This window comes from Bidens hawaiensis, unplaced genomic scaffold, assembly GCF_021521415.1.
Source record: "Bidens hawaiensis isolate Kalapana, Puna unplaced genomic scaffold, B.hawaiensis_p1.1 tig00055756_1, whole genome shotgun sequence".
NCBI classification, from domain to species: domain Eukaryota; kingdom Viridiplantae; phylum Streptophyta; class Magnoliopsida; order Asterales; family Asteraceae; genus Bidens; species Bidens hawaiensis.
In genome coordinates, this window is record NW_027506343.1 from 41,818 (window position 1) to 110,028 (window position 68,211).

At 33.0% G+C, this 68,211-nt stretch overlaps 3 protein-coding genes, 1 non-coding gene and 1 pseudogene across 5 annotated transcripts; 4 read left to right on the forward strand and 1 right to left on the reverse strand.

Annotated features, from left to right (window-relative positions):
- The first annotated feature begins 3,430 nt into the window (after window positions 1-3,430).
- LOC143617584 (uncharacterized) lies at window positions 3,431-3,793 on the forward strand. The gene has a single exon (XM_077090098.1). It carries the CDS (start codon window positions 3,431-3,433, stop codon window positions 3,791-3,793), a length of 363 nt encoding a protein of 120 aa, XP_076946213.1.
- Window positions 3,794-8,700: 4,907 nt separating this feature from the next.
- Window positions 8,701-20,356, reverse strand: LOC143617587 (aldehyde dehydrogenase family 7 member B4-like). Its single transcript, XM_077090101.1, has 15 exons — window positions 20,230-20,356; window positions 13,400-13,533; window positions 12,294-12,380; window positions 12,022-12,153; window positions 11,718-11,790; window positions 11,394-11,416; window positions 11,257-11,320; window positions 11,086-11,131; window positions 10,615-10,795; window positions 10,215-10,391; window positions 9,954-10,118; window positions 9,401-9,541; window positions 9,238-9,335; window positions 9,011-9,160; window positions 8,701-8,833 (listed from the first exon to the last, which is right to left on the reverse strand). The coding sequence occupies exons 2-15, from the start codon at window positions 13,529-13,531 to the stop codon at window positions 8,779-8,781; spliced, it is 1,524 nt and encodes a 507-aa protein (XP_076946216.1). The 5' UTR covers window positions 13,532-13,533; window positions 20,230-20,356; the 3' UTR covers window positions 8,701-8,778.
- Window positions 20,357-22,314: 1,958 nt separating this feature from the next.
- TRNAS-GCU (transfer RNA serine (anticodon GCU)) lies at window positions 22,315-22,396 on the forward strand. The gene has a single exon. It is a non-coding gene; the product is annotated as a tRNA-Ser (tRNA).
- Window positions 22,397-32,469: 10,073 nt separating this feature from the next.
- On the forward strand, window positions 32,470-37,473 carry LOC143617588 (trimethyltridecatetraene synthase-like; annotated as a pseudogene). The gene is made up of 3 exons (XR_013150857.1): window positions 32,470-33,044; window positions 33,787-34,120; window positions 36,848-37,473. The product of XR_013150857.1 is annotated as a trimethyltridecatetraene synthase-like (transcript).
- Window positions 37,474-44,527: 7,054 nt separating this feature from the next.
- On the forward strand, window positions 44,528-60,666 carry LOC143617585 (trimethyltridecatetraene synthase-like). Its single transcript, XM_077090099.1, has 4 exons — window positions 44,528-44,572; window positions 45,282-45,859; window positions 46,792-47,125; window positions 60,037-60,666. The coding sequence occupies exons 1-4, from the start codon at window positions 44,528-44,530 to the stop codon at window positions 60,664-60,666; spliced, it is 1,587 nt and encodes a 528-aa protein (XP_076946214.1).
- Window positions 60,667-68,211: the final 7,545 nt, after the last annotated feature.

The following is a 68,211-nucleotide window of genomic DNA, read 5'->3' on the forward strand; positions in this document are numbered from 1 at the left end:
TATGCATTATTTTTATTATAAGTTAGTCACATGCATATTCAAAATATTTATTTTCACTTTATATATCCTCTCATATTCACCCAACAAAAAATCATTAAATAAAATATATCCATTTTCAAATCTATAACATGTTAAGCACTATCCTATGATATGAGAATATTACAAAACTGCATTTTATATGGACAAATATAAAATTTTAGATATTATTAAATGACTATATTTGATATTTCTTTTTAATAGCGATATTATATTAGTTTTTAAAAGCATGTTTAAGATTGAGTTTAAAAAATACTTATTGACTTATTTGTGTTTTATAAAAATCAATAAGTTAAAATGTGTTTGGCAATCACAAAAAATCTTTTTTATTTTAGCTTTTTAAAATCCTGTCTTATCAAAATGACTTTTTGAAAAAACCAATAAGCATTTTTCAAACTCAATCCCAAACATGCTCTAAAGGCATGCACTAAATTACTCTGAATTTAAATCGCTAAGTTATCTGAGTAACATACAATTTGGATGTAATGAAACTATAAAAATTGTTGGTAAATAGTGCTTTATACATAAAATAATTAATCTAATTACATTAAACTCTTGTTTATGCTATATTTGTTTAGTTAAATAGCAACTTGTTTAGAAACACACATTCTAGTAGGTATTGGATGATTGTCAATCATTCTTTTGGTTGAGTCGTCATATCAGTTGATATGAAAATGGATTTATCATCTTTAGGCTTATGTGGCAACAACTTAAGCATATAATGCATCAAAACAACTTGGACATAATGCTGGTTATATGCACCAGCTTTGCATGTTTGCCTTTTGTTTCGATATAATCACTATTTTGCTATTCTCAAAAGATTATATGTTTAATATTATACTTACACAAGAGCGATACAAGTGTGTTAGGTTAGACATTAGGTCAAATAATTATCACCCACTTATCAATTTCCTACCATAACAACTAAACAATCATACTTACTAGATTGTGTAGTAACAAGTAAGATTTGCCATATAAAGGAAGATACCGGTTCCTAACATTATTTTTTTTTATTAAGAATTGGTTTAAGATTTTGATTTTAATTTCCTTATTCATGTTGAAATCCTGTATAATGGTTTACCATGGTGAAATGATGGTATTAAATTCTACCAAAAATCTAGTAATAGCCTTTTGTATTAAAGAAAAAATGTTGTGATAATAATTGCAATCGTGTTGGGTTATTAGATGAAATCCTAGTCTCGATAAACCCGAAGACACCGCTATATTTATTTGTATCAAATACATAACTCCTATTTGCACACAGTTAAAACTATATATCCCAAACATGACTAGTGTAAGCCGTCGTATCTAAAAAGGTCCAAATGGATTAATTAATAAGTGTAAGTAAATGTATTGATTAATAAGTGGATTTGTTTAATTTAAATACAATTTAAACAAAACACAACCAGCTTATTATTATTATTATTAGTACTTATTTAAAAAAATAAATGAACGGACACCCGGGATCATTATTCTGTCTAACAAATAGACCGTAATGATCCAACCCACCCGCTCAATTAGAAATCCACAATTAGGAAAACCTTCAAGCTCAACCCGAAACAAGATACTCCAGACAAGACTACAACTCACAATATCCAATAAGAGACCACCATTAGACCAACTGGTATTTGATGGTTTGTTATTATAAAATGTGATAATAAGAGGTTACACATGAAAATGAATTATTCCATTCTATAATAAAAACTGAAATTATTAAATCCACTATAGCCTGTATATAATGTGTTAGATTCTATTCTCCCTTTCTAAATAAACCTTAATCATTGAGCTTCTACATATAATGTTGTGAATTATATAATCCACATTTCTACACACTTAATCATTGGCCAACACCTAATTAATCCCCACCCCTACAAAACCAGTATCCCTTCACTCCTTGTTCTTCCCTCTTCCATTCCTTCAATTAATAATTGATTCATTTCTTCAAATTTTAATTTCATTTTTTTTTTCAAAAGTTAGTTTTTTTAATAGACAATTTGTTGCAGCTACAATTGAAATTAATCTGTAAAATGTTTAAGAGATTTTTCTTCCAGTTTCCTAGCAAATTCAAGCTTAAAGATGTAGATTGGGAAACAGAGAGATAATCAACTAATCGATAACAATCATCGTCGTATTTAGAAGTAAATTTTTGGCATTGAAGGATAATTGGTGCGTTATCGAGCTTCATCTGCAGGTAATTCACTTATTTGATATCGATTTTCCTAGTATGCAATATTGATACCGTACCAGTATCGACTGAACATAACCGGTATTGGCACCTACTTTGTTTGGCCAGGTGCCAGATATCGGTTGTGTTATCGAGCTTCATCTGCAGGTGATTCACTTATTTGATTTTGATTTTTCCTAGTATACAATACTGATACCGTACCAATATCGACTGAACACAACCGGTATCTGGCACCTATTTTGTTCGGCCAGGTGCCAGATACCGGTTGTGTTCATTCGATGCCAAGCAGCTGGTACAATACCGATACCGTGCCATTATCGACATAACACAATCGGTAACACTGTCGACCGAATACAATCGTACTGGCACCTATTGTGTTCGGCCAAGTACACCGATTGTGTTCGTTTGGTGTCAGGCACCTTGTACAATACTGATACTGTACCGGTATTGGCATAACAAAATCGGTGCCGGTATGTAAGGTATCACCACCACCGAACACAATCGTACCCGCACCTATTGTACCAGTATCGACATAACACAATCGGTACCGGTATGTGAGGTACACAATCGTACTGGCACCTATTGTGTTCGGCCAATTACAACGATTGTGTTCGTTTGGTGTTAGACCCCTTGTACAATACTGATACCATACCAATATCAACATAACACATTCGGTACCGATATGTAAGGTCTAACTACCGACCGGCCACAATTGTACTGGCACCTATTGTGTTCGGTCAGGTGCCAGACACCTGGTACAATACTATACTGGTATTGTATCGAAATAACACAATCGGTACTAGTATGTAAGGTCTCACTACCGACCGAACACAATCGTACCATCACTTATTGTGTTCGGCAGGTGCCAGACACCGGTCGTGTTCGTTCGGTTCCAGGCACCTGATACAATACCGATACCATACCGGTATCGACATACCACAATCGGTACCGGTATGTAAGGTATCACCACCGACCAAACACAATCGCACCTGCCAGACAACCGATTATGTTCGGTCAGGTAACCTTCCGGCACCGATTGTGTTCGGTTAGGTGCCACCGATTGTGTTCGATCGGTACCGCCCGTACCGACCGAACACAATCTGTACCGACACCTAACCTAACACAACCGGCACCGGTACCTTCAGTACCTGTATTCGAAATAATTTACCGAGTAAACATATTAATAATTTCCAGATGTCCACTACCGTAATGAGCGACGCAATAATAATACCTTCAACAACAGAAGTCGAGTTCGTGAAATGCGAATGCTGCGGACTGACGGAAGAGTGTACACCGGAGTACATCGAACGTATTCGCGAACGGTACCTTCAGAAATGGATCTGTGGATTATGCGGTGAGGCGGTTAAATACGAGATCGTTAAGAGCAATAGGCTGATTAGTACGGAAGAAGCTATGGCGCGCCACGTGTCGTTTTGTAGACCGTCGGATCCAACTGTTCGTTTGATTGCTACCGTGAGACTGATTCTCAGGCGGAGTGTGAAGTCGTTGAGTGATGTGAAGTCAATGGCGGGAAATGATGAAAAATATAAATGGTTTGTTTTTCAAAGCTAAATGTGTGTTTTATCTTTGTTGTTATTCTGATCTATTTATTATAATAAAAAACTACTTAATTTTGCTACTTGTCAATCTTATAGATTTCCTCATCTTTTTTTCAATCTATTTTAATATATGGTCCCTTATCTTTAAGTCATTTCAATATATGAATTCAAGTTTATTTTATTAAAGGTAAATTATAATCGATTCATTCATTAACATTAATGGTGAAATAAGAAAATAAGGTAATTTCAACATTGAAGTTGCATGCCTCTTAGAATAAAACTTTCAAGTCACATGTGATTGCAAATTAAAGAAAATAAAGACGCATCATTGTCTAAGAATTTGGATTTGTATGATAATAAACTACAAATTTTTTTTAAACCGGAATTCAAGCAATAATGCATAATATTTTATATAATTATTGCAAACATGAAAAATACCTATTACATAAATCTTGGTGTTTAGTTTTAATTAATTCATTGACTTTTTGTGTAATATAAAGGGTTTTAGAATAAAAAAATCAATATTTAGTTTTCAATATTTTTCTTCCATAACTCAGACCAAAATGTTTCAAAACATATATTTTATGACTTGATTTATATCTTTTATATATTTAAATATATTTAATTTAATATGCCTTATAATACAAATTACTTAATTAAAAGCATTCAAATTCAAAATTTTAAACCAAAAAAATTGTTTCAATCCCATCCATTATTTTCGCTTTCCAAAAATCATCTAGGATATTAAAACCTATATTCACAGAATATCGTTTTCGTTAAGTTTTTACACAATTTCATTATTATGTTAACTTATTAATTTTATTTTATACAAATACAACGAATTGGGGTTATGTTAGTGTTTTCTATTGGTTAGTACATAATTGAAGTGTTCATTATGGTTTATATTAAAAATAATAAAGTTATACGCAAGATTTAAAAAAAATATAGTCATAACATTATTATTCTAATATGTTATAAAATTCATTAAGATTCACACCTTGATTATAATGTAACTTAATAGAAATATTTATTATTTTTCTGAATATTTGTAACTTGATCATGTTCCTTATTACATTTTAAGGATATTCCATTTTCATATTCATTGTAAAAAAAATAGTTAATCAAGTTAAAAGTCATTTATTATGCTTTCATAAAATCTGAAAACTTTGCTTCTTCTTCTTTCTTTCTTTTTCTCTATAAGTTGTTAATATATATATATATATATATTGATTAATTAAGTATTCCAACAACTTTCCATAATGTTAATTAATAAGTAATAACACGATATTAGTATTCAAAATTTAAAAATTCCTTATCCAATACTTTGAATTATTTTAGATAAAAATCACTACCTTTACCTTATGCAACTTTAAATATTCTAATATTCAACTAACTTCAAATAATCACTGTTATTTGAACAATGACTATAAGGTTGGTATGTCTTTGTTATTTTCTTGTGAATTACATTCATATAAAATGAAACAAATCATTTTATTATATTTTAATTTTCAGTTATATATGTTGCTTGATTATACAACTTTTAATTGTAAAATATAAAAGCAATTAAAAATTTGTCATACACAGAATATTAATGACAACAAATTTATCATGATCAATCAATTTTAGATTCTAAATATTCTAAGGATGATTATATCATCAAAATTTAGGGAATTTGTTTTTGGGATAATTATGTTTTTCAGATAAACATAAATTGATGATCTCAAATGACATAATATTAACTGGGTGTTGCTAAACGTACCCCCCTCCCATTCATTTTTACTAAACATACACTCTCCTTCAAGTTTTACATTAATACAATTTAGACCTTTTTGTTGTTTTTTGTCATTTTGTTATTTTTTTTATCATTGTTATTTTTATAAATGCATTTTTTTTCTATTTTTATTTAACAATTTTTTTTTTCTATTTACCCTTTTATGTATATTTAAAGCCTTTAATAAAAACATATTTTTTCTTACTTAGAAAAATGTTTTTTTTTCTTATATGAAAAACGTTTTTCATTTTTAAAGAAATATTTTTTTCTATACCCGTTTTAATCTTTTTGAAGGGCGTTTTTTTAAATTTAAGATATAGATTGCATTTTTTTATAAAAAATAATATTATATTTTATAAATAAAAAGGTTAAATAACATACAACTTGATAAAAAAAAGTTGACTCTTTTCTCAGATAACATTAATCTCATGTATCCAAACCTAACAAATAAAATCAAAGTGGTTTGAATACATTTTTAAAAAATTAAAAAAATAAAAAATAAATAAAAAACTAGCTAGAGAAAACATACAGTACTTTTTAATACATGTAAAAAAAATAAACAAACTTTTGATAAGATCTTAAAAAAATAAAATAATAAAGTCAATAACAAAAATATATAAAAACTGTAAAACAAAAATAAAAATTTAATAGTTTTTTATTTGATATTTTAAGAGAATTATAAAATAAAATAAGAGGGACTAACATGTCAATTACAAATGTTAAGGGAAAATGAAAGTTCAGGGGGGGTGTATGGATAGCAAGGAAGGGGGGTACGTTTAGCCTAACCCTATTAATTGTTTAAAAGGTATGATATTTATGTGTATGGAGTATTTTTTTTTGTTGGTTTCATGGATATATTTATCACCATTAAGGGTTGGTAATTTGGTATGTACTTGAAAGAACCTTATTTGTCGCACGGGCAACTATATGTGGCTACATCAAGAGTTACAAGCAAATATGGACTAAAGATTTTGATTTTTGATAAACAATGTATACCAATCAATACAACAAATGTGGTGTACAAGGAAGTTTTTTTACTTATTTGTAACATATTTGTTTAACCTTAGTGATGTAATTTATACAATTTTAACGTAAAATGTAATTGCATTAATAATATATGATCATTTTGTTAACGGAATTTTATTTAATGGCTAGAGTTTAAAATTTTCTTCAATTACCCGTGTAATACACGGGCCTTAAACTAGTTATGTAATAAATCAGTGGTAAAAGATGTTAAAAATGCATCCGAATTAAAATGGGTGTGTAGATTGGGGGTGTCGTGGAAATCGTTAGGCGCTAGTCGTATGGTTGGATATGGATTAACGATTAATCGAGATTATTATGGATGAGCTGGCCGATTTGGAATAAATAGCGATTAGTATGGGTTTTTAATCGGTTAGCGTGTACGAATAATTATCGATTTATACACCCTATATTTGCTTGACTTCCTTAACTTGATTCTGGCAATTAAGGAGGTGTTTAATTCATCATCATCATCATCATCGTACTCAGTATATCCCACCAATAGCAATGCTATGGTAGGGTCTGAGGAGGGTAAGATGTAGACAGCCTTACCTCTATCCCATAGGGATAGAGAGGCTGTTTCCGGTGAGACCTCCGGCTCGATAGTAGTTTTGCATCAAGCCTTGGACATAAGGCACATAGCACTCAATCATCGGGACACCGGCTGATCGGTGCATGTGCCCTTGTCTTTCGGCTATCAACGCCACCACATGATGCCTGATTAACCTTCCGCCACTTTTAACGTTATTTTCACGAGATTAGTAAAATAACGTCAAAATTAGTGCAATTTTACTTTTGCCCACCCGAGGGTTCACACATATATACATTATATGCGCGCACCGCAAGCAGGGCGTTTAATTGAACTTCTAAAACTGCGTATTTGCTATTTGTTTGTTGAAAAGAAAATGTGTTTGGTAAATATCCTCAAAAACTTCAAATTAGAGTTTTCCAAAACTGGTTTTTGTTTTTCAAAAAGCAAATAAGCAAATTAGCAATTTTAAAAGCTCACTCAAACACTCCTAACTACAATCAAACGAAATCATATTTTTATGCAACGGAAAATAAATAGAAAGATATAAAATAAATATTAGTAAAATAAAATGGATATAAAAACTTATTAGATATCATTGTCCACGGTAGGGATGAGCTCGGGATGGTACCGGTACCGATCCCGAAAATTCGAAATGGTTGGTACCGGTACCGGTAACGAAATGTTCGATTCGGTACCGGTATTTCGTGAAAATTCGAAATATACCGGTACCGTACAGATACTGAAAATTAAAAACTTGGTACTGATTCGATACCGAAAATTAAAAACTGGTACTGATTCGGTACCGAAGACGCTCATATCTAGTCCACAGTATCTAATAAGCTCTACATACCATTGATAGTTTACTGTTACTTAGGGATTTTGTGAAAACTTAATTCACGTGGAGAGACCTTATTGTTGTGGCCTAGACGGGATGTTACAAGCATATGTATAAATTTGTTTCTATATACTAGATTAGTCTCCCAAATCATTTAGGCTTCTTGTAGATTAATGCATTGTATGCCGTCTGTATAAGAACATGAACATGGAATACTGTTTGGGAGTTAACTGAAAACCTAATGAGCAAACATATGGAAAAAAAAGTTATCAGATAGAAGCACACAACCTCATTTAAGATGTTTTGTAATCACTCAAACTAGTAAACATATAGCTTTAACTAATTATAATACGGGTTTGACGGGCTAAACCGAATAACCTGATTAGGACGTTTTGACCCTACTCAACCCGACCCTAATTAGCTTAATCGTGTTTGGGCATTTTCGACACCCCTAGGTATATACAAGTGTTGTGATTGTTATTAGTTATTTGCTGGTGTACATGTGTGTGAAATTTAATCATCACTCAGTGTTCCAAATTTACCATTGCTATAATCTTGACCATGGCAAGAACATGATTCAAAGGTGTGTGTTCAGTCATAATTGTATTGCACTAGTCAATAAACAATACAATCAATCGGTGAACAAGGGCCCGATCCAACACTTGGGCTCAAGCTCGTCTATTAAACGAACTACAATTTGGGCTACGCGTTATTTATAATCATTTAAGTATCATAATTCAAACATGTAAATGTAAACTAAGCCACCCCTTCCCTGACAGATTACAATACGAAAAGCGCAGTCGACCTTACGTGACATAAAGTGAATATGCAAATTCACTAGCCGAAGTTGATCCCTTGGGCAAGTGGCAGCTCGCTCCCATAGTTGATCGTACTGAAACAAAATATAACTTTTGTAATCATATTTGACACACTAGTTATTTACAAAATAAAAATAAAAAAAATAAGATAAAACGCATTGTGGGTCAACCCCGACCCTTTTGACCGGTACAAGAGGTTACTCGTTTTCCACCTTCTGTCACAAAATAAACAGGTATATGGTGAAACTTACCAAGTTGATCGCCTCATATACTGTTTCCATGAGTCGCTTCCTGCTTCACGGCCGCCACCTGTACCCTTTTCCCCACCGAAAGCCCCGCCAATCTCAGCACCATTGGTTGGTATATTTACATTAACAATACCACAATCACTTCCTTGAGGTCTGCCATGAAAAAAGTACCATATTAGAATCGGAAACTGATTCACTACGTATAAATATAATAAGACACTGTCACTCACCCGATCCATTTAAAGATAACCTCTGGCGAGCGGGTGAATATAGAACTAGACAGTCCTTGTGGTACTGAGTTGTTTATTTCAACAGCTTCTTCAAACGTCTGTACAACACGTAGAATATTAGATATATGATTGCATTCATAGATGAATTGCAATAAAAACTGACCTTGAATTTTAGGACATATAGGACAGGACCAAAGAGTTCTTCTTTCACAACATCGGCACTCGGTGAGATTTCAACTATCGTGGGTTGTACAAAGTTTCCTTCAGATTCTATAATTGAACCACCTGTGAGGATTTTCCCTCCCTGTAAAAGGGTCAAAGGTGTAAATTTTTAACGTGTTCAAACGAGTCAGGTCAGGTTGACCTGCAAACATTTTGTCGTTGATATATTAAATATGTCGCATAAAGCAATTTAGAAGGTCGTGACACTTGACTAGGTCATGGATGACTTTTAACCGGTTTGACTCGTTTCCATTTTAGTTAAATAAAGTAGCATAGAGAATTGCAGAAACTATTATGATAAAATAATGATACACTTTAAATAAAGGCATGGATGACTTTTAACAGGTTTAACCCGTTCCCAATTTGGTTTAGAGATCAAATTTTCACTTGCAAGCAATAATATATAACCCATATTGACCTGCTTTAACATAAATTTATTGAAAACAGTTTCTTATAATACCCAACACTGCAAACGTCTCAAAATTTAGGCATACCTGAGATTTAATAACTTTAATTCCCTTTTCAAAATTCTCCCTCGATGTTCGAGTGTGCAATGGTCCAAGCAATGTACCTTTCTCTAAAGGATCCCCAATCTTGACTTGTTTATATGCTTCCAATAATTGACCAACAACAGAGTCATAAACCTTCTCATGAACAAGCTTTCATAAAAAAAAATACATAATTAGCATTAAAGAACACCTCTTCAGTAAAACGTATATAAATAAATGATGAAATCGTTTCGTAGTTGAAGTTACCAGTCTACGACATGTTGTGCAGCGTTGACCAGCTGTACCAACAGCAGCAAACAAGACGGACCGAACAGCAAGTTTAATGTCGGCATCATCCATGACTATTAAAGCGTTGTTGCCACTTAATTCAAGCAGGCATTTACCAAACCTTTGACTCACCGTTTGTTGAACCATGAGACCAACCTGCAGTTGCCATGTGCCACATCTCAAACAATAGCAAATATCTAGAAACAAACACCTACATTCATGCATATGGTCTGACAGATGCATTTAGAATGCATATAAAAAAAATTATGTATGCATTACCAAAAACCAACATATCAAAAAACTCGTGATTATGAATTGATAATGGATGCCAATTTTCGGCAAAATATTATTATATAACAATAGGTGATTGAGTTACTACCTTTGAACTTCCAGTGAAGGAAACGAGGGGTATACGTGTATCTTTTGCAATAGCTTGACCAATTTCAGCACCCCCACAAAATGAGGTGAAAATAGCAGCTGGTAAATTGTTTTTCACTAGCACTTCTCCAATTAATTTGGTCATTGCTATTGTTATTAAAGGTGTAGTTGGTGCACCTTTCCTGCAATCATACCGTATAAAAAAATCAAAAAACCATTGACAAATTATCTTTCTTAATGAGAGAAAAATATATATATAAGATAAAAATGCCATTCCGTCATAATTGTCATTTTGCATCAATTTCTTGTGTAGTTTAGTTCAATCCCGGCTTATTTACACAATTAACCACTGTTTTCAAAATTTTATATCTCGAAAATGACATTTTCCAGCCTTTCATTATTATCAGTAAAATAGATGAAGACTTGGGTGATAATTGACGAGGATACAAAATACTTTATTGTGAAGACTTACCAAACAACACAATTCCCACAGACTAGAGCAATGCATGCATTCCATCCTACATAACAGAAATTAATAATTAGTAAAAGAACAAGAAAAATCACCTGTATGATTGTCTATTTGGTTATATCTACAATAAGAAGTCTAAATCAATATATTATTAGTAAGGGCTAGAATGCTCACCAAGAACAGCACATGGAAAATTAAAGGCTGTAATGACACCGACTACTCCAAGGGGATTCCACATCTGTACATAGTTAATAATAAATAAACGTAATGAATGGATACAGATCTAGTAAATTAAAAATATTTAGACGCACCTCGAGCATCATATGATTTGGACCTGTCATAAACCAACAAGGATTATTAAAAAATAACAAGAAAGTTTTATGAGGTTGTATTTAAAGCAACTATGAATTGGTCACTCTTAGGATACAAAAAAATGTATAACATAATACAACAGTTTACGAGGTTGTAAATGTTTAACTACACTTTACATAACCTTCAACTGGTTTGACCAATTCAACTTGTTGCAATCTGACCCAAGTTTCAAACTCGTTGGAGATGAAATAGAACTCAAATTGAAAAATGTAATGTTTCTTTATTTCTAAATAATTGATAGGAGCTAGAAATATAGGGCTTACGTTCGGAAGGTATGACCGATCCGTTTAATTGCAGGCTTAACCCCACTGCAAAGTCGCACATATCAATAACTTCCTGCCATTAACATAAAAATGACCTATAATTAGCTTTCCTAGGTCGAAGTTTGAGCAGAACACAAAGTGAACCAAAGAGGCAAAGAAGCTATGCAAAGTGCATAATGCTTCATAAGCGTAGAAAAATCATCCTCAGAACAGTTCCACAGATGCAAAGAAGATTATTCATCTATCACTTATCAGCCTATATGATTAACAGATGTTGAATTTTTGAGAAAAGGTAAACACATACTTGAACTTCCCCTATTCCTTCTGGAAGAATTTTTCCCATTTCAAGTGATAAAAGCCGACCAAGGTACTCGAGCTTGGCTCTCAATGCATCACCAATCTGTCTAACAATCTCACCTCGTTTTGGTGCAGGAAGCTAAGGAAAAAAATACATAACAAATTAACAATTACACAACGGTAAAAGAGATTACAGACCATTCTATTGTACTCATTCTAAAAACATAACAGCAAGCTAATTGAGTAGATATGAGAACACCTATACAAACTATTACTTACTTGCATCCAAATATTTGAGGCTTTAAAACAAGCTTGCATGCCCTCCTCATAATCTTGTAAAGAAGCTTCTACAACTTCAGCAATGGGCTGGATCAGCAAGATAGCAAACAGTTACTTTCTTAGAAATTTGCCATTCGAACACAAACTGTTGACTGATACAACCAATATATAACATCAACATAATTAATAATCTTGGTGTATACTTGTCACTTGTCAGATTAGAGTTCAAAAGGAACTCAGAAGTGGAGTTGCCAGTTTCAGATTTCTGTTGATTTTGCTTCTATATTATTCCACCGAAATTCTTCTTCTAATACATCCTACATCGACCAATTTCATGGCCAGATAGAATTTACATATGGGAAAACAACCTCAAATGATCCTCAGCAAGATGTTCTCATTTTGATTGCAAATATACAGTTAGTATGAAGATCAATTAGGTGGATAACTAGGGCAGCAAACGAGCCGAGCCATTCGTGAGCTACTCGAGATCGCATTGATAAAAAAATCTAGAAACGAGCCGAGCTTTTTTCGAGCTTGAGCCTTGCATGGGAAGCTAGTATAGGCCCATCGAGCCCTTACGAGCTCGAGCCTTGCATAGGAAGCTCGTTTAGGCTCGTCGAGCCTTTACGAGCTTTTAGTATTTTTTAAGTGTGACTACTTTTAAACTTCTATGTATTACTTTTACACTACACGGTCGAGCTCGAGCCGAGTTTAAGCTCGTTTAATATTTTCCTCAAAATATATCAAATTAATTAAAACGTATATAAAGTAACTAACAAATAACAAATGAGTACGCGCTAAGCCCGAGCTTGAGAAAACGGCTCGGTGACTCACGAGCCGAGCTCTAGCTTCAGAAAAAGAGCTCGAAACGAGCCGAGCAAGCTCTCGTAAAGTCAAAACGAGTCGAGCTCGTGTCGTTTACACCTCTAATATTCTCAAGCAATTAAAATTAAAATATAAACCGTATAAGAAAAACACCAGAGGTTTAATAACCCTAACTCTAGTGTCCAGATTCAATCAAATCATCAAAAACTTACAATAACTCCAAAATTCATCTAAATCAACCTAAAAATCAATACACAATAGCAATCAAACTATCAAACCACCTTATTATTAGCAGGATTAACAGAGGAGACAAGAGAACCACTTCCTTTCCAGTAACCGTCAACAAAGCCACCGGAGTTTCGAGGCGCAATGCCGATCTCCGTCAAAAACTCATACTCCTTACCAAAACTCATATCTGCACCAACACACTGTAGTTTATTATCTTATCTATGTTAGAATAAATATATATTTTATATATATTTTATATATGACCCTTATGATTATTTATCTTATTATTGATCATTGACCTAAATAACCTTATGTTTATAACTGGTAAATCCTTGATGGACGGAATTACCCTTACTAACATTAATAGGGTTTCCCCTTGGGTGTATATATAAAGAGCTTATTAGAGAGGTTAATAACTAATGATGAATAATAACACCATAAGAATCATCCCCTACCTCTCTCCCTCAAATCGTGTTCATCAAGAACACCTAATCTCCATCCTAACCATACACCCTAAAGGGGAACTCGATCAGATTAAGAAGATGTCAATCTCAAACACAACTGGATTAACAGGTATTACATATTTCCTTGTTTACATTATATCATCGATTATAGAAACTGATCAACATATGGTATCAAAGCATGATGTTGATTAATCAGTTTCTTCGATGTCCATAAAAACTGGAATTAAAATAGGAAACGAGTTTTTGATTAAAACCCTTATGTTTACGGTTTTGATCATCATCATAAAACTGATTGGATCTGATGTTCGTATTACTTCTAACGAATTGTTAGGTCTGATTAAAACCTGTTCATTATAAAAACCTGATTACTTTCGAAATCTGTTTTACAAAACATTCAGATTTCGATTCCAGTATTAAATCTGATAATATAATCGAAAACAGTTTCGTAAAATTCTTGAAACTGTTCTTGTTTTTTTTTCGAAGATGTTCTTGAAGAACATCATAATTTTCGAAAACTAACCTTAATTAGGATTAACTTGGGAAAATGAAATCTGTTAAAGAGATAATATTATCTCTAAGTTTAATTTCAAAATCTTTTAAATAAAATAAAAGATATAATTTTGAAATCTTATTAAAATTAGAGATAATCTAAAACTTTAAAGAAATAATATTATCTCTAAGTTTAATTTCAAAATCTTTAATATAAAATAAAAGATATAATTTTGAAATCTTATTAAAATTAGAGATAATCTAAAACTTTAAAGAGATAATATTATCTCTAAGTTTAATTTCAAAATCTTTTAAATAAGATAAAAAGATATAATTTTGAAATCTTATTAAATTTTGAGATAATCTAAAACTTTATAACAGAATCTCCCAAATCCCATAAAATTAGGAAAAGGTTATCAGGTTGATTATTCTTTTCGAATTCTGCTAATGTTGCGAATCAAGGCATCTATTCACAACAACTGGACTCTAATCGCAACAAATGAAATGTTGCGAAATCGCATGATGTTGCGAGAATTACATATTATCTTGCGAGTAACATGTTGCGAATGTCCACTAATTATGTTGCGATCAGAACCTAGCATCACAGAATGTTGCGAAGGGACATATGTTGCGAAAAGTCGCTAATGTTGCGAACCTTAAGATGTTGCGAGTACTCTTAATCGCAACAATTATGTTGCGAGTGCTTTAAATCGCAACAATGCTGATTACATCACAACAACTCCATTCGCAACATCTCTCATAACAACATCATTCGCAACATCTCTTATAAAACATCAATCGCAACATTACTTATGACTGCACTGTTCGCAACATCTAAAATCCCCTAACCAAATTCGCAACATCACTTCGAAGAAATCGCAACTTTACTTATATCTTACATGTTGCGAAATGATCAGAAACCCTTATATATAACCTAACTGATTAAGGGGCCCTGCTCCGTTAAATTACTTAACTTAAATAACACTTATAGTTCACTTCTGCCCAACGGTGATGTGTAACCTAATATTGTTATTTAAGTCTAATTAAGTATGTCACTTAAAAGTGTATGTCCTAACGTTATCAGACATTCGCATGACTTTAGTTTTGCTTAACTTAAACAACACTTCATGAGTTCACTTCTGCCCAATGGTGATGTGGTAGCTTAACAAAGTTGTTTTAGTCTAACTAAGCATAGTCATCTAAAAGATGAGTATCCTAAAATTGCTAGATACTCAAATGACATTAACTTTGCCTTAAATACCTTAAATGTCTCAATTCTGCCCAACGGTGATTTGTTACATTTATGTATTGCAAACTTACCTTGTGCATAACAACTTGATTGTTCCAATTCTGCCCAACGGTGATTTGTTACAATTATTTTCGCACAAGAATTTTATACTTAAATAATACATTTTCTGCCCAACGGTGATCTATTTTATTTAAGTATAATAAAATTAATTTTGGTGTTATACTTAAAATTATCACATCTTCATAATGATCCTTACATTAATGATCCTTCATTAATGATCCTAATTTCAGTCTGCCTTATTAGATTACCCATAACATAAATCACTCTAAAATTCTTCTATAAAGTTTGAATCTCAAACCTAAATCATCCACTCTTATTACAAAACCTAAGAAGAGTTTTGCTTCTAAAAGGGTCTTATAAAATTTGCCCTTTTGAGTCTTGATTATCCTTAAAGACTTGAAATTCTTACTGCTCATTCTGATAAAAGTATTACAGAAAAGCACTTGAGCATAATCAGTGGGATAAATAAATATGTCTCTTATGATAATCAAGAACTCCTTACATGATTCCTATCAGGTGAGCAATTATGGATTCTAAAATTCTTAAGACTAACGTTTTTTTTTCCTATGGAAATAATAGAATCAAAACAATTCCTAAGATGCATGCAAAACACTCTAATTCTAAATAAAAAGGTTAATTGGCATTTGTGAATACATCCTAATATTTAATTCCATGACCCATAAACTGAGAGCTTATACATGGAACTTAATGAAGTCTTTTCAGTGTATTACTTTTCCACCAGTACAATTAGATGCCTTAAGAATCAACTATAACACTCAGAAGTACTAAAGGAAACTGAGTGTGTTGCTAGCAATATATGTACAGGAAAAGGAATGCCTAAAATTGAAAATCAAATGTTATTCACCTTACTACCACTAAACCTTAAAAGAGGATAGTTCAAAAGTCTTGAAACAAAATACAAGTACTGCTTCCAGCTCTAAGTTCTCAAAGGGAAAGTCTCACTGCAAAATCATGCCATTAGACTAGGCACGAGCAAAGAGACTATCCATACCTCAAGGGAACAGTTGGCTAAGAAAGGTAGTTACCAATTAATGATATTTAACTCCACTAATATTAATATCCCTATTAACACATGTTAGTTGAGTTTAGTTTTATACGTTTCCTTATCAGAAATCGATAATAATTAAGATGAGAGTCAGTGACTCATTTAGTGTTAAGGTTGTAATAACCATAAAAGCTGTTTTGTATTAAGCTTTATGATACCTTAAACATTCTAGAGTTTACTCAGAATTTAGTATCAATACTAAAGCTACATTTTGACAGTTATAAGGTTTTAAATGACCAAAACAAAGTCACTACTAACTAAAACTATCATATTATCGGTCGTTATTATCTGAATAGAAACCTTATAAGATAAAACTAAGCGATGCTACAAATTTCACAACCTTTTGTTATCATAGAAATGAGAATTTAACAAAAGATAAATGAGACTTACGTACTTCATCCATTAAGACCAAAATTTTCATGAGAAATCATGACTCGGTTGACAAAGGATGAATTGCCATTAAATCTCATTCTTAGTGATTTGAAAGCATGTGTTAAATGCCCTAAATATAAACTGGATAAAGGGAGTAAGTGAGGTCCACCATAAGTTATAATTCACTGCTATTAGTGGAGCTTAGAAGAATATCAACTTGTATCTAATCTGTTTCCTACTGGACAAGTTCTTTAAAGAAATCAATTCATATATACTTATCAGTATTCCTTCTAAATATGTCCTTAAAATTTCTTATGAAATATGGACAATAAGGAAATCAAGTCTAAAATGTATGAAAGTTTCCTATGACATGAATCGCCAAAACTTGTATGGACTTTTAGAGGCCTAAAAGATCAGTGGGAGCACTGAGTGTCCTTATATGCAAGAGATGGGGGAGAAACAACTTAATTTACCTCATAAAACATCCCTTGTATAAGACACTGCTCCATTATATCCTGTCTCCTTAACATTTAATGCTACTCCTAACAAATTTTGTTGGATACCTAAATATGGGAAAACTTAGATTTCTTACCAAGACTAATTAATATAATCCTCAATTAGAATTTTTTTTGGTCTTCTGATGTTGACCCTAAGCATGCTGAATTCTTACATATTTCTAAGGTCAGTAGGAGCAGTAAAAGTCCTTATCATAACTTGGCTAAGTACAAGACGCGGGGGGAGAGATTGTCGCTTACTTTAACTCCGATTACACCTCTTGTACACCATACTGCACCAACTCTTACATACTTAGAAACTAATATTGCTCCTAATATACCTGAAAATATGAAACTCCTTATAAACCCAATAATCAACTCAGGAGGTCATCTAGGTCTCAAAGGCCTACTAACTTTGATGATTATGTACCCTACCTGACTAAAGATTAAATGGATTTTGGAAGGTTTAATGATCCTACCTCTTCTAATTAAACCATTAGTATCAATCAATCTTCTAAAATAGTATAACGTTTGGGATTTGGTTGAATTACCTAAAAGGTAGTCATTACTAAACTAAATCTGAATGAATAACGTTAATACACTAAAGGTATGATTGATTGATAAAGGTATACTCAAGAGGGAATAAATTATCAAAGAACCTAGTTCCTTGTCTTACAAAAGGTTACATTGAGGATCATCACTGTTCTAGTAGCTTATAATAATTTAGAGCTACATTACATGAACATTAAAACAACTTTCCCTAACACTGGCCTACATGTTCGTAAAATAACCTGTAAGTTCTAAACTGAAGGTTAAGAACACTTAGTTTGTAAGTCAATAAAATCCATGTATGGGTTGATGCAAGAATCAATAATGAAATCATAATGCAACTCTCTTCATCAAGAACTAAGTGGATTGATTTACCTACCTCAAGATGAGTGGGAGCAACTAATGTAAACTTGTCCTTATATAGATGACATTCTTTTGACAAGTATATGTTACATGAGTCAAAGTATTGTTAACGCATATCTTGACCTAATCAATCACGGAGATACCTCTTATTTAATAGTTATCAAAATACACCGAGATAGACTCATTAGTTTTATATGTTTTACATGAAACGGGTCCTTACACTTGTAACATACAATATTGCTCTCCTTTAGAGGCTAATAGGATAAATGAGATTATTTCCTTATGCATCATTAATTAGATGCCTTAAGAAGGTTCAAATCTATACTCGTTTAGATATTGGTCACATTGCTAAACACTAGACTAATTATTTCTATTGTGAAGCATCTGATAAAATATTACAATATCTCTAAGAAACGAGACACAATAATTTAAAGAAGAAGAAGTGAGAACTAAAAAAAAAAAAAAAAAAAAAAACGGTTGACTACTAATATTCTAACTTTGTCAACTTCTGGGTATATCCTTATGTCAGCAGACATTACTATCTCATGAAGGAGTCCTAACTAACTGATAACAACGACCTAAGTTATAATGACATAATATGTTGCTGATCATAACGCAACGTGTCACTAAATGTTGTTGGAAAACTTTATCAGTTGACTCATAATTTATTAACTTCATATAAATCCAATATTGAAGACTTATTGTGATAAAGTCAGCTACCCTTATTTCTTGAACAGTAACAGTTCAAGCGGAGCTGCATTAGAATTCGATACAAGTCTAAATTATTGTTCGCTTATGACTTAAGAACAAATAGAGGAAACTAAACTTTTGTATCGAATGCATTCATGATATGCTTATGGATCCACTAATTAAAGGTCTGTCACCCATAAGTCTCCTAAATGGCCAATAATAGAGACGGGTTTTACCAATGACCAAGCGCAACTGCGTATCGTACTATGAATGATTAATTATTAATTTTTCCTCATACGTTGAAAATTTGTTTTGTCTCTAAATACGTTCATGCATGCCTAAAGACGTATAGACACTAATTATACAAATCAACGGTAAGGGCTTATTTGTCAATTTGATCCTAAAGTTAGGTTTTAAATTTGAGTTGTAGTATGATTAATGGGGGTCCTGAGTCGAATATTGATTCAACGACTGTATTTCTCTGCTGCAATTTGGGTTTAGAACTAAAATGAGTATTAACCTCTGATCAGACTAATCTAATGCTCATAATAAATAATTACTAGGCCAAGTGGGAGAATGTTAGAATAAATATATATTTTATATATATTTTATATATGGCCATTATAATTATTTATCTTATTATTGATCATTGACCTAAATAACCTTATGTTTATAACTGGTAAATCCTTGATGGACGGAATTACCCTTACTAACATTAATAGGGTTTCCCCTTGGGTGTATATATAGAGAGCTTATTAGAGAGGTTAATAACTAATGATGAATAATAACACCATAAGAATCATCCCCTACCTCTCTCCCTCAAATTGTGTTCATCAAGAACACCTAATCTCCATCCTAACCATACACCCTAAAGGGGAACTCGATCAGATTAAGAAGATGTCAATCTCAAACACAACTGGATTAACAGGTATTACATATTTCCTTGTTTACATTATATCATCGATTATAGAAACTGATCAACAATCTACACTAACAGAATCAAAATGTATATGTATATGTAATATGTATACTAATTATTACTAAACTCAAACTGTTAATATCAGTTCAGCATCATGTTGAGAGGTACCTGTAACGGCTTTGAATAATTTGGGCGAAAATGGCAGTGGTTTATGAGATAAAATGAGATGGAGAGTTATGGTGGATATATTTTTATTTATTATTGTTATTGTTATTGATTGTAACGATAACGGATTGGTGTTAGAATGTTAGGTGTACGTGTTACAGGAGAAGACTGACACGGCAAAAATGGTGAGGAAGCCATGACATGTGATGTGATGTGATGTGATGTGATGGATGAAGATGAGCATGTCACGTTGGCTAGTCGTTACTGGATACTTTATAAGAGTACCACGTTGTTTATAGAAGAAAAACGACAAAAGGCTTTATTTTAATTTTTTTTTCTTCTTTTCTTTTTAGCAATAGAAGGTGTGTGAACATATAACTAGTAGTATATAATAATAATAATAATAATAATAATAATAATAATCGGGGTATGTTTTCAAAATGACAGAAGAGACTATGAGGGTGGGCAATATGGACGTGTGGTATTTTTCAGGGGCACGAAAATTTTAAAAAATTACGATATTATATATATTTAGAACACTTGAATTTTTTTAAACCCGCTATTTTGCTAATTGTTATGTTTATTGCTAATTGTTATGTTTAAAAAAAATAGTTCACAATATTTACTTCATTAAGGCTGAAGGAGCATATTTTGTCTGACTCGGCCAGGTACATGAATTCTCAAGGCGTGTATGTTGTCATGAAATATGAAACGATTAAGTAAAGAGGGGCGATGAGTCGAGATAAATAAAATATATAAAAAATCACATAACCTTTTAAATAACCTTTTAAATAATATTGTGTAAGGTAATAACTTAGAATATAAATTCCTATTCCTTAAAATGTGATAAAACCACATAAAGAAACTATACAAGGTTTTATCTAGGTGGACTAGGTATGATGCTCAAAGACTCCTTTGGGCCTAAACACAAAGGAAAATGACTAAAGTATCTAGTTTAAGTAAACAAAGTGTCTATTTAACCAGCTTTTTCTTATATTGTTCATGCACACGTTTGAATCATTCTCGTTGACCCACACATTTTTAAATTTTTAGCTAACGAGATTTTTAACAAACAAGCCTGTGTCACGCGTCATTATTGATCAATGCACATAACAACCCATGTAGCTATCAGCATGTTGTATATTTGAAGAGGTTGATCTCCTTGCTTCTCTCACGGTACAATCCTCTTCCCACAGAGCCCCCTCTCTCCTCGGTCCACATAGACAAAATGTACTTGATTTCTAAAAGCATTTTGTGTGCACTCTTTAAAACAATTACAATGTATGAACTCTCTCCTAGATCTCTATAAACAATGTCTGCATTTACAGATTGAGTTTCTTGTTTTATAAGGAGAACCATATTACTTGATAATGACTAAAGGAATTAAACACAACATTGTTGCCAATGCGGTTTTGAAAGAATCCTGACATGCCACGATCTTGTATTTCTCGTGTATTTCAATCAGACACAATGTTTTTGAAAGAATCCTGACATTGCTCCCAATACAAATCGAGATCAATATTATATCAGACACATTGATGTTTTATGTCTTCATGTGAATTGATTATACACTAGGTAAGGCTCACAAAACATGGTCCCCAACTACTATAAAAGTACGCTTTTGTTATCATCGATAAACATTCAAACATCTTGACTTGCCACTAGCAAAAAGGCCCACATTGTTCATTCATGGAGCAAGACATGTGGATCCAAACATATACCTTCATCTCGGATTGATATACAACGCAAAGTCGATCATTACATGTCATTCCTTTGTCCCAATGCATATGAATCCAATAAATTAAGAACTTTAATAATTAATTTCTAAAGTGCATAATTCAAACAACAAAAAGGATGAGTAGTTTAACACTTTAACTGATGCGTTAATCTCATATGGATGACAATATATATCTTCTTTCTTTTGATTTAATTTGGGTTTTAAGTTTTAACTTTAAAATCGAAAGAATGTATCACTCTCTCTTAATATATATTCTTTGTTTTTTTAACCGAATATGAAAGACAATAAAGAATTATGATATTGTATAACTATTATATATTAAGTGTACTTTGTAAAGTATGACACAAACCGACGCTTTGGCCGAGTGGTTAAGGCGTGTGCCTGCTAAGTACATGGGGTTTCCCCGCGAGAGTTCGAATCTCTCAGGCGTCGTATCATTTTCCTTTTTTTTTTCTTTTTTATTCACGTTATTCTCTCAAAAGTAAGGGTTACCACAATCTTAAGTCACCATACATTAAAAACAATACACACATATTTTATTTGCAATTAATACTAACTATTTTGTTACACCATTAAAAGAACCTAATGGTAGCGGATACTCAAGTTCGCTCCACACTTATGTCAATTTGGGTGGTGTTTATCGGATCGGATAACGGATTATTTGGTTTACTCGGTTCGGGTTATTCGGATTAGAAAATTTCTGGACCATATCCGAAATATGATCTGATCCGAATTCGGAATATTCTTATCCAATCCAAATATATCCGAATTCAATTCGGATCGGATTTGGATAATATATCCAAATAACCCGAAATTATCCGAATAATCTGAAATAAACTAACATTTAATAGTTTAGAATCACAATAAACATACAAACCGGAAAATACGAATTACTCTTATCATAAATTTAAAGTTCAAACTTCAAATAATAGTCTAACAAATATACCAAACCGGAAAATACCACTAAAAACATGTTTTTTATTCGGATTAGATGGATATCAAAATAATCCGAATTTTTTAAAATTTCATATCCGAATCCAAATTAGTTATTCGAATCGGTTAATTTGGGTTTCGGTTTCGGTTTTTTTCAAATTTCGGATTTCTTGAACACCCCTACTTGCGAGGTTGTCAGCTCGGATCGCGAGCCCAACTGGGTTTTCGTCCCACTATGTGTTACGTTAGAGATTTCTGTTTTTATGATGACACAACGACTGTCATGTGGCAGCCGGCGATACAGTTAAAAAAAAAAACCACTCACATCGACAAAGAAATAACGGAATACATAGTCAGCCGCCAGTAGCCGCCACGTAAGATGATTTTTGACAGCTGGGATGGCCACGTTAGACAAAGACTAACGGAGTTAACATCCGTTAGTCGCGGCCCGTTAAAAACAAATACACAACTAGTTGGTACTGCCAGCAGGCAAGTGTAAAGTTGGGACTGATATTTACCAATACGCCATAGTTTGGATTATTTAAAACCAATTTTCCTTTCTTTTATTGTTAGTTTGTATTAAAATAAGATAATTGATAAAGATTGTTCACAATTTAATGCATATGTATATATATATATGGGGAAAATGAATATGTCGCCTACAGAAGCAGTGGTGAAATTTTGTCGTTACAAAACCTCCTCCTAGTTGGACCGCAGTATTGCATTTGTGCAACCGACGTCCCTTGGACCTCGCTAGACTCCTCTCGGATTCCATCGCCTCCATTGGTGATCCCAACTCAATCATGATTATTTACTAAAGCATTACCAATAATTGTATTCAGTTTAACAAGAAACTTAAAATATCATGTATATGTATATATTTTTAAATTGGATACTCAATACATACCCTTAATTCACTTATGTTACTACCATAGTCCATATATCAATTAAGAGTTTTTTTTTTTGGTTGTTGTTGTGTGTGTATGGTGACATGAAGCCATGAAGAGTTTAAAGGTGATATAAACTAATTTGTGGATATATATAGAGCATACATCACCTAAACACTTAGGGGGTGTTTGGTACAGAGAATGGAATTGTAGAGAAATGGAATAGAGAAATGGAATTGCAGAGAAAGGGAATTGGTCTGGAGAATGAGAATTGACTGTTCTGTTTGGTAGTACAGAGATTTCAGTAGAGAAATATAGCTGAGAATCATTTCTCTTGTTTGGTACATAGAAAATAAACAGAGAATTATATCAACTTTATCATTAGCACAAATATTTTTTTCATAACAAATATTTATTAAAAAATAAAAAAACATATAAAAAGATGCATAAATTCCAACCAAAATATGCATTGATCAAACCAATTCACATACAAAACATAGTTTTTAAGCAAAAAACATCAACCATAGTTAAAACCAATTCATATACAAAACATACTTCAACCATACACAACATACTTCATAACAAATCTCTTTCCATCTCTTCACCGCCACCTTGTCTAAGTAATCTTAAACAAAGACATAAAAGTTATAGTCTTACATATAAAGCCAATGTTTTTTAGAACACAAGTCAACTTAGAACAATGCCAAATGTAGTTATTGCAGGACGCAAACAAACCAACCATTAAGGCTATGGCAGATTTGTTAAGTATACGTCACTTTGCTATTATCAACTTTCTTTCCCCGGTGACACTGCAAAGAAAACATAACAAAAATGTCAGTCGGATTGTGGTTCACGGCCGAACGTTTAATGTTTCTAAGAGCAACTAGAAGTAAAGATCTACGTGTTCATTCAGTAGGGGTGACAATCTTCATAGGTTTACTTTTAACAGTTTGGGTTGGATTGCAGTCTAGAAAACATGATGTTTTAAAACTTTTTATTAAAATAATAGTACGGTGCGATATGGCTAACCTGAAAAGCTCCGGGCACCCAAAAGCAACTTAGAGATGCATAGTTTCTCCATTCGAACCGACATCCGTAGGAGTTTCAGCGGAATTATTTTGAGTATTTTTTCCTTTGAAAAAGTTTAAGTTAGTTCCATAATTATTTCTTTTTAAAGTTGGATCCAACCGTTCAAATATTCAAGCAACTCCAGCCATTCCTGCACTCATTTCTCTCTGAACTCCTTTGCTTAATTCTTTAACTGAACTGTTTTTAGTAAGTAATTTTGCTTTTAAACCCTGAGTGCCTTTTGAAATAGATTCCTTGTATCTGCAAGACGTGCCAAACCATCTCAGAATAACAGAATAAATCTTTATATACAACAAATTAAAATAAACACGGCGTCTACTAAAAGTTTCCAGTTAACCCTTTACCTATTGTTATTTATATTCCCATTTTTATTGTATATGTATTTATTTGATTACATATGAAAAAACACATTATATAAAAATATTGAATTTCACAAGATAATTTATATCTACACTCTTCTATTATGAAACAATTAAAAAAAGTTAAAACACTTTACATCTGTTTCTTTATTCAATTGCTGGCATAATATCGCTAGACATAAAAGTAATGGAGGTTTTCATTTCTAATAGCCTCAGGTTAATAAACTAGTTAACATATAAAGTGTTATTCTGTCTGCAGGAGAAAACAAAATCAATTGGCATACCTGGCTGAAGCAGCAGAAAACTTAGATTTAACAGACTCTGAAAACGCATGCATATCAGCTGATATTGGTCTTCCTGGGCTACCATTTGGTGACTGGCTATCAATAATCCTGCAACATCATTCACAAAGGTTATAGTGGAGCCCAAAAACTCAATTCTATCTTTCAATAAAGTTGTCAGTTTGGTAATGACATAACATAATTCTATCTTTGAACGGTTGCAAATAACAGCATTTTCCATTATAATACTCAAATAACTCTATATGCAAGCTTTTAATTGCAAGTATCATAGAAAACATGATCAAATAATACTTAAAAAGCTTCGATTGCGAGATCAAAAGAACACAGGCATATCAATAATATTATTCTATTATAAACATCTTTAATAATTTCAATTTGCCTAATTAATATCCCATTTCTGCTTCATGTAATTAAAAAAACAATGAATTAATGATAATCATAGAAAGCCCTAAATTAGTATCCAATAATGAGCATAATCAGTAATAGCAGTCGATACATCAAACAATAACCACAAATTAAAGAGATCAGCCATCAAATTAGAAGAATATGAAAACAAAAACCTAATTCATAAGCTAATCAAACACACAATCATATGCTAGACGAAAGATAATAAATAGAAAGATGTTGAATTAGATCCCAAATAGTACCGGACCGACGATTAGGGTTTTGAACGAAGGACGCACGAGGGTTCAGAAATAGTACCGGACCGACGATCACGGGGCTTTACATCAGAAACCCTAACCAGGCCACCACACCACCGTCACCTAGGGTTCAGAAATTGAACCAGACAACAGTAGGCAGCTGGTGATAGAAGGAGGAAGCTGGTGATAGAAGTTGAACCATACCTTGTTTTGGGTTGCGGTGCTCTGAAGGAGGAAGCTGATGATAGAAGTGAAAAGGAAGAGAATGGAAGTGAGAAATGAAACCCTAGAGAAATGATTTCTCCGCTTTTTTTAGAGAAAAGAAATCACCTCTTTCTTTCGTAAACAAACAAGAGAATTGTTTCCATTTCCATTTCTCACCCCCCAATTCTCTGTACCAAACACCCCCTTACAAGCTTTTGCTTACAAGAATGATGAATACTTAAGAGGTAATATAAAAAGATTAAAACTGATTTAACTAAAACAATGCAGGTTTGATCGGTTTATGCGGCGACAGTTGCAATTCGGGTGGTGTAGAAAGATGTATTATTGTTTATTTAATCCATTTGGAAGAATGGTGAGAAAGAAGATGCACAACAGAAAGATGGTGGCTTAATTGGTGGCGAAAGTTTAGAGAAATAAATACTTTAATTAGGTTTCAGTTAGATTCAACTAAAACGACTTAGTTTTTATCAGTTTCGTGTGTGAATTTACATAAATAACAACACAATATTCGCTACATATGCATATTATTACATAGAGTTAAGTTATTGTACAAAAGCTTTTTATCGTAGAAATGCGTTTAAGCCATTGATTTCATTTAAAACAAGCACACGATGCCATAATTGTATAAAATATATCCTAAGTTACAAAAAAATACATAATCATCAAACATACATAGTTACACCCTTACATAAATAATTACGCAACAAATAATAATAATCGCGCAACTTTTATGATAGTTACACAATCTATGTTTATAATTTACGCACATAAATAATTATGCAAGCTATATTAATAATCATGCAATCTAATTTCGTAATTACTTCACTTAATCATTGTTGTCTTGATACGGGCCATTGTAATTTGTAAGGTCTTGTATCTTGTATTAAAGTATAAAAAATGGAGTTTTGTATCCAAATAGTTTGGGCCATGTAGTTGGGCAATACACACATTAATCAAGTTAGACCAAACCCACTTTGCAAGGCACAGTAATATATTAATAGGCCCACTTAATGAACTAGATCACAAGTGTTAGAGCATTTCCTGACAGCTTCTCTATCTTTATCTCTGTAATTATACTAAAAAAATATTACATTTTATCTTTCGTATACAGTTAAATAATATTTTTTTACATACTTATCATTATCTATTTTATCCTCCTCCACTCACAAACTCTATATAGAGAATCGGCTGAGAATTCTCTTATAAGGCTATGTGTATTGAAGTGGCTACAAAATAGGATGTTTTGTGTCATGTGATGTCCAGTTAGCAAATATAGGGTTTTTGTTTTAGCGATGTAATGGTGTTGTAGTTCAACATATATATATATATATATATATATATATATATATATATATATATATATATCAGTATATCACACACACACATAAGTGACAAAAACCCCTTGCCTCCTTCCTTGTCTCCCACTGAGGGCGATGTTCCCGTCCCTTATCGTCCAAATTATTGTTCACTACGCATTGTCTAAGTGTTACTAATTACACGTGTTTTCTAATTTAGTCAACCGTCTCATGATGTCAAGTGACAACCATGTTCCACGCCATTGAACAAAGTCTACTTTTTAATATAAAAAAAAGTTAATTAAATAATATAATGTTATTTTCGAAACATAGAAACCTATATTGAAATACATATAATCACACTTGCGTAACACGAGCATATTATAAAAATGTGTATGAAGAACGGATTCTAGGAAATCCATGACCTCTATTTTAGATTTTTTGGAAAAATAAAAACATATAAATAACGGTTGTTACTTGTTTGGGGTTATTTTTATTCAGTAATCCTGATGAGTATTTTGATAATCGGGATCCCTGATGAGCTCCGATATCCCGAACTAATCATTTCGATGTTATAATTATTTTTGCTTGCAGGTTACTCATCTAGGTAACAGCCTAAACGGCTAGTAGGACTTGATCTTGCTCAAATATCGAAAGACTAGTTAATATGCATGTGGAGAAGAATGAAGGGGTCTCACAACGGTCACAACAGGAAGATGGTGGCTTAATTGGTGGAGAAAGTTCATAGAAATAACTGTTTTAATTAGGCTTTAGTTAAATTCACTTAAAAGATTTAGTTTTGATCAGTTTCGAATGTGAATTTACATAAATAACAACACAACATTCGCTACATATGAACAAAATTACATGGGTTTAAGTTCTTATCGTACAAATGCTTTAAAACATTGATTTTATTTAAAACAAACACACGATGCCATAATTGTAAATATGTAACCTAAATTACACACGAGAGTTACATAATCACCAAGCATACATAATTACGTGCTTAACCACGAATCCATTGATTCTAACTGATTCTATATGATTTATTATATTACTACCCCTTTACCATTTTATTCTGGAGTCTGGGGAGAGTGGATTTTTTTTTTACATTTTATTTTACATATACAAAAGGGCATGCTGAATCATATATCTGTCCATATATCGGTAACAATCACACAACTAATAATAATCATGCAAATTATATGATAATTACGCGACCTATGTTTATAATTACATGCATACATAACTATGAACTTGTATGATAATTACACAGTCTAATTTTGTGATTACTCCACTTAACACTATTGTCTTGACCAGGCCATTGTAAATTTGTAAGGCCTTGTATCATGTATTATAAACTATTAAAGTATAAATTTGATCAAATATAAATGAAATTAAAGTGTTAAACGTAAGAATCAAGTAGAGTAATTATATAATTATATCATAAAGTAATACATAATTACTCTGTAATATAATTATATTATTACTCTACTTGATTCACAAGCACGTTAATATTATTTGTACGTTAAGTTCCCATTAAAGTATAATAAAAAGATGGATATTTTTGTCTCCAATAGTGTGGGGCTTGTGGAGTTGTAGGTGGGCAATACGCCAATACACGTATTAATTTAAGTGACTAAACCCATTCATAAGGCCCACAGACCACAGTAAGAAATTATTAGGCCCACATAATAAATGGGTTAAAATATGATTATCCATAGACCATATAGCATTAATTATGATTCTCCTGAGTTCTAACTAGGTTGTTCACGAGCCGAGCCGAAGCGAGTGAAGGCTTGCTCGTTGCTTGGCTCGTTTACAAGCGAACCAAACTGAACGGCTGAAATTCGAACCGAGCGAAAACTGAAACGAGCCAAAATCGATTCGAGCATTTTTCGACCGAACATCGAGCATTATTTATTTCTTTTTCACTTTAAAATTTTCAATAAAAAACAAGTTTAAAGGTTGCAAATTATATATTTTATAAATAAATTAGTAGTTTTTAGACAAATTTTAATAGATTGTAAATTTTTATTTAAAGTAAGTTTGAAGTGAGATAAAATGATAATGTAAACAAACATCTATTTTTCTAAAAACTTGAAATGAACAAATAAAACTATAAAATTGATGGAATAGGAAAAATTTAAAGAGGTTAAAAAAATTATAAGCTTATATTTATGTGTTTTATCTATATATTATATATTTGTTCATATATAATTATATATAAAATAAATCAAAAATATTCAAGCCAAGCCGAACCAAGCAGACCTTTGCTCGTTGCTTGGCTCGTTTGCAAACCGAACCGAGCAGAGCGGCTTGTTTACAATCGAGCGAAAAAACGAAAGAGCAATTTCCGAGCGAGCGGAGAGCGAGTTCGAGCGACGAGCAGTTTGGACGGCCCTAGTTCTAACCAAAAAACTAGGAAAAGGAAACCAAATAAGTAAGAAAATAACATAAAATAAAATAAAACAAATTCTTATACTAAATGATCCGTTAATACCGTTCTAAAAAAGTGATCTGTTAATACTACGACCACGCCCAATGTCGGACTATAGTACAAGATACACATCGTTCACAAGAACCAGGGTCGTCCCCGAGAACCGTTGAAATAATTTGGTTCGAAGACGAGAGACATACAATTGTGCTATAAACATGAGATATAAATTAGTTAAATGATTTGTATTCTATGCTTGGTATATATGTCAATCGTGTCGTCTCTAAACATGTTTAACACAATATTATATCCGTTTAGTTTGTTTCCCGTGTAAAACTCTAAAATAAAGTTCGTTGACTTATGGATGATGACATGATGTCTTTGAATGCGTTCATCCTTTTAATTTTTAATAGGCCCGTGATATATAAATCTGATCATGTTTATTTTGATATATGTTTTTTTATATCTAGAAAATAACACTAGTATTGTTTAGTGAAATATTTTACATTAGAAAGTAGACTTCGTTTTTTAACGTAGAAGTTGGTTGTTCGACTCGACATCATTAAAGTTGACCCGAATAGAAAACACAGTTAGTTGCAAAATAATTAATGTATCATACAGTTGTTCAAACCGCTATAATATCTATAAGATACGATTACCTTAATAATAAAATACTATCTCGACTAATGAATATTTTATAGGTTTTATTATGGGATATTAGATTATGATAATACAAACTCTATCTCACTGGTCAACGCGAAATCAAACTTTAAAAATGTGTCGCAAAGGTCCCGAGTTTTGATCTATTGGTCACCAACGAGCTAGCTTTGCACAAATGGGGTTAGATTCCATTAATTTTTTATGATGTGGATAATGATGTGTACGATGATGTGGCAAAAATAGTGATGTGAACTGCTTATATGATAGAAAAATTATTTTGAATTAACAATTTTCTAACCAAAATAAACGAATCAAACAACTTTAATTTACACAAATATAAGCGAACATAACTACTTTCTTTTTTTTTTACAAAAATCAACGAAACGACCCACTTTTTAACAAAAATAAACGAACAAACCACTTTTTTAATAGAAATCAACGAATCGAACCCCATTTGTTGAATTGGCCATATTCATTCATTTGTTCATATTCTTAGAGGTTGGGTGTTTTCAAGATTTCAAATGCCCAAAATAAATATAAAAAATTGGTCTTATATATTTCCAGATAACCCCCCCCCCCCCCCCACCCCCCACCCACACACACAAATTAGAATAAACATACTAATTGCTAAAACAGAATGTTTGGCCTTTTTTTTTTCAATTTCACTTATTAATTTTTAAAAATATCTAAATATTCTAATAAATATAAATAACTGTGGACATAACTTGAATATTCATTCATAGCCTAAATTTCATGTTGAACTTATTCTTAAGTTTTTAATGAAAGCATATTTCTATGAATTAAAAATATGCTTGTATTTATATCAATATAATCAAATAATGAAATCAAATATACCTTTAATGTTAATTAATTTATATACATCTTTAAGTGTAAAAGATGAATATGATAAAACAATATTCATAGTTTCTAAAAGGATAAAATCAAGAAAAATTTATGAGTGAATAGTAATTTTATTCTCACATATTCAACCTCTAAAGATTTATGGAGTTTTCATCAATCTCTTTCGAAATTGTAATACAAAAGCGTGTTTTATCCATGCTAATTTTATATTTGATGTTCTTTTTTGATGTCATTCATAATGAAACATCTTATTAATTTATGTTAGAATTCACTATTTTCTTAAAAAAATATAATTGCATCTTATAAAACCATTAGGTGTATCTTTTTCGTGATTGTGAAGAAACTATTTGAGCATACACCACATATTTGTATGAATATTCTATTAGAAAATATAATTTGTTCTTATAAAACTATTTAATTTGATAAAATATAAGTTTTTTTATTAAGTTTAATATTCATTTAATTTATATAGCTTAATGATATTTCTTTTAAGTATCCTGTACGCGCATCACACAGATTCCAAAATCAGTATTATATGTAAATTAAGACATATAAATTAATTAAACGACTTTTATTCATGTTTAATATTTGTGTAACGCGTGTCGCTTCTTATATGTTAAACATGTTAAAACACGAATTATCAACCCTAACATCAACCACAAAATTCAAAGTTCAATTTGTTTTTCTATTTATTTATTTGCCGTAGGTATCTCCACCTAACACTAACCACACACTTGCACTACAATATCCAAATATCCAACTATAAATAAAAACCATATCTTATATCTATTTTCACAACATAAACTTCCCATATTCCCAATGGACACACTTCCTCCAACTTATTACACCATAGCATGGCTAGCCACCATGGCTCTTCTCCTCTTATCCCTCCGTCTCCGCCACCACCGCCACCTCAACCGCCCTCCCGGCCCTAAACCCTGGCCGATAATCGGAAACCTCAACCTCATTGGCCCCTTCCCCCACCGTTCCATCCACAAACTCTCCCAAAAATACGGCGAAATCATGCAACTCAAATTCGGGTCAAATTATGTTGTCTTCGCTTCATCCGTCGAAATGGCTTAGGTGTTCCTTAAAACACAAGATATTAACTTTGCATGCAGGCCGAAAACCGCGGCTGGGAAGTACACAACGTATAATTATTCGGATATGACGTGGTTTTCATATGGACCGTATTGGAGGCAAGCACGTAAAATGTGTCGAATGGTGTTGTTTGATGTAAAACGTATCGATTCGTATGAATATATACGAGTGGAGGAGACGAATTCGATGCTGAAATCGATATTCGAATCAGCAGGTAAAGAGATTAGATTGAAGGATATGTTATCGACTGTGAGTTTGAATGTTATTAGTAGGATGGTTTTGGGTAAAAGGTATTTACTTATTTATTTTTAGAAGAAATAAACTTTTCATTCATGTTTTACAAGAAAACGATTTTAGGTTGCTGACAAAATTTTAAGTGCTTTTAGATAATTTGTTATCTCAGATGACGGAATATGAGAACACACCAGCTAACTTTTCAAGTGGCAGTCCATGTCACCGTCCAAAAATGGTGATTTGCGTAATCCGCTATATGAGATAGCGGATTCCACATGTCACAATTGGACGACTTTGACTGCCGTTTGAAAGTTAACTGATGAGTCGTCATAATCCGTTATCTAAGATAGCAAATTACCTTAAAACAATAAGATTTTAGACACTTAAAACCGTTTTTTAATGTAAAACCACCTAATTCAGCAAAAAAAAATTCATGTTTACATCGAAATGAAAGGTAAACAACGGCCAACAAGAAGTTGCGTTGCTACCTCTTTTTGAATAACAAAACTAAGGGCATGTTTGGGATTGAGTTTGAAAATTGTTTATTGGCTTAGTGGTGTTTTCAAGAAGCCAATAAGTTAAAATGTGTTTAACAATCACAAAAATCTTTTTTATTTTAGTTTTATGAAAGACTTAAAAAACAGTTTTTCAAAAGCCCCAAATCCTGGCTTTTTCAAAATGGCTTTTTGAAAAAGGCAATAAGACAATAAGAATATTCCAAACTCAATCCCGAACATACAGTAAGTCGTTTAGAAGTTATATTATAGATATTGGGGTCATAACATTACATATTCATAGGTATTTGGACGAGTCAGAGGACTCAGTGGTGACTCCGGACGAGTTCAAGAAGATGTTGGACGAGTTGTTTGTGTTGAACGGTGTGCTTAATATCGGGGATTCGATACCATGGATTGATTTCATGGATTTGCAAGGGTATGTGAAGAGAATGAAGGCGGTGAGCAAGAAGTTTGATCGGTTTCTAGAGCACGTGTTGGATGAACATAACGAGCGGCGAATGGCAGATGGGGAGGGGTTTGTGGCGATGGATATGGTGGATTTGTTGTTGCAAGTTGCGGATGATCCAACCCTTGAGGTTAAGATTGAGAGACATGGGGTTAAAGCTTTTACTCAGGTTATTAATTTAGTACTTTATTTATCGTTATTACCGGTCTAATGTCACTTTAATATATAAGGTGACATTAGGTGTAACCTTTTACATGGGAGGTCTTGGGCTCAATCTTCTGATGACATGTGAGACGATTTCCGACAACATAAAGTCCATCACTTTGGATGTCCTCATAAGGGTTGTCGGTGATTCGTCGATTATCCCTCGAATATATCTTTGGGTAATCTGTCGCAAATGAGGTAACCACATATCAGTGGCGAAGGATGATGAGGGTGAGGGCCACCCCCCCCCCCCTATTTTTTTCACGCAGATGTGTAAATTTAGCCGTTTTTTCGTCCAAAATTATATACATAGTGTAAATATACATATACCCGTTTCCGACCAAAAATTTGAGTATGGCCCCCCTCGTATATGAACTTTTAAATACATTTTGCGTCCCCCGGCGTAGGCGACATTTGTGTCCAAGCTTCGCCACTGGCTCAGATATCAACAGACTTGAGTCACTTGACTGTCACTAATACTCTTTTCGTTTGTTGTTTTGTAGTGTACGTCTTCTAGTTTAAAGGGGTTTAAACTTAATTACATGTTTAAAAGCCATTATTATTTTGTAAACATTTGACTTCCAATAATAATAAAACAACATTTGATCTTTAAAAATGTCTTTGACCTGATAATATTAAGATGTTAAATAAAGTTTCACCTCTTTCTAAGTGACGAGAGATCAACAAATTGGTGACAAAAATACATATAGTCTCGTTCAAAAAAGAACTTATATTAAACAACTTAAATTTGATTCGTTAAAATCTTATAAAATTTAAGATCTTAAAGTCAACTAGTGAGGTTAAAAATAAATAACAAACAGAACATATGTTTTTAACTTTTTAATATTGTAATGAAAGATTAATTATTCATATTATATTAACTAGCATTAGTATGATGCTTCTTAGGTTGATTAAATTATATATTATAATTTTATTTTGCTAATATGGGACTAAGTCATGTGCTTTTTGGATTGAATGTCTCATGTTAGAGTTTTATTGGTGTAAGATAAAATTGTGGGAGTAATAATTTCTGTTAGATATAATTATATGAATATAATTTAAAAATTACTTTTGTATTTTGTATTTCTATCTTCTATCTCCAAAAAGGATATATGTAGTGGATGAGCTATAAAATGGAACGTTTTGTGTCATGTTACGCCCAGTCAACAAATGATGAGTTTTGTTTTAAGGGTATAATAGTACGTACATACATATACATATACATATATATATAGGGGTGTGTGTGTGTGACACACACACATTTGAATATGATAATAATTTCCAAAACAAAACGAGAGGCGACAAATACTCGTCCCCCCCCCAACTACTTATCGCCTGGGGGTGTGGGGGGGGGGGGGGTTCCTCTCCAACATCGTCCATATCTCCCCATAAATCATCTCACTATGGATAGTCTAATTAGTTCCTTACTAAGAATTTTGAAGAGACCAAGACCACATGAAACAACGTAATAAAATATAGACAATAATACGAATTATATGCCAATATGCATGGAACCATAAATAAATATTAAAATGCGCTAGCAAAACAGGTTTTTTATATCATGTTTAACATATTAGAGATCATATGATCAACATAAGCATCAAGCATACATATAACTCGTTTAACTAATTTATATATCATTTTTATAAAACAGTTTCATCTATCATTTACCAAGAATAAGAAAAAGTGAAGCATGACCTAGTAATTTTAGTTATTTAAAAAGGTATAAATTCACACAGAGTACTTTTTCATTAAACAAGTTTTCATGTCATTAAGAATTACCAGCCTGTAATACAAAATAACATTTCTTTACACATCTGCATGAATCTAATATAAGGTGTGAACAAATTTCATGGCAAAAATACCAACCTATAGAGTTAAAGGTGCATAAAAAACAAACCATTCATGAAATATAGAAACACATGACAAAACATTCAAATGAAACATAATGATATATGCATATGCACAAAGTTGTGATTAAGTTAATGTTTTGCATTGAATTTCTTAGTAAATAAGATAGGCATCTCATGAAGTTGTTTTTTAATGATAATCTTGTCTACTACTAATAATATTCATTAATGTCCATCATTTAAACCCTCAACCTTCAAGAAAGCAATATCTTTGATTTGGTGTATCGTGTAAGGTCCGGTCAAAGCTGCAATCTAATGGATGGTCTTAATAGTAATTAATGAGTAATGAATGGCTTCACGTACAAATAAATTTTAGATTGTTTCTCAATCGTTAGAGTTAAACGCAAATTTCATTAAAAAAGATTTTTTTTTTATTAGAAGACTATGCGTAGTCAAAACTAGGCACATCCGGGCATTTTACGTCATGTGGCGCCTAGTCAGCTTTTGTGCATTTTGCAAAAAGTGGGTGTAGTGAAAAAAATACCCCAAAACGTCTCTCTCACCCTCCCCCCCCCCCCCCTCTCTCTACCTCTCTCTCACAAAACCCGCAAAACTCGTGCCACACTAGCGTTTTGTAGGAAACGGCTTGTCCATAATGCCTAGCCAAAACGCCGGGGGGGGGGGGGGGTGTGCCTCCGGCATTTTCGGCTCAAAATGCCCAAATTAAAGGCCACTACGGATGGTCTAAGTGGGGACCACATGTGCTGCTTACTAATTGTTGGTGGCATTAGATTTTGGTAATGTTTGCTCCATTGCTAATAATTTCAATCTTACACTTGTAGGACTTGCTTGCTGGTGGAACTGAAAGCTCATCTACTATAGTCGAATGGACTATTTTAGAACTCTTAAAGAACCCAGACAAATTCGAAAAGGCAACTGAAGAGCTCGATCGGATCATAGGCAAGAATAGATGGGTTCAAGAACAGGACATGCCTAACCTACCTTACATAAGGGCAGTTATTGTAGAAGCAAGTTACATCCCGTATCACCAATGTTAGTTCCAAGAAAAGCTTGTGAGGATTGTAAAGTAGTTGGTTATGACATACCCGAGGGGACCCACGTGTTCGTTAATGTTTGAACAATTGGAAGAGACCCTAAATTGTGGGATAACCCTGAAGACTTTTGTCCGGAAAGATTCATGGGAAAGGAAGTTGATATCAAGGGTCGTGATTTTAGGTTGTTGCCATTTGGTGCTGGACGAAGAATGTGTCCTGGGTACAACCTAGGAATTAAAGTTGTCGAAGGAACACTCGCTAACTTACTCCACGGGTTTAACTGGAAGCTACCAAATACTATAACCAAAGGTGACTTAAACATGGAGGAGATATATGGGCTCACGACTCCAAAGAAGATTCCGCTTCTTACAGTGGCTCAACCAAGACTTCCACTTGAAATGTACCGTTTATAGTCTATCTTGTTGTGTGATTTATATATGTACGAAACAAATGTTTTACACCTTATAATAAGTTAATGTTTTCCTTATAGGTTGTTTTCAGGGCCGGCTCAACAAATGTGAAGGCCTAAATCGAAACAAGATTTTGTGGCCTTTTCATGACAATTGTTAAGGTTTTTTTTTTTTTTTTTTTTTTTTGCTTATTACAAGTTTTAAACTCATAGCCTATACTTTAGTAATAACCAAGTTTGCCACCACACCAATACATTACTTTACCCATTATAATATATTTATATATAATGTTTTTTTTTGGATTTGAATGCCTTAATTAAATGTGGGCCTAAAGCCCTAACTTGTTTTCGTTGTCCCATGAACCACACCTAGTTGTTTTTGTTGGTTATGATACGTCACACAAAGTTTACCATAATATGTTTTAAATTAATTCAAAGATGAATTAAAAATTGAAATAAAATAATAAACGAATGAGCAAATTATCACCTAAGCCTTACATCAAGTCCTTACAAAATTTTATATCATCATTATCCAAACCTAGTTTTTATTGTACAAGTTTTCTAATAAAGCCCTACAATTAATAATTTCAAGTTTTCAACAATTAACACAAGTAGTAATGTTCAACAACATAATTAGCAAGTCTAACAATGTGATTTCACTAATTTGAAAAACCAAAATTCGAGATTCCACAAATTAAACCCTCTATTCTTAAATATTTTTGCGCGTTTTGTCTAGTGGAGTTGTGGAACCATGGCGACTCAACCATTTTGTGACCCTAATAAAGTGAATTAGACATTTGAATGATAAATAGCCACAGTTATGCTTACTTTCGATGTGGTAAGGACAATGTTACATCATACATAAAGAAAAATAGCATCAAACATGTAAATTCTTTTGTCATTTGTACTTTTTACATCTTTAGAGCAACATTTTCAGCAAAAGCAATTCATATGCAATATTTAGTTTTACAACAAACAAAGATGTATTTGATTACGTGTCAAAATACTTATAATAAGTCAACAAAATTACATAGTATCAATAGGCTCGTCTCCAATATATTAAGTGCTCGAGATAAGTATTACAGATAGGCCAAATATAATTCATTTCCTCAAAAGATCGATAATGATTTTAATTGTAATATAAGAATAAACAAAACAAAGTATTTTGTAGCAATTAACATACACAACTAAAAAATTATTTATCAATTGTTGAGGCTAGATTATTTATCAATTATTATTCTAACTCATTCCTTACCATATATCTATATATATCATATAATTACATTAAAAATCACTGAATTTTTTCTCTCATGTTCAGTTAAATAATTTTTTTATACATTTATCATTATATTTTTTCTCTCCTCAATTCACAACTACATTCAGAAAATATTAAAAAATTATACGACGTGAATAGTGAAACCCGAAATTTAACTGTTTCATATAATATTTTCCATCTCATTACTCATAATCACTCATTATCATACCATATAGTTTGCAAATCTCTCTCGCATATTTTTAAAGAACAAGTTAAGAACTGAGATCAATTTTATCAACTAAACAAACTGTTAGGCCCAGTTTGTCACCAGCGTATTAGAATTTAAAAGAGCCCAAATTTATTATATTGTTTATATTTGGACAGTTGGATAAGGTTTTAAGCCCTTTACATATGTTATTATTTTTTTTGAACATAGAAAGTTTTTTTTTAAAAAGGTTATGTGTCTATATTTTTATGTTACACCACGTGAGCTCTTCATAGAATGAGAGCCGGCCCTGAGTATCAAAGAACTATTTCACCATTTATATCATACTCAAGTTAAAAAGAGTATAAATGCTATTTTCTATAATCTATATCTATACTATATATAAAGCATGAGTTAGGGACCTCATAAATTTTAAGAGGTACCAAACTCAATGTTTTATATACAACACATAATGCATAAAAAATATAAAAATTAAGGGTAATTAAGTTTTTACAATTTTTTTTCTTTTAACATATACTTACAACTTTAGTCACTTAACTTCATTACCTTTTTTGTAAAGTTTAATAATAGTTACACACATGCCTCCTAAATCAAAACCAACTACCCCACGACTTTTTAACAGCCATATTTTTTTCACACGTTAATGTTTTTTTTTTTTAAAAAATACATCATAATAACGAGCATTTTATTCTCTTTGATTTGAGTATAATATTACTATAGTTTTTTTAGTTTTAAAACGTTAACATGTTACGCGCTTACGGTTTAGAACCAAGTAACAGGTCGAGGCGGGCGAGCTTAGGTCATTTGTAAAAGTACAATAAGGTCATAATGAGTCAATACACAAAAAATGGTTAATTTGGTTCAGGTTCGAGTAGAAAGGGGCCAGGTCAGAACGATGTCGAGTCAGAACAGGTTTGGGGCCAAAACGGATTGGTTTAAACAAATGATGTATTTCAAATTAATGTATATTTAATGTTTGCCTTTTGATTTTCGTTACAAGTTACGCATATACCGTTGTTTAAATATACCGAGGCTGATAAATTCGTGTCCAGTCCCACATAGCACCCTACACTGTTAATCGTCATGAATTACACGCGTGGTGTTAGTTAAGCGTGTTCCAATGTCGGTAACGTGCATTCCCGTCGGGTTACGCGTGTTCAATATCTGATAACACGCAACTGGCTTTGCACGAGCTACGCCGTCCAATTTTAGGCTACGTGTGCACTGTCACCAGGTGACGTATATACCGACACGGACTATGCGTTTACAGTGGAGTTGCGCACGCCCCCGCTGCATCTTGCGGGCACCCAGCTAGTAACATAGAAAATGTTGGTTTAAGAATTAGTTTAAAAGAAATACATGGTTATTTTAAGGGCACCACACTATTAATTTATATTTTGGTAAGGCTGAGGGGTGTGGGGGGCGCGAGAGGTGGCGCGAGTGGGGGCGCCAGCCAATAATATTGTGACGTGTGGCAGAGAGAGAAACTTGATAAGATGGGTGTTGGTAGTGGTGCTCGCGCCCCGGGCCATGGTGTGGAGGGGCGCGAGCGGTTTATTTTTTTATTTTTTTATAAATGTATTAAAAAAACGTATTATTAAAAAAACAAGAAATTATTTAAAAAAACACACATTAATTAAAAAAACACATTAATATCTAAAAAAAATTAAAGTACTAAAAAAAACATTATTCTTATTCTTCGGCTTGGTCTTCTTCGATCAACCTCTTCCGGATACGTTCCTTTTGTTTTTCCATCAGCATTTGGTCGACCGGATTTAGGTTACTGAAGTCTCTTGTAAGGAAGTCCAAATCTCTCATTCTTTTTTTTCCTTTTTGTCATTAGAGACCACCTCCATGGTTTTGTTGAATTTATTAAGGGATTCAACAAGATCGGTGATGTTTACGGCTTCCCCCTCAGCCGGTTTTTTCCCCCTGGCGTCCCTTCCCAATGGCCGCCTCCTCGGCGGTGAAGACGTTTCCTCCCCCGCAACGTTTAGGTCGAATCCAACCCGGCAATCCGACCCGGCGGAAGTGCTGTACGCTCCAGACGAACTAGTTTTAGTCCGTTTCGGCCCTACTTCCGCATCAACGTCCGGCGCCACCAGCTCAACCCACTTAGAACACCTTCTCAACCTCTCCCACACCTTTACATCGTCCCACGTCTTCACCGTCCCATACCTCCGCAGGCACTCCTGCCTCCACTCTTCGACAGTGAAATTATAAACCGCCAAATCGTCACTGCCACTTGGTCTCATACGACCGGCGTTCCTGTTGAACAGATTAGTAAACAAGCCGACAAATTTTCTGATTTCGGTCCACCGACCCGAAATCATATCGGCGTTCCGCTCTGTACTCCCAACGAGCGAATAGAACGTCTCCCTAACCTTTGTCCAAAAGACCTTGCTCTTTTGGTAGTCCGCTGCAAAATGCATAAATAAATTTGTAAGTCATTTAACTTTTTTATTTAACTTTTTTATTAAAAATCATTTTTAAAAACGTTAAAACAATTACCGCAACGCCGATCCTCAGAAGTGACTATCCAAGCCCGACACAGGGCTTCCTTCTCATCCGATGACCACGGAGTGATTTTCCGTTTCGTCCTTCCGGTCGAAGCCGAACCCGACCCGTCCGTTGCAACTTGTTTTTTCCGGTGGACGCGTCTTCTTTGTCCCGCAGCTTCACCTTCTGGTTCTGGTTCTTGTGTCTCCGGAACTACAAAGTTAGGAGACGGTTGTATGTTGGATGGTTGAAAGCCGGATGATTGTTGCGACCCCGAATAAAACATCGCTTGGTCCGGTGCCGACCATAAATCGTCGTAACTGTAATCTGAATCTAGGCTTGGGTACCAATTTCCAGCCATGTTTTTAAAAAAAGGTTTCGAAGATAGGGTGATTTTGGGTTTTGGGTGTGGTATGTGATATTGGTATGTGATATTGGTTTTGGGTGTGGTATGTGAGAATGGTTTTGGGTGTGGTATGTATTGGTTTAGGAATATATATGTGATATATAGAGGAATATATATAGAGGAAATTTTTTTTTTATTTTTTTAATACACATTAATATGAGCCAATGGCTCTATTTACGCAACCCAAGAAGCCTTCACGCTCCCCCCAGCCGCTACCCCTCTTGCGCCTGCCTCTTTTTCCGAGCTCGCGCCCCTCTCGGTGGTGTGGTGCTCGCGCCCCGGGGCGCGAGCGGCTGGCCTCTTGCGCCCTTTCTAGCGCTCCACACCCCTCAGCCTAAGTGAATTAGTTCCATAAACATTAAATATTATAATTACTTAACTTTTGAATCATCTTAAAATAACCCTCTCAAAGTCTCAACTAATTATACATGGACATGGTTATAGTCATAGATATAGACAGGCCCTGTATATTTGTGTCAATCAATACGCGTATTTTATATCTAGAAATTAACACTAATATTACTTAATGATTTTTTGTATTATAAAGTAGACTCTATTCATTGACGTAGAGGTTTGTTCGACTTGACATCTAGAGTTTACAAAAAAATATCATACAGCTTTTTAGTGTTATAATATTTATCAAATACGACAACTTTAATAGTAAGATACCATCTCGACTATTGAAATCGGTCTTCACGTGGTCGTCATAAATATTTTACAGGTTTTACTATTAATGTAGTACCAACTTTATTATTAGAAGTAAAGTAGTAAACTATATATGCTTGAGCGGACCCACATAGTTTAGATATGGGGTCTCAGGACACCAACATTTTTTAAAAATTTCTTAGACCAGGTATATTAAATATTTTAAGGACCTCATAAGAATTAATACTTGGAAACAATATCAACAATATTAATGTGGTTTGGTGATAAGTCTGTTGTTTTGCCTATGAAATGTCGCAAGTTCAAGTATTTCAATCTCTGTTTATGTTGTCTTTTATTCTTTAACTCATACTCAAGTGAACTTGTAAATCAAAATTCCGGTCTTCTTCACTTCAACAATTTAATTATTCCTTAATTGTAACAGTAGTTATTCTTTTTTTTTGAAAATTGGCTTTCATTAAAAACAAACATAACCAACGACTATCACCAAGACGGAGAAAGACGCCGAAAGCCAAAAACCAAAAACAACAATCACGTTATATCAAATAAACACCGTCTTTTCCAATCCACTACCCCTATCTTAGATCTATTTTTGTACCAAAGAAAACCCAAAGATTTTATATCCGCAACCATTTCTACCACCTTAGTGTTCTTGCCCGAAAAAATCTTTTCATTCCTAGCCCGCCAAATCCTCCAACAAGTAATGATGACAATGCCATGAATAATCAATCTCTTGTTCCCTGTCGCACCACTAACCTTATGCAGTTCCACCAAATCATTGACATGGAAAACAAAAGATCTAGGGATGTTGCACCATGAACCAATCGCATTCCAAACGGCCATAGAAATGAAACACCCGGTTAACAAGTGCTCGAGCGATTCCTCATTACTCTCACATAAAGCGCAACTATGATCATCACAATGCAAATGACGTCTAGCTAAAGCCTCCTTGGTTGGAAGACAATCCAGAACGGCCCTCCACAGAAAAATATTACAATTTTTCGGGACCCAATCGCTCCATTGAAAACCGAAACTCCCAGCATCCACAACGGACCGCACCATCCATCTTTTAATCGTCGAAACCTCGAACTCTTTGCAGCTACCAACCGCCCAAGACCATGAATCTTCACGATCAACCATCACCACCCCTTGAAGGAGATCGCCCAAGACCATGTAACAGTAGTTATTCAATTGTTTTCTTTAATTCATATTTGCATTTGTTTTTTAGACTGTTTCTTTATATTTTTTTACTTATTAAATTGATTATGATTTTTTCTAATATTGTACACAAGTGGTACAATATTCAATCATGAGAAACCGTTAGACCATCAGCTAACGTAAAATTATTATACGTGTTTAATGTTTTCCAACTTTGCAACAGATATTCCAGACGACTAGCATCTAGACTGTAAGAATTATTATTGCGTTGATCGATACCAAGCTCAACACGTTGAGAATTGCATAGCCACATACTATCGATGAAAAGGAAACAATCAGAAAAGGAACACGGGACATAATACAAGTAGTCCATGACGTAGCAAAAATCACATCATAATATGTAGTGGGACTGGTATAGTCATCCCCAATTAATTTGTTAGATTGTGATTTAGTTTTGTTAAAACTTGAATATTGAACAACTTAAAGAATTTATAATGTTTGTTTTTCTCGTTTCGAATGATATCGTATTTTGTGTGTTTTATAATGATATTGTTTGTATTATGTTCCCCGTCTCGACTCGACCCAAACAATGACTGACCTGGAAAATTTGCACACCATAAAAATGGTACCTCGTTGACTAAAAATCACGGGTCCGCTATTGTATATATGTGGTGATGGTTCAAACGAAAGCTACATTAAAGGTTGAGTACAATATTTGTTCACTACTTAACCTCGTTGACTAAAAATCATGGGTCCATTATTTGTCTCAATACAAAACTCGAGATAGCTCCTTTGTGAAAATGTCTACAATCTGCTAACCAAAACGACACGTAGGACATGAACTTGAACCCATGACACCTTTTCCTGAACAAATGGATGTTGGGCTCTATGCCTCTGTATATGTGCTTGGTACACTTGTGTTGAACGGAATTTTTCATAAGCAGATAATACTCATATTATCATAGTTGATACTTGATAATTGCACGAGTTGATAGATGATAGATATCTAATACGGAATTACCTAACCAACATATTCCGGCCACCAAATTGACCACTCTATCGTATTCAGCTTTGGCACCCGATCATAAAATACATGAACTTAGATTAGCATATTTTTTTTACTCTAATTAATTACAAATTAATGAGTTTTCATACCAACTAATTTTATGACAAAAGTCGGTTTTTGTATCATATTACTTGGGTAAAATAATAAATATATGTAATATTATGATTAACAAAATCATTTATTTAATTTTTTAGCCCTTCTTTTATATGATACTTTAATTTATATAAATTATTTTCCTAACAAAGTATTCGTTTTTGTAATTAGCTAATTAAAAATTTATAAAAAAGTTCATTTGGTTTACAAAGTAACTTGATTATGAAAAATAAATTGAAAAATGATGATAATGCAAAAATGCAAAAACTAAAAAAAAAATGTTTGTATAAATAAACATAAAATGAGTGTGTCTAATTTCTTAAATATTACTCCAATAGTGATATAATAATAGGTTTAATCTTGTTTATTTATGTCTCCTATATCCACCTAACACTATAACACTTGCACTATAAATAACAACTATATCATGTCTATATTTTCATAAGAATAACACCTCACTTCCTTCAACTTATTATTACACCATAGCATGGCTAGTCACCATGGCTCTCCTCCTCTTATCCCTCCGTCTCCGCGGCCACCGCCACCTCAGCCGCCCTCCCGGCCCTAAACCCTGGCCGATAATCGGAAACCTCAACCTCATTGGCCCCCTCCCCCACCGTTCCATCCACAAACTCTCCCAAAAATACGGCGAAATCATGCAACACAAATTCGGGTCAGATTATGTTGTCTTCGCTTCATCCGTCGAAATGGCTAAGGTGTTCCTTAAAACACAAGATATTAACTTTGCATGCAGACCGAAAACCGCGGCTGGGAAGTACACAACGTATAATTATTCGGATATGACGTGGTCTTCATATGGACCGTATTGGAGGCAAGCACGTAAAATGTGTCGAATGGTGTTGTTTGATGTAAAACGTATCGATTCGTATGAATATATACGAGTGGAGGAGACGAATTCGATGCTGAAATCGATATTCGAATCAGCGGGTAAAGAGATTAGATTGAAGGATATGTTATCGACTGTGAGTTTGAATGTTATTAGTAGGATGGTTTTGGGAAAAAGGTATTTATTTATTTATTTATTTATTTTCTTTAGAATAAATAAATTTGAGAAAATGATCAAAATGGCATAGTTGACCAATGGTGGGCAAATAAAGCGGTTAACCGAACCGACTCGAAAACCCAACCGAAATCTAACCGGTTTGAAACCGATTATGTGGAAACCGGTTTGGAACCGATTGAAATCGTCGGTTTGGAACCGGTTTGTAATATTCTCCATCAAAACTGGTTCCAAACTGATTAACCGAACCGAAACCGGTCAAAACCCGAACCGAAACCGATCATAACATGGTAAGATATCGGTTTCAACTCGAACCGAAACCGATCATAAATTGGTTTTGACTTTTATTAACCAAACCGAACTGGTTTTAACCCAAACCGATTTGTGCACCTCTATAGTTGACCAACCATGTTCCTTAATTAACCCCTCAATTTTACAAATACCCATAATGGCACTTCCAAAAACGGTCGGACTAACAGTTTTGTTCTGTCGTCCAACGGTTTATGGAGCCAACATTATCTTGGCACGTGTCCTCAAAACAATAAGATATGTCATCATACTAATGTATTATGTTGGCCGACTAATTTAATCTGTCGTTCGACTAATCTATTCCGTCGGCCCTTTGTTTTAATAATAAATCATTTTCTGAAATACCGACCGAATAGATCTGTTGGCGGACAGAATAGATCAATCGGCCACATGATATATCAATAAGACGGCATATCTTGTTGGTTCTATAAATCCTCATACGGCAGAACTAAATGGTCGGTCAGACTGTTCTCAGAATAGCCATTTTGTGTATTTATAGAACTGAGTGGCTATAAGGAATGTCGTTGGTAAGATTGGCCATTTTGGTCGTTTTCGCTTAAACTTTTTATCCATTTATTCATTAAATATCGTAGCAAAATTAAGTCGTTTAAAAATTGCATTTACAGCTGTTTGGACGAGACAAAGGACTCGGTGGTGAGTCGGGACGAGTTTAAGAAGATGGTGGACGAGTTGTTTTTGTTGAACGGCGTGTTAAATATCGGGGATTCTATACCATGGATGGATTTTATGGACTTGCAAGGGTATGTGAAGAGGATGAAGGTGCTAAGCAAGAAGTTTGATAGGTTTTTGGAGCATGTGTTGGATGAGCATAATGAACGCCGGACCGCGGCCGGTGAGGGGTTTGTGGCGACGGACATGGTGGATTTGTTGTTGCAAGTTGCTGATGATCCGACTCTTGATGTTAAGATTGAGAGACATGGGGTTAAAGCTTTTACTCAGGTTTGTATTTTACTAGTTTATTTTTTGGTTTTTATTGGTCTAGGTTACATGAATATATTTATAACAAATGCATAACAAGTCACGTTAAAATTATATAATATAATAATAAAATAACAATACTCGATATTTGAAATATGATTGTGATCTATTCTAAATAGCATTATTATATGCAGAGAAAATATAGAATACTATAATTGCTTAACTTATATTATGTACAAAAATACTTACATTTCATGAAGTCGATCCTCGAAATCACATCACAAGATCTCCAAATCATCAATACATATCCAATTGATTATTGGTTCCCCGAAATAAACTGTTTTGGATCGTTAATCGATCAATTTTTTTACTTTCTTCACGAAAACTGTTTTGAGCGGTTTAGTTTTTGTCTGAGCGTTTTAGTATTTTTGCCTTTGTGGTTTTTTGTTTTTGCCTTTAAGCGTGTCGCATACCTAGGGTTGTTCACGAGTCGAGCCCGAGTCGAGCCAGGGGTTTCGAACTCGGGCTCGAAATTAAACGGGGCAACTCAACTAAGGCTCTAGCTCGATTTTGAAGTTAAACGAGATTAAGATCGAGCCGAGCCATGATCGAGCCGAGCTTAGGTCGGCTTTGGCTCGATAACAAAAATGAGCGCTCATGATGTTTCAAATTAAGTTTTTTTTTAGTTAGTTTTATTCGAGCTTTTATCAAGCGAGCCACGAACCCGAGCCTCGAGCTTTTTTAACAGCCCTACGCGTACCTATCGTACGTTAAGTAATTATTGTACGGTAACCTCACCTATTATATATAATATTCACTGAAAGTCGGGACCGAGTTAAGCGGGTGCTCAAATTTAGACAAAGAAAACATTTAACATGTTGAAATAAAAAATCATGCAAACATGAATAAAAAAACGTAATTAAAAATATTTAAACTATGTGGTGAAACACGAGGACTGCAGAATTAAGTGATAACAATGGTGACAACTGACAACAACCACACAACGATAGAGCTGACTGCTGAGGTAGTTACAAGAAGTAAAAATAAAGTGATATTGAAAAATTGATTTTAAATAGCTTTATATTTGACATTAATTTCTTTTTTTTTTAAGTTCATACATAATGGTTATTTCCGTTACATCATCATCACCCTTTTTAATAAAATACATTGTATTGAATAATGTTTTTTTAATAATTACCTTTTAAAATTGTACATGGACTTTATTGTAAAAACACATGATATTTCGGTAAGTTCCTCCTAAAGGGTTCTAAATTTAATGGCTTGAAGCCGTTATTTTATGAATATTTAGCAATCTATAATGATAAAACAACTAGGTTATTGACCCGTGGACACCATGGGTGGAAAAATATAAACTTTTTAACATGAACCGGTAATATTAAATTGGAAAACATAAGTTTATACATACATGTTGAGAGGATAAAATAATACACAATGGTTAATAATGTGAGTAACAAAATAAAAACTTTACTAAACATAACTTCAAAAGCAAAATAAACTGCATTTTACAATCATTCTATAGATTATAAATAACAATTGAGCAAATTACCTAAATAGCCCATTTCATAAAAGAGAAAACATCAAATAGCATGTGAGATTTGAAATTCCCAAAATAGCCCTTCAAATCTCACGTACACGTGAGTTTGTGAGATTCCCCGTGACTTTTCGTGGACGAATCAGATTCTGCCAAGTGTGTTCCACTCCCACCTACCCCGATATTTTTCATCCCAAATTTGTCGGAAACGTAACTTTTGACACCAAATATAACTTGAAAAAAAACAATTGTAACGTGATGTTTCAAGTTGTTTTTATCGGCAACGTGAGTTTTCAAATAAGATGGATTTGAAAGGTTTTTGAAATTCATCTCCTTAGATGAATTTCGTTTTTTTGAAAAAAAGACAATCATCTTCATCATCTTCTTCATCTTCTTCATATTCATCTTCATCATCTTCATCATATTCATCTTCATCACATTTATTAGTAATAATCCCACCACCTCCTCCAACAATATAACACCACCTTCTACACCATCCACCCACCAACACCAACACCAACATCCTTATTATCATCATCATCCATCCAAGATCGAATTTTGGGTCGGAAGAGGTCGAGGCGGCGGCTGAAGGGAGCGGTGGGGATGACAGTGAACTCTTGAACCATCTGGCGGAAGTTGGTGGTGTCGGTAGTGAGGACGGTGGTGGGTGCACGACGAAAAGCTCGGGTACGTTTCTTGGGGTTCTTGGTTAATCCAATATGATGATCGGATCCACGAGTTTTAGTAGTATGGTTTTGGTGGGTGAAGGTGGTTGGTATGGTTTGGGTCTAGGTGGGGTCTTGGATGGATGATGATGATAATAAGGATGTTGGTGTTGGTGTTGGTGGGTGGAGGGTGTAGAATGTGGTGTTATATGGTTGGTGGAGGTGGTGAGATTATTATTAATAAATGTGATGAAGATGAATATGATGAAAATGAAGATGATGAAGAAGATTGTCTTTTTCAAAAAAACGAAATTCATTTGAAATTCATCTAAGGAGATGAATTTCAAAAACCTTTCAAATCCATCTTATTTGAAAACTCACGTTGCCGATAAAAACAGCTTGAAACATCGCGTTACAGTTGGTTTTTTTCAGGTTATATTTGGTGTCAACAGTTACGTTTCCGACAGATTTGGGATGAAAAATGTCGGGGTAGGTGGGAGTGGAACACACTTGGCAGAATCTGATTCGTCTACGAAAAGTCACAGAGAATCTCACAAACTCACGTGTACGTGAGATTTGAAGGGCTATTTTGGGAATTTCAAATCTCACGTACTATTTGATGTTTTCTCTCTCATGAAATGGGCTATTTTGGTAATTTGCTCATAACAATTTCATATATTACTAAAGAGTTCTTTATAAACAACATTTGTAGTTTTATTTAATTAGCATTTTCACAACGTCTCTACTCTTCACTCGTGATAAAGCAACATATAGTTGACCATGCATAAACACCGGTGCTCGTAGGTATATGCCAACTTTTACTAGTGATTGGCCTTGACTTTTGTTAATGGTCATTGCAAAATAAATCGAAACAGGAAAAAAAATGACTCCTCTAATGATCTTTTGAGAAACTCATATGAATCCTGCAAAAAATGATACGATATTTTATATATATGAAATCAAACAAATACATACATTATGATGAAGAATTCTTTATAGCTTTTTCCATTGTTAGCCTCAAAGTGCACTAAAAATAATTACATGGTTAGGTTCATCCTGTATTACCTAGACAATCCTTCCTGGCTATTTATAAATCCCTTGGCGTCACCCTTATAATAAATATATATTATTAAAGGGAAAAGGTCAAACAATAATAATATAATTTAAGTTTAAATAATAATATCAAGAGAGAAATAAACAAACATTTCACCATCAAACCAAGCAACTAAGAAACACGAAACCATAATCCGTTTAAACAAACTTATTCAAACACTGAATCGAATTCAATTTTTTTTTCTAGAATGGGAAAAAACCAAAACTGAACCCTAGAATCAGTTAACCCTAACTCATTTTAACCCATCGCCCACCCTCAACCGACCCTCCCGTTTTGCCAGCCTTACTTTAGACCCATTTGATGTAATGCAACTTGTCATTCCAATATAATCCACCAAAACTAAATAAAAACTTACAGACTCACAATTTGATTTCGATACCTTGTCTTAAAAAAAATATGCATTGTACATGGTGACATCTTTGTTGCTTCCGCTTAACTACTTGCACAAGTTATCGAGACATTAGGTAAATTGACACCTATAATGCACAAAAATTATCTTCAATGATGTGAAATTGAATCTGCGATATGAACTTGTAAGTTACATTGTTAGCAAAAAAATCCTATATACCTTCACGTATAAACCAACTCAAGTTGCAAATTCTGTTATCCTGCAAAAAATAAAAACTACCCAAGTGGTATGAAGTGTTAAAACCACATAATGTTCGAAAAAAATACAATTTATATATATTAAAAGAAATCACATTCAATCAATCCAGTAATGTTAGATTCCAAGTTGCAATTTCACTATATAAATTAAAAATATTCATTTTATATGAAAAAATATCTAACTTGTAGCAATTTCATAGGGAAGAAGCCAATCACAATTAGTCGATTAAACCCTAGACCCTAAATCATCTAAAACCGACAATCCATTTTATAACTCCTCCATATTATAGCAATATCCAACTTCTCCATATTATAACTCTAAATTATTTAAAACCTACTGTTGATTAAACACAAATCTATGAAGATATTGATTATTCTACAAAAGAATAAATGTATATCGTTTAGATATGATAATACCTGAAATATGGGTGAGATTTCACATCCAATCAAAACACAAAAAGAATGAATATATATAGCATTAGATGTAGAAAATCCGTGATGATTGAATGGTGGAAGACGACGGAGTATATCAGACGAAATAGAGAATGAGCAGTTAAGGTTTTGTGTAAATTAATTTTGAAATTGCTCTTTCAATTGAAACGGGTGAAGAGAGTGTATATCACTTTCAACATTGTAATTTTTTTTGATTTATTATAATATATAGAAATTCTATGGATGAATGATATTTTTGAAAAATAGTCAATTGAACCAATAGAAATGTATTAATAGTCTAAGTAGATGGGTTCCTAATTAATTGAATTTGTTTTTGAATTATACAATTGGAAATAAATTTTAAAAAATGGTTGTTATATATGGAAGCAATATGGTTGGACCAATAAGAAGATATCATGTGTCAATAACTCTATTGGTTTAATAGCATATATGTTATTAATCCATTTACTACACGGACAGTAATATAATAATCATGAATTAAACACAAACACACATATATTTATATTCAAAGAAATGTAACGGATTGTTTTACATAAATTGGTCGGAATAAATTGTTTTACCATAGTAGAAAAGTTATGTCATGAATTGTGCGATGCAGCCTAACCATAAACATGATCAGTTCAAGTGTTCATAAAATTATTAACGTATCAAACATAGACCAAGCTAAACAAAAGTAAACATTAAACCAATGTCTCATACAAAATAAAAGAATTAACAAGCCATCATTTTTATGTTTTTGTTATGATCACTCAATAAACTAAAAGAGTAAGAATTCAAATTTGTTTACATGTACGATTTACCAAATCATTACTAAAATTCACCATTATATAACAATACTGAAGTGAAAATAAAAAACCCAGTCTATACGTAACAACCCATACCGCAACCTGGAAGAATAAACAAAGCAAACAAACATTATTTACATGACAAAATTTGCAAAGTAATTATTTAAAAAGGAAAAAAAAATGAATAAATGTTACTCACTAACTACTTATCTTTAAATAAATATGAATTAAGAATAACAACTTGAATACCTATTTAAAGGAAACGTCAAAACCTAATGAAATATAATTAATACAAAATAAGTATTTGATTTTAATAAATAAGGAAATCATATTAGTTGTTTAGAAAATTGTTTGAATAAAAAATGGTAACAATTTTGTGTTAAGAATTATAGAAATGTAAAGAGTCTAATTTTCAAAAAAATAATTTTTTCTAAAATCATTTTAAGAAAGTTCAAACATACATCTTGAAAGTAAGCATTTTGAATATAACAATGTAGGGTATGTTTTGCAATTGTTTTAGTAAACAATAGAGAATGCAAAACTTGAATATTAACCATTAATTTTAGGTTTTGTATCATGAGATGATGGTTTCTTTTTGACATTTAAGAATATGAATAAAAGATAATCCAAAACAAAACAATATGAAAATAAAGTTGACTAATATGAATGAAAAAACTTATTAACAGTTTCAAAATGATTCGAAAAGACTTAAATTTAAACGGATTTACATATTCACGTATATAGAAAGTCTAATTTTTTTATAAAAGAAAATATTATATAATTAAAGTATCATTTAAGCTATAATTATTGGTCAAAATCAAATGCAAAAACTTAAATTCAAAGAGCTTCACATATATAGAAAGTATAACTATTGTTAAATCAATAATTATTGGTCAACATAATACAATTTATTATTGAAATTAAAGTTTAAATATATGAGAATGTTGTAAACCCATTGCCATATGGGCTAGTACTTCCCACTGTAGCCACAATTACAAGTCCTAAATTATATACAGTTGCAAGAATATCTAAAATAAATAACAATGATTAAATGAACTAATAAAATGGTTTTGTTCATAATAATAAAACTTACACTGATAAAACTTTATCAACGTTTCATATCATCTTAGTTCTCAACAAACTATTTAGCTTACTCTGTGTGTATATATTTTCATATTTATAAAATAACTAAATTCCATTTTATTGCACATTGAATTTTTTACTTTTAAAAATTAATAATTAATTGAATTGTTTTATGATTTTTCGATTTCTCAAGGTCAAATTATGTAAATACATTAAAATAGAGTATTTTGTCTGAACATGTTCATTTTGGTCAATATTATCAAAGTATTTTGGTAGAGAATTTAATACTTTTAGCATGGCTGAGTAAGCTTGAACTCAATCATTCATTTCACAAACAATAAACGTGCACTCAGTCATTAAGTTCACAAACAATACCAAAGAGGAATAAAATTGTACCTTGCGGGAACGATAAGCTTGCAAAAAACAAATATAATCAACACAAAGAATAGTTTTAACACCCTTGTAAATAAATTCTAAAACCTTAAAAATCAAAAATTTAGATTGAGAATATCAATAAACGAATAAAAATCGAACATTACCATGATGATCAAACAGATAAAAATCGAACCTTACCATGATGATCAAACAGTGAATACAAAGATCGGAATCAAAATGTATGAAACACAATCAACCGATTAAAGCCGCAAATAAATAAAAACTTAGATTAACAAATAACATAGACAGTATTCACAAACCTAATACCTTAGGGAGAACAACGACTAAGAATCAATTGGATTTTGAGCGACCATACTAAAATTAGGATTAACTTTACTTGAGAGAGATGATTGGTGAGTTATATATATGTCCTTGAAGAATTGAAACTGAAACATCCCAATTGATGTGACCATTAAATCATTTGACTACCAAGTAAAATAGTTGGCAAAATAAATAGTGGTCAAACTTCTTTAAAAGATATTCTCATATTAAACTATTTCCTTAAATCAAGATATCCTTAATGGTCATAATTTAAATATTTAAAACTTTCTATTTTGGTAATTTAATATTTATTTATTCTGGTAATCATAAATTAAAATTTGTTTTTGAATTATTTTATTTGGAAGAAAATCAAAGAAGAGGTAGTTATATATGGAAGTAATAGGGTTAGACCAATTAAATGTTTTAACACGGGTCTACACCCAAAAGTAACAAATTTCAGCCCATACAAGTGACCTTCAAATTCGTAGGAATTTGAGAGATGCGTCTCGGCTGTGAAACAAAGTTTGTGTGGGCAATCAATTTATTTGTAAGTACACATATTTGCACCGAGTGAGGCCTTCCGAACAATCAAAGATTTAATTCTCTGCAAGCCAAGCATCATGTTTGGGAATGCAAGGCTTCCTTACATAGGCTTGCATTCTGTTGCCCTGCCACATTATTATTAAGATTAGTAAATAGTTGTATGAATAATATAGTAAATTAATGAATGTGTTAACAATACAATTTCGTCTTGAACAATTATTTCGATGGACCAATCTTGCCCGGGCTTTGAGTTGTCCTTCAGCCGCCAAAGTTTCAAAATACGGACCTTTAGGATACACTCACTGTTAAGAACATCGAGTTGGTTCAACATGGTGATATTTGTTGGCTCCATCTTGCTAGTGGTGAAAATTTTTAAAAAAACACAAAAAACTTAAAATTAAATAACAATAACACTTTTAAGCCTCAAAATGAAATAAGAAAATAGAAGATATATAAACAACAAAAACTAAAAACCTTGGCACAAAGCTAATCGTTTTTACTAAAGAAGCTTTGATGGTGTAAGAATTAGCCTTTCAAATGTTCATATTTATACGAAATGAATTAGGGTAGACTAAATTATAGAAGGAATGTATAAATTTAATTGATTAGAAACATAAATTTAGGAAATTTCAAAAATTTTCAAAAAAGTTATTATAGTAAGAAAGAATAGAATTGATATCTAATTAATGGATTTTCAAATAATATGCAATGTTACATAATTAGATTAGAAATACAAATAATATATTTCCAAATTTTTGAATTTTATGTAATGGTAATTCTGTAAAATGCAATGTTACATCATGTAAACATGTAAGTTACTAATTGTATTATTATTTACAATAATATAATTAATCATCAATTAGAACACCATATAGTATGTATTGTAATTCATATAAGGTGTGAAAATAAAAAGTTACTAATTTTGTTATATATATGTAACTCAATTGTTAATTAGTATATCGTAATTCTAAGTCAATGTTTACAATAATAAGTGAATGGGTGAACGGGTCAACAATGCATTTGTAAATCAATTGTTACTGTTAAACAATAATAAGTCAATGAATTTTTATTTTAATTGTTAAAACTTAATGACTTTAATTAAGTCACTGGGTCAATGGGTCAACTAACGTAATTATAGTAAAACTTAATGATGTTAATTAATTAAAATTTACATTCAAATTTAGACCATAATTTATATAATAATTAATTCAAATAGGAAGGGGGAATATCAAATTTACAAATTTATAAATCCGTAATTACACCATTTCCTTAATAAAATGGGTCATCCTTTCCTAATTTTCTTAATTTCCTTACGAATTTGATAAATTTAATTTAACTACTATAATATTTTAACAGAATTATAATATTTTAAATCGGTAATCTCTCTATATTATATATATATATATATATATTATTCGTAATCTCTATATTAAATCGGTAATCTCTTCTATTGATGAAATAACAAATAATTAATTAAAATACATTATATATAAAATTAACACATGTGGTGAATGAAATCAACCAAAAAATAACAAAGGTGGTGAATGAAATCAACCAAAAATAATAAAATATTCAAAAAGAAATTTTTGAATATTTCGTATTCAAACTATAGCTACGATTTTGAATATTACATTAATTAGCATATTCAAAATGAAAAATTAAAGATTAAAGGAAAGAGGAAGATAATACTTTAATAGCATTAATGAATCTTATTTTAATATATTATTGATTTATTTTATTAACTTGAAAATTAGAGAAGGCATTGATATACATGGAAAGTATGAGAATCAACCAATAGGAAGGAGGAATATGGACTTAAAGCTTATTGCTTTAATAGTATAGTTAGATTTTGATTTTATATATTTTTAATTTAACATCATAAAATTGATTCTTGATCTTGAACTCAAGTTAAGAAGAAGAAGCCAGAGGGTAGTCAACTTCTAGAGTTTTTTTTTTCGAACTGTGAACTTTTATAAACAGCCAAACAAACACCTACAAAGCCACCTCCACAACTCGGAAAGAAGCCACCAAAAAAGAAAGCAAAAAGGGAAAACTACATGAACGAGAATTTACACAAATTCGACCAATCTATACTTCTACTTTTTGACCTATGTTTGAACCAAAAAAAAAAACAAAAGACTTGATGTCCGCAATTATTTCTTCAATCTTCACATCTTTATCTTCAAAAACTTTCTTGTTCCTAGCCTTTCAAATTGTCCAACAAGCAATGATAATAATCCCATGAAGCACCTCCTTCTTGTTTGCCCCAATATAATTGACTTTATGAAGTTCCAACAAATCCCTAACCGAGAAACCAAAGATATGAGGAACTTCACACCAACGACTGATGTGCTCCCACACCACCGCTGCCACCGTACAACCGGTATAAATATGATTGTCCGATTCAATGCTTGAATCACACAAAATGCAGCTGTTGTTCAAGACTGGGATGTTCCTTTTTTCAAGGACGTCCTTCGTGGGAATTATATTCATTTCTACTCTCCAACCATGAATATTGCACTTCGCCGGGACCCACTTACTCCATCTCATAACATAGTTGTTGCTATAATCTTTGTTATATACTAAAGATCTTTTGACCGAACTCACCCTGAAAGAATCTTCCTTATCTCCCATTCCTTATCTCCCAGTCACAACCAACAATCCGAGCCTCCTTTCCAAACTGCCGAAACGTCTAGAGTTAGAATTAAGATTTAAAGTCAACTAGTGAAGTTAAAATAAATGAAAAATAGAGCTTATGCTTTATTTTCTTATTATTATTGTAATGAAAGAATCACGCATACTGATTGAAATCTTTTAGATTACTATTATTATTATCTTTTTGTTGAAATCTTATAGATTATTAATATTAATTTATTATTATTATTATTATTTGTTGAAGTCTTATACATTACTAAATACAATAGCTGGTTAATCATTTTCCATCTACTTTTCACCCATTTGTATTGCTGTTTAGGTTTGAATATGAAACCTCCCTTTAAAAAAACATATGACTCTATTAACTAAGTTTGTCTCACGTAGCAATAGAAAAGTTAAATGAAAACATTTTTTTTAATGAATCATTTATTCTTTCTTTTAGTTTTAATAATAAATGTTAATTAAAAGAATATAATCCTAAACTCTTGATTTTGAGCTCAAATTCATTGTCACGGTGAGTTTGGACGTCTACGTGTCAGTTTTTCAATTGGTCTTGAATCTCACCGTGAAGGTGAAATTGAAACAGGTCATTTTGGGAATTTTTCAAAATAGAGAAAGGGGAAAAAGGGGGGGGGGGGTTGGTTGGATTCTCGCTCCTTTCTTAGGTCACTAATTAATTAAGTTTTTTCACTAATGATTTTCAACCAAGTAGTTGATGTGAGTTACTCAAATACTTTAATTTAATAAGAGAATGGTCTTGAGTTTAAGTCTATTTGTGACATAATTATTTAAGGTTTCAGGTTAGATCAGAGAGTTTTCACATATATATTGAGTTTCTTCTAAGGATGAAATGAAGATGACCGGGTGAGTCAATATCCCGTTAGTGATTCAAATGAGCGTTTCAAAATAAAAAAATAAAAGTTTTTCTTCGTTAAGTTAAATTTTCTCATTTTCTAATTTTTTTATTCTCTCCTTCAATCTCCCATAAAAAATTCCAGATTACGAAATCTATGACCACATGTGCATGTTAACTGCACATGAACATACAATAAAATATAATCCTGAATAACCGGAAATAGGAAATACTTAAAACACAATGCAAAACACGCACAATCAAATTGCATAAAATATACGAGCACGCGAAACAAGGATATACGTGGTTTGGTCTAGATGACCTATGTGAACATGCTATAACTATGAATTTATATATACATAGACTAGTCCGGGGTTTACATCTTGCAGAACAGAAAAACATAAAACCAGGGCCGGTGGTCGACGACCCCCGGCCCGACACTCTGCTAGGCCCGATTTTTTTAGGTTATATATATTTTTATGAATAACAATACGTATATTTAATGTTTAAACTCAGTTACATAACAACTAGTTACTCTAGTGACAAAGGGGTATGACTCTCAATCAAAAAGTTGTGGGTTCTAGTCTTATCTGAGACATGTTTATGCTTAATTTTTTTTTCATAACCCAAATCAAAACCAAATAAGCCTATTAAAAAATTGTATTATTTAAACCCAGCAAACTACTCATTTTATTTAAGGCCTCAAAAAATTTTCGTCTTTGGCCCAATTTTTTTTTTCACTTTTCGGAGCCGACCCTGCATAAAACGAGCTTTTATATAGGATACCACATACCAGGTTCGGCTCGCCAGTTGGCTTCAACTAAAGAAAGAAAATGATCAAGAATGGGCAAAAAGACCCCCACCAAACATACATATGCTCCTGAAAGCTAATATAACTACCATCTAAAGTGTATAACAAAATACCAATCAATAGAGGTGCATAAGAATTAAGAAACAAACCAACGGTTTGCATATATGCATGAATAAACATAAACACATCACAGTATGACACGCAACAATTACTAGGGCCGTCACTTTTAACCGAAACTGACCAAAAAAACTCGTACCCGAAACAAAGTAATTCGGGTTGGTTATTAGGTCTGATTTATGGGTTTCAGGTCAACCCGAATATTTTAAAAACCCAATATGTTTTTAGCTATATAAGGTTAAGCCTTAGCCACTAAAGTTATCAAAATCTGTCTCTAATCGATTATTGTTATCATTCCACTTATTATGGAACGACTGTTTATTGTTACAAAATGTTGCCCGTTTATGACTAGTAGCAACCGTAATCGAACAATCAAATCGTGCCTAATTGAAAACGGTTATGGTTTACGTTTGTTTAACTCTTCTTTTGAATTTTTATTAGGTTATGTTGGTTTATCATTTGGTTATATACATTATGAGCAAAGAAAAATATGTTTTTAACTTTAGCATTGCAGTTTTTTTTTTCTAAGATACGAAACCCGATTAACCCAACCCGAAAAAACTGAGCTGAAGTACCCGAACCCGAAAAACCCGTGAGCGATTTGGGTTGGGTTTCGGGTCAAGATTTAAAACTTTAAAACCCGAAGAACCCGACACAAAAAAACCTGAAACCCGAAGAACACACCCTTAACAAGTACCGTACATACAAAGTAGTAACGTTAATGTTTTTCAATGAATCTGTTTATAAATAATGTATCCCATTCCCATGAAGTGTTAAGTCTAATTAAAGTCGTAAATTATAGGATGGTCCCTGAGTAATAATGTTAATGAATGCCTTTACATATAAAGTTGAAGTTGTTTCTTAAATGTTAGGCTTAACTAAAAATCACATTAAAATTACAAGGGTTTTATTACATGTTCGACTTTCGGATTGTTGGTGACATTAGTTTTTGGTAGTCTTGCTCTATTGCTGACAATTTCAATCTTGCACTTGTCGTAGGACTTGCTTGCTGGTGGAACCGAGAGCTCTGCTTCTTTAGTCGAATGGGCAATCTCAGAAATGTTAAAGAAACCGGATATCTTTCGAAAGGCAACCGAGGAACTTGATCGGGTTATAGGCAAGAATCAATGGGTTCAAGAAAAGGACATGCCTAACTTACCTTACATCAAGGCAATTGCTATAGAAACAATGAGATTGCATCCCGTGGCACCAATGTTGGCCCCGAGAAGAGTTCGTGAGGATTGTAAAGTAGCCGGTTACGACATAACTGAAGATACCCGCTTGTTTGTTAATGTTTGGACAATCGGGAGAGACCCTAAGTTGTGGGATAACCCTGAAGACTTTTGTCCGGAAAGATTTATGGGAAAGGAAGTTGATATCAAGGGTCATGACTTTAGGTTGTTGCCATTTGGTGCTGGAAGAAGGATGTGTCCTGGGTACAACCTAGGAATTAAAGTTGTCGAAGGAACACTCGCTAACTTACTTCACGGGTTTATCTGGAAACTACCAAATACAATGACCAAGGATGATTTAAACATGGAGGAGATATTCGGACTCTCGACTCCAAAGAAAATTCCACTTCTCGCCATGGCTCAACCAAGGCTTCCACTTGAAATGTATCGTCTCTAATATGTTTTTGTGTGTTATAATTATGATGTGAATGTTCTAAATATTATAATAATATAAGGCGTGTCACAAGAAAAGTATACCATAATGTGTGTATAAAAGCAATGTTCAAAAACATAACTAGCAATTCTTGCATTATATAATTAAAGTAAAAACCAAATTTCAACACATCACAAATTAAACCCTCTAATCATACATGACTTTATGTGTTTCATCGAGCTGAATTGTGGAGGAAATAGCGGCTCAACCATTTTAAAGGTCCATAGCAAAGTAAAAGCCCAAGGTCCTTTATCAAATTGGGTCGATTCAAAATGGACCAGATCAAAGAAAACAACACATTACAATTAATAGGTTGATTCAAACTTTTTGAAGACCTAAGGCAAATAAACATTTGGGGTTTTTTTTAATTTCATTACCACAAATTCACGGCTCTTTTTTATTATATATATCTTTTAAATGACGAGATTCACACTTTGTTTTTGATAGATTTTATTCTCAAAATGAAATGAAACAAATGAAAGTTAAGCTACATGCCTTGAAAGGTAAAAGGCAAATACTACAAAAATCCAAAATATTTTCTGCTTTATAGTAAAAATCATTTGGCAACTTTTTTTTACACAAAACAATAATATACTTTCTTTTATCATAAAAGCCTTTAAATAGTATTTGACACATTAAAGGCAACACACTTTGTGTTTTATCATAAAAATATATTGACAAGTTAAATTACAATAAAAAATCTCTTAAATATTGATTGGATTAAATCATAAAAACATTATTTGGCAAATTACATATAGACCATTTATATATAAATTTTAATGATTTTAAATTTATACAAATTAGTTTATACATTCTTAGTTTTCTATTTTGATTTAAGTTACCCATACTCATATATTAAAAACCTTTCTTTTAAAAGCATTATTTTAGTAAAAGTACATTAGCATGGGATGGGCGATGTACCTTAGTATTGACAATTTAATCAAAGAATATTTTAACAAAATTAATAATATGTATAACGACAATCTAATCTCCTCATAATAACACCACGTCAATATTCATTACGAGACTCGAACCATAGAACTCCTAAAGGAGCACCTTATAATTAGGGGTGTAAATGAGTGAAGCCTGAGGTCGACTCATTTTGAATTACAAGAACCGAGCTCGGCTCGTTTCGAGCGTTTTTTAAAGATCTAGTTCGACTTGTTTATTATTTATTAATTAATTTATATGCAAGTTTTATATTCAAATACATTTTAGAATGTCTAAAAGAGTCTAAGTTTGACTCATTCTAGTGTAGTACCTTAAACGAGCCAAAGCTCAACTCGAGCTTGGTTGTGCAGCGTGAAATTAACACATAAAAGTTTAAAAGATGTCAAACATAAAAATACATAAGGCTCAAACTCAATAACTAAAAGACCTTTAGTTAAGGCTAGAGCTCAGCTCAACTTGTTTCGAGCTTTTAATTGATACCAGCTCGAGAAGTTAGCGAGGGGCATGTCTCGCTTGCACCCCTATTTATTACATACCTTGATATCATTAGGCCTATTAGTTTTTCGATGTGTTATGAGGTACTTCCCTCCTACAAGATTTAGAGTTTAAGTCCCGATATCATTAGGAGTAGAGGTGTAAATGAGCTAATAAGATGAGTCCAAGCTCAATTAGGTTCGATCTCGACTAATTAAAATACTACTAAAGCCAAACTCGATTTCGGCTCATTGCATTAGTTGTGTGTTTCAAGCTCAGCTCGGCTTGTTTATTATTTATTAATTAAATTATGCACACTTTTAATTATTTTTTATATACATCGAGAAAACATTAAACCAGCCAAAACACGGCTCAAGCCTCAAGCTCATGTAATACCTTTAGCAACTCAAAGCTCAAACCGACGTGTCGTATAAAGCTAATACATAAATTGTCAAAATAAGGTAAAACATTAAAAGTTAAAAACATAAACGCTCGGGCCCAAGCTCAGTCTCAATAACTAACCACGCTATGTTCCAACCTTTTTTTATCAATCCAAGCCCGACCACCTCACAAACAGCTCCACTCGTTAAACGAATTAAAACCGAAACCCGACCCGACCCGACCCGGTCAAACCTCCATTTTAGAGTACTCCCCAAGCCTTCTTCCCATCACAATTCTATTCACATCATTCTAATCCGATGCTACCAATGCACCGTACACCTTCAAATCCCTAACAACACACACACACACACACGATGTCCGTACACGATCAAGCAGCAGTAGAAGTGTTATCACAAGTAGCCCTAGCCGCCGACGGTGCGGTACTCGGTCTAGCGTTAGCTTACATTGCAGTCCGCAGTATAATTAAGTTCAAAACGACGTCGTCCGCGTTAACAAAAGTTAAAAACGCACCGTACGTAACGGTTTCAGATCTCCGGTCTGTTATCTCTGGTCCGTCCGATCAGGACACGTGTGCAGGTAGTTCTTCGAGTGATGAGAAGCTTGTTGTTGTTAGAGGAGTTGTGGAAACGAAGTCTGGTGGTAATGGAAACTGGAAGAAGCAGAATGTTTTGGTGTCGCATGAGTCGAACGAGAAGGCGGTTATCGTGCAGAGGACACAGACGGTATATATATATATATATATTGATTGTTTTAATATTTTTTTATCAGTTTATGTTTGTTTTAGAATTTGTTTATATGTTGATTTGTTAATTATAATTAGAGGTGTTGTGATTGAATTAGGTAGTATGACTTAGTTTGTTGTAGAGGTGTTCAAAAAAACCGGTCCCCGAACCGGTTTGCCGGTTTAAACCGGAAACCGGTTATTTTAAAAACCGGTTTTTTAAAACCGGTTTGACCGGTTTACAAACCGCCGGTTTATATATCGGTTATACTTTTTAGAGCCCAAACCGGTTTTAAAACCGGTTATAAAAAAAAACCGGTTTTTTTAATTAACCGGTTACTAAAAAACCGGTTAACCGGTTTTTTTATAAACCGGTTTATGACCGTTATAGAAAAACCGGTTAACCGGTTTTTTAGTAACCGGTTAACCGGTTAAAAACCGGTTTATTTCCGTTGTGAAACGGCTATATAGCCGTTTTTTTCAATTTTGACCGTTTTTTTTTTTTTTTTACCATTCTACCCCCACAAACATCTATATATAGTTTAGGTTGGGTATTGGTTAGAACACACTCGATTATACAACTCCAAACGCTCCAAACGCTCTAAACGTTTATTTCATACGCGATTATTTTGTTATCTCACGCTCTATTATACCACATTACCACTCCATACGCTCTAATTTCGTAGTCGATTATCATGGCCTCCCAAAGTGCTACTTCATCCGTCAACATGGGTGCCTCGAACACGGGAGAAACGGTCGTTCGGGTCATCCCCACGAAACGAAACCATGATGTTTGGCAACATTTCGACCTATGCGAATTGTCTAACGGTAGCCAAAAAGCTCGATGCAAACATTGTTTGAAGTTTTATGGCAAAGATGCAAACTCCACTTTAAAAGCGCATGTACAAAGGCCCTTTTGCAAGGCCTTGAAGGACGAATCGGGAAGTAGTTCGCAGCCGGAGATGACGAATCAAGGAACGGTGTTTACGTACGACCTTGAAGCGGTACGTCAAAAGTTTTCAAACTTTGTGATTCAAAATACACTTCCTTTCAACCACTTCGACAACCCTCAATTCACGGAGATGATGCAAAAGTATGTTCAACCACGCTACCAACACGTAAGTCGTTCGACCCTTAGAAGAGATTGTCTTAAAGCTTGGAAAAACGCTAAATCCGAACTAATTTCATACTTTTCAAACTTACAAACTGGTGTAAACTTAACAACGGATGTGTGGTCGGTACCTAATGGTTCGCCCGACTCATACATTTGTGTGACGGCTCATTGGGTTGACCCCGAGTCGTGGCAAATGATGAAACGAACCGTTGCGTTTCAATTGTTTGATTACCCGCACACGGGTAGAAATATTTTTAAACTCTTGGATAAAGTCATTCGACAATACAAGATTGAACATAAAATCTTTTCAATTTCGTTTGATAACGCGTCCAACAATACGGCCGCGGTTGGCCATTTAAAATTAAAGTATAAACCTATTTGTGATGGAGCGTTTTTTCATAGCCGATGCATTGCACATATTATCAACTTGGCCGTGCAAGATGGGTTAAACGTGATCGAAACGCAAAGAAACAATTTTAAAGAATGTTACGAGATGTTTTTAGCAACAATAAAACATTTTCAATTTTATGCATTGCACATATTTTTAAACTCTTGGATAAAGTCATTCGACAATACAAGATTGAACATAAAATCTTTTCAATTTCGTTTGATAACGCGTCCAACAATACGGCCGCGGTTGGCCATTTAAAATTAAAGTATAAACCTATTTGTGATGGAGCGTTTTTTCATAGCCGATGCATTGCACATATTATCAACTTGGCCGTGCAAGATGGGTTAAACGTGATCGAAACGCAAAGAAACAATTTTAAAAGAATGTTACGAGATGTTTTTAGCAACAATAAAACATTTTCAAGATACAAAAAATTTTGTGATGAAGCTAATTGTCAATGGTTGGGGCCCAATTGGGATTGTCCAACAAGATGGAACTCGACTTGTGATATGTTTGAGAAAGCCATCCAACAAAAAGAATCACTAATTGCGTTTCATCAAATAATGTCAAATAGGGGTAAATGTGCACCGTACGATTCTAGAAACTGGTTATTGATTGAGATCGTTACGGAGGTCCTTCAAATTTTTAAATCTTGCACAACTAGTTTATCCGGGGTTTACTATCCAACAAGTCCCATTGCTTTACCAAAAATTGCTGTCATGTGCACAAAGTTGAGTGAACTTCATTGTAGGGGTGCACCTTATTTTGATATGGGTGTAAAAATGAAAGAAAAATTTAGAAAATATTTTCAACAACTACCCGCTGTTTTGACATGTGCTGCTGCGTTAAACCCTTGCATAAATGTTGGTGGTGTTGAAGCTTTAATAGAAAAAATTTGTGATGAGCTAGAGTTAAACGACGATCAAAACCCCTATTATAACCAAACTTTAAAAAATGCTTTCAACACCACCTTGTCTAACATGTATGATGTTTACCTTACAAAATACGGGTCGTCTTCCCAAATTCATGACTCGTTAAGAGCTGTTGCCCAATCCCAATCCCAAACCGACCTTGAAATGGGGATGTACTACATGATTTGGGAAGACGCCGGTAAACGTCAAAAGGTAAACACCCCAAGCAGTGAACTTGGAAGGTATGGTGGTACCAACTTTGTGAAACACATGACTCCAGATGAATTTAGAAGTCTTGATTTGCTGGCTTGGTGGAGAGGTAAGGAGGATGAGTTTCCGATCCTCGCCGCCATGGCCAAAGATTTACTAACGGTCCAAGCTTCCACGGTAGCTTCGGAGTCTGCTTTTTCTGTTTCTGGCAGGGTTATATCGATTAGGAGGACTCGACTCACTCCACCAGCTGTAGAGATGTCTATTTGCTACAAGGATTACTTGGACTCTTTAGATAGGGCACAACATCAACGCTCACTCGAGGGGGAAATGGACTATGAGGCGGGCTGTATGAAGACGAGGTCAATCAAGGACACACTCAACCAATGACCGATGAAGAAGCCGCGTACGACGATTACCTAAGGAATAGCTCGGGATCGGGTAGCGAGGAAATTAATGAGTAAGAAACAGCAAGTTGTTAATGTAATCGTGTCTAAGCTATTCTTTAATGTTTGTATTTTGAGTTACGAATATGCGATAACGATTTAATGTTTGTATTTTTTAATGTAAAAGCTATAAATGAAAGTTATGTATTTTTGAGTTACGAATATGCGATAACGATTTAATGCTTGTAGTTACCGGTTTGCCTTGTAGTTAGCGGTTTGTTTATTACTGTGAAAAATAATGGTTATTTAAAAAAAAAAAAAAAATAAAAAACGGTTAACCGGTTAGACCAGTTATTAAAAAAACCGGTTAATAAAAAAACCGGTTTATTAACCGGTTCTAACCGGTTCCTAAACCGGTCCTAACCGGTTTGACCGGTTATGGTTTTCATACACAAAAACCGGTTATTAACCGGTCCGGTTATTAACCGAACCGGTTTTTTTCCTGGACGAAAAAAAACCGGTCCGGTTAATAACCGAAACCGGTTTTTTTAAAAAAACCAATTTGTGCACCTCTAGCTTGTTGTGCAAAATTAGGCAACCAACAGTACATTTAGTGAACTGCGGTTATCGTGCAGAGGGCGTAAACGGTATATATACATACATACATACATAATATATATATATATATATATAGAAACATGATCAAATACATATTATTCTTAACATGAAAATAGTGAGAACCAATTTGTGTTATTATTATGTTTATTTTTATAGGTGTTTGTTGTTATTTTTTGTTCGTATTTGCTAGTTTTCGATTATGAGAAGTTATAAGTATTTGCTGATTTATATTTTGTTGTTATTATTAGATTTTTTCTTTTGCTGTTATAAGTATTTGTTGGTATTTGCTGTTATTATTTTGTTCTTGATTTTGATTATTTTGTTGCATTTTTTAGGTTTTTTTCTTTGTTATTATAAATCATTGTTTATGTAGATTGGTATTGTAGTTGGTATTGTTTTTTACGTTCTCATTTTTTTATAAATTATTATTATTTCCTACATTCTTATGTTAAGATTAAAGCACATGAACCTTCCCCTATATATATATATATATATATATATATATATATAGGGGAAGGTTCATGTGCTTTAATCTTAACATAAGAATGTAGGAAATAATAATTATATATATATATATATATTATATATATATATATATATTATATATATGCAAAAGATCCAATATAGGTACGCGATTCCTTTTTTCACTAAATCGATCCATGAAATCACATCCCAAAATCTCGGAATCATCAATACATACCAAATTAATCATCGATTCACCGAAAAAAACAGTTTTGGATCGTTAATTGATCAACTTTTTACCTTTTTTCACGAAACCCATTTTTGAGCGTTTTATGAGCGTTTTAGGTTTCCGGCTGAGCGTTTTAGTATTTTTGCCTTGTTTTTTGTCTTTGAGCGTCTCGCGTACCTATCGTACGTTAAGGCATTATTGTACAGTATCTCGACCCTATATATATATGGCTTGTTTTGATATTTTATCAGTTTGTGTTCGTTTTAGAATTTGTTAATATGTTGATTTATTAGAGGTGTAGTGAATTGTGATTGAATTAGGTTATCTGAACTTGGTTTGTTATGACTGTCGGCAGAAAGTTTGTTTATGTTTGTTTATTTAATTTAATAATAAACGAACCAACATGAATACATGCTTCGTTTGTTCAATTATGTTTGTGAACGTTTGGTTATGTTCATTTATATATCTTCATAGCATGAAGTTTTTTCAGAATTTGGTTATTTGTTGATCAATTAGAGGTGTTGTGAATTGTGATTGAATTAGGTTATCTGAACTTAGTTTGTTATGACTGTCGGCAGAAAGTTTGTTTATGTTTGTTTATTTAATTTAATAAACGAACCAACTGAATACATGCTTCGTT

Excerpts from the sequence above, each read along its gene's own strand:
- LOC143617587 (XM_077090101.1), bottom strand. The coding sequence starts at position 13,531 with ATGAGTTTTGGTAAGGAGTATGAGTTTTTGACGGAGATCGGCATTGCG. Across the intron at positions 12,381-13,399 it reads TTAATCCTGCTAATAATAAG|CCCATTGCTGAAGTTGTAGA; the intron begins GTGGTTTGATAG and ends TTGCTGATCCAG. Across the intron at positions 10,392-10,614 it reads CCTTCACTGGAAGTTCAAAG|GTTGGTCTCATGGTTCAACA; the intron begins GTAGTAACTCAA and ends TGGCAACTGCAG.
- LOC143617585 (XM_077090099.1), top strand. The coding sequence starts at position 44,528 with ATGACACCTTTTCCTGAACAAATGGATGTTGGGCTCTATGCCTCT. Across the intron at positions 44,573-45,281 it reads ATGTTGGGCTCTATGCCTCT|AATAACACCTCACTTCCTTC; the intron begins GTATATGTGCTT and ends TATTTTCATAAG. Across the intron at positions 47,126-60,036 it reads GGGTTAAAGCTTTTACTCAG|GACTTGCTTGCTGGTGGAAC; the intron begins GTTTGTATTTTA and ends CACTTGTCGTAG.
- LOC143617584 (XM_077090098.1), top strand. The coding sequence starts at position 3,431 with ATGAGCGACGCAATAATAATACCTTCAACAACAGAAGTCGAGTTCGTG.